Source organism: Cynocephalus volans, chromosome 3 (assembly GCF_027409185.1).
Source record: "Cynocephalus volans isolate mCynVol1 chromosome 3, mCynVol1.pri, whole genome shotgun sequence".
NCBI lineage: Eukaryota > Metazoa > Chordata > Mammalia > Dermoptera > Cynocephalidae > Cynocephalus > Cynocephalus volans.
Window position 1 is genome coordinate 26,493,199 of NC_084462.1, and position 60,948 is coordinate 26,554,146.

The following is a 60,948-nucleotide window of genomic DNA, read 5'->3' on the forward strand; positions in this document are numbered from 1 at the left end:
CCAGTAAGAGGAATGGTTCCTCCATAGTGCCCTGGTGACAATGCACGTCTCTGCGTGGGCCATGTAGATAAGGCTTAACCACAGCTGACCTAAGTCTTGGCAGGATGCCCGTGGCCTTCCCCGAACATGAGCACGTGGGAGGGTGGTGAGGAGCTGCCTCCCTCTGTTCTGGGAAGGCTGTCCTGCGGCAGTTGTCATCAGCTCTGGGTTCCACTGAGATATGAGGCTTTCTGCCCCGCCTGTCTCAGCGTACAGCTGCAGGCTCTCCAGCTGCTGAGCTGTGACCTGGAATTGCATGTTCCTCAGCAACAGGGTGCCCTGTCACTCGCGTTACATTGTCATCTGACCCCTTCTGTTTTGGTGTCATCCTGTTGAACAAGGGACAAAGGGAACTGACCCCTGTGTTAATCTTGCTTTTGCTGTCTGTAAACAATAAACAGCCTGAATCTAAAAAGAGCTTGTTGTTTCTTTGCCAGCCAAGTATGTCAGCCTTGCTTGACACCCCTGGGTGAGTTTGAGGTTGAGTCATAAATGGATCTGAATTGTGACTGTGTTTTGTGACTTGAAGTGACCACAGAACCCTTTAGAAGCAAGCAGAAAGACCTGCCTAAGCGTTTATCCAGTGGAAGGGAGAGATTACCCACTGGATAAGTTCTTAATCTCTCAACTCTTTGCTGTCAAACCGGCTAGATTTCCTCCTTGAAATAAGAAAATGATATTAAATGTTTCAGACAGTGTATCTTCTCCTATGAAGCACAGTCATTTTTTGTTTTGTTTTGTTTTTTTCCACTTTGCACAGTAATGTTATTGAGACCCGTGTGCAGGCTGAGGCTAAACTCTCCTCTGAAACCTTAAAGCTCCCCTGACCTCCCACCTGAGAGGGAACCTTGTCTCTAGAAGGTGGGGTCTTGTGGGAGGTCACAGTGAAGTGTGATCAACACTGCTTTGAGAGTTTTTTCCTTTGTGGACTGAGAGTAAAAAGGTTCCTTCAGCAAGCAGCCAGGGCTACCAGTTTGAATGTGTTTTCCCTTCCCTTGCCAAGCCATGAGAAAGAAAACACCCCAAAGCAATTCCTAAGAATGGACACCAAAATGAAACAAATACCCCAACTGTATGTCAAGTCGCTGGCACAATAAAGCACAGTAATTTGTTAGCTCATTCCTAGAAGAATATATTCCAAGGACAAAAGAACTACAAAGAAATCTTAAACAATACTCAGTGATCATATTGTTAGCAACAGTATTGATACTCATATTTTGAATTTATTTTATGTATAGTATGGAAAGCAAATAAGTAATTGTGTTCAAATTATTAGGAACCAGGATGAGGGAAAAGAGCTACAAATATTAAATCAAAGAAATTAAAAAGATTTTAAATTTAAATGGGAAATATTGTTATATACTCATAATTTGTTTTTCACTTTCTAAACTACTTATTTTCCAGTTCTGTCCACTGAAAAGTTTCAGAAACTGCAATGACTGTATAGCAATAGTACACCTGGTGCCTGACTATGGTCTCTACATACCTTTTCCCACTAAGTGGAATTAGGACTCTCTCTGGAGAAATGGCTAATCTCAGGCTTGTGACAAGAAATATAGAAGATGAGCCTGGAAAATCTAGTCATGCCAGAAATCAAAAATAGAATCTACTGAAGTCTTTTTGAAAGGACAAGGGGATCAACTTAAGGGGTTCCTACTGGTCAAAAATGCAACAATCTGAACCTGAAAAAAGAATAATGACAACAGTGAATTAAAACACATCACATGTAACCCCAGTCTAATCACGAGAAAAGTAACAGACAAATCCCAACAGAGGGACATTCTACAATGTACTTAATCCGTACTCCTCAAAACCATCAAAGTCATCAAAAACAAGGAAAGTCTGGAATGTTCTATAAATGTCAATTAAGTCAAGTTGGTTGAGAGTATTGTTCAGATTTTCTATATCCTTATTAATGTTTTCATCTTCTTGTTTTTAAGTCAATTGACAAGGGAACAGTGTTAAAATTTCCAAATATGATTGCAGGTTTGCCTGTTTCTCCTTTTAGCTCTGCCAGTTTCTTCTCCTTGGACTTTGAAGTTCTGTTATCAGATCCATGCACATTTAGGATTGTTATGTCTTTCTGTTGAATTGACCCTTTTTTCATTAAGAAGTGTCCCTCTTTATCTCGGCTAGTAGTCTTGGATGTACCATCTACTTTGTTATTAATGTAGCCACACCAGCTTTCTCATAGTGCTTATAGGGTATATCTTCTCGCATCCTTTTATTTTCAGTCTGTCTGTGTCTTTATACTTAAACTGTGTACCTTGTTAAAAAAAGAAAAAGAAAAAAAGCATATAATTGCTTTATTGTTGTGTTTTATTAATCCAGTCTGACAATCTCTATCTTTTAATTGGAGAGTTTAGGAAATTAAATTTCATGTGATTGTCATCTTTTTGTTCCTCCTTTCCTTTAATCTTTTGGATGAATCAATTATTATTTTTATTTTTCTACTTTATCTCGCTTATGCTTTTTAGCTATACCTTTTTATATTATTAATGGCTTCTTTTTCTCTGTAAATAAAGTATATAAAATGAATTTTATTTATAAAGTAAAACTGTACTGTTTTCCAATTTTGTCAGATTAACATTTAGAATGCCTTTACTGCACTTGTCCTGTCCACAGTGCCAGAGAGTAAAATATGCATATGTTTAAGAATATGCATATGTTTATCTACAATACTACATGCTAAAAGTAAAATAGCACTTATTTGCCCGATATATTTGCCCAACATTTGGCATGCCCTTTCACAGTTTAAAACTATACAAACCGAACTTTTAGACCCAGCCTACAAATCTATTTTTGTATTTATTTTTATTACCCTACATATAGCAATTTAAACTTAATGCTCCTTAACTGGTTCTAATTCTTACCATTAATCCTTTCATACAATTGCATCCCTACTCTTGAGTTACTTTAGTTCATGTTCTCTGTTTGCTGCAGTAAATCATTCTGCAAATTTTTCAGGAAGATTCTTGGTTGACATACTTCCTTAACCTCTGCATTTTTGTGAATGTCTTCCATTTGCCTTTGTACAGAAATAGTAACTTGGCAGGGTACATAATTCTTGGTTCAAAATTATTTTCCCTTAAAACTGTGTAGATATTGTTCCATTGTCTTCTGGCATTTAGAGTTACAAGAGAAAAATCTGAGGTCAGCCTGACTTTTGCCCCTTTATAGGTAACTTGTTTTCTCTGGATACTTGTAGAATTTTTTCATTATCTTTGAAATTTCAAAACATCACCAGAATATGCCTGGGGTTGCTTTCTTCTCATCAAATTTTAAAGGTACCCTGTGTGCTTTCTCCATTTGTAGATCTAATTCACTCTCAACACTGGAAAATTTTCTTCAATTAGTTCCTTAATTACTGTTTCAGCTCCATTTGCTTTGTCCTCTATTTCAGGTATTTCTATTATGTGTAGATTGTATCTCCTGGACCAGCACTCTAGGTCTTTCTTTTTCTCCTCTTTTCTGATCTTGATTTCTTTTCCTTTTTTTTTTCTACATTCTGTGAGACTTTCTCTTGTTTTGCATTTACTGCCGTAATTCGATTTTGTGGACAATCCAGCTGATTCATTTCTATTACCTCTATCAGCTCCCTGATACGTTTTGAGCTATGCCTATCCCTTCTGTAACACTGTAGATAGTTTGATAAAATCCCTTGTTATACAATTCCTAAACCTTTCTATAGCTTCTATTTCCAGCACCATACCTGTTTCAAGAGGAGGCATTTTCTCAATGACTTACTCTGTTCCTTTCTTCTGAACTGCAATATTATGTCTTTTTCAATAGCTCTTCTTACCAACCAGGAACAAAACTGAAGATTAAGAGAGGTGTACAACCTGATATTTTCATATACAGATATGTTGCAAAATGATCGTCATGATCCAGATAATTGACAAGTCCGTGGCTACCATTTGTGTGTGTGTGTGTCTGTGTGTGTGGTGAGGAGATTTCAGACCTATCCTCTTAGCAAATTTCAAGTATGGCATACAATACAGTATTGTTCATTATAGTCACTGTTAGATCTCCAGAATTTATTTATCTTGCATAACTGAAACTTCGTATTCTAACCAGCATCAACCCATTCCCCCTCTTCCAGCCCCTGGCAACAACCACCCTCCTATCTGCTTCTATGAGTTTGCCTATTTTAGATTCCACATATAAGTGAGATCCTGCAGTATCTGTCTTTTGGTGTCTGGCTTATGTCACTTAGCATAATGTCCTCCAGGTTCATCCATGTTGTCACAAATGGCAGGATTTCCTTCTTTTATAGGGCTGAATTATATATGTATATAATATACATAAAATACTATTTTATATATAGTATGTTATATATAATATTGTATTTCCTTTTTATATATATATATATAATGTTACATTTTTTTTATGCATTCATCTATCAAAGGATATTCCGGTTGTTTCCATATCTTAACTATTACAAGTAATGTGGCTATCAACATAGGTGTGCAAATATCTGTCCAAGTCCCTGCTTTCCATTCTTTGGGGTATATACCCAGAAGTGGGATTGCTGGATCACGTGATAGTTCTATTTTTAATTTTTTTAGAAGCCTCCATACCGTTTTCCATTCTTACCAACAGTGCACAGGGGTTCTGCTTTCTCCACACCCTCACCAACACTCTCTATCTCTTGTCTTTTTGATAATAGCCAGTCTAACAGGTGTAAGGTGATAGCTTGTTGTGGTTTTGATTTGGATCTCCCTGATGATTTGAGATGCTGAAAACCTCCTCACATACCTGTTAGCCATCTGAATTTCTTCTTTTGAGAAGTATCTCCTTAGGTCTTTTGTCTACACTGTTATTATTGTTGCCTTAAACAGTTAAAACGGTCTTTTTAAATTTTTAATTGTGGTGAAATATACAAAACATGAGATTTACCATTTTAACTATTTTAAGTGTACCGTTTAATGACATTAAGTACATTCACAGTGTTGTGCAACCATCACCACCCATCTTCAGAACTCTTTCATCTTCCCAAACTGAAACTCTGCACCTGCCAAACAATAACTCCCCATTTCCCCTCCCCCTAGCCCCCTGGCAACCCCCATTCTACTTTGTCTCTATGAACTTGACCACTGTAGGTACCTCGCATAAGTGGAATCACACAATATGTTTGCTTTTGTGTCTGGTTTATTTCACTTAGCATAATATCTTTAAGTTTCATCAGTGTTGTAGCGTGTATCAGAATGTTCTTTTTTAAGGCTGAATAATGTTCCAATGTATGCATATACCACATTTGTTTATCCGTTCATCTGCTGATGGACACGTGTGTCGTTTCCACTTCTTGGCTATTGTGAATGCTGCTGCTATGAACATTGGTGTAAAAATATCTGTCCAAATCCTTGCTTTCAATTCTTTTGGGTATATACCCAGAAGTGAGATTGCTGGATCATACGGTAATTTTATTTTTAATTTTTTTAGGAATCACCATACTGTTTTCTACATATTTTTAATTTTTTAAAGATCTTTTATATTTCCCCCCACTTATTTATTCATTCCAAGCTGCTTCCTTCCTTCCTGCAGATTTAAGCTAGCATTTGGAATTATTCTCCTTCCGTGGGGACTCATAGCACAAGTCTGCCGGAAACAAAGCCTCTCAGCTTTTGTTTGACTAAAACTTACTCTCAAGAAAGTATTTATTGACACTTTAAAATTTTTATTTCCATATTATGCAAAATAAACATAATACACAAAATACAGTAAAATGGACTTTTCCCATTTCAAATAAATATATTTTACCCTTGTAAAATATTTATTAGTCTGTGTAATTCACCACAGAATATTAATCAGTAAAATAATACTCTCTAGTTAAATTGCCATTTATTTTAATGATTCTCACAAGCATTTTTCTGGAGAAAAAGAATACTATTCTCCATAGAATTATATTGATTTGGAGACTGTTACTTCTTGTTTGGAGAAGGCAAAAATTGCTCTTCTAAAAAGTGTTTAGGGTCAAAAAGAGTCTTAGTTTGAGAGAAAAATAACATTGAAGTCTTTGCTGAGTCAAGTAACTTATGTGGATATGTTCTTGTTAATACTTCCTAAAGACCAGTCTACATTCCAAATTATAATGACTCCTATGGATCACACTGGTAATTTCCAAAATTAGTGGTTAAGTATTTAAGTTTACAGTCATGTATGTAATATAAACTCAAGACAGAATTTTAAAGCCCCATTAACAGGAAAGACTGAAAATAATGGTGCTATACAGGACAAATTTATCTTTTTCACAATTGTTGCTATTAACATTATAAGAACTGAAATCTACTGAATTATTCAGACTTACTGCAGGCTTATGCACACATAGATCCCTGATCAGTTTAAGACAATGTGTTAGTTTGCTCTTGTAAGTGGTAAGAATATTTTAGTAACCAGCAAAAATCACATTAGGTAGTCACCAATCTCGAAAGTTTTCTTATGTATAATCTAGTCTTCCTCTAAAGAATATATAACCGAGTAATAACAGCCATTAGTATTGTCTAGCTTCCTATGTTAGCAGTTCATTGGTATTTTAGACACTAGATGGCAGAAGGATATCAATCTTTACTGTAGCTCTGATTCTACTACACATGACTCATTTACATGGGTGCAGAAATGCTGATCAACCGTGCCACCTCAAAACATAACTATGTTCAGTAAAAATCTCACATAGGCTATAAAATGGGTATTAGATCTGTCCTCAGCATTACAAAGGACATCAATTATTGTCCTGATGGTGACTTATAATACAAAACTTCTTCTTCTTCATTTTAAAGGGTAAGAGAGTATACACCTAGGCCTTCTTTTATGGCAACATCTTTATTTATACAAATTTCTGAAACAGGTAAGTGTGTACTCAAAAAATTCACAAGTTGGATAAAACAAGTTTGTGGCTTCCTTCTTTGACATTCTTTATAACTTCTCCACCTCAAAATGGGTATTAAAGCTGTTTGCCATGGATGTGTGTTAAAATATCCTCAACAGGCTTGGTTTCAACAGTTCTACCAAGTGACATGACAGATACTGAGAGGTGTTATTCTTCAGAGGCATTATTTGGTCTGTCCCAGGCTCCCTTCTATCATACTACTGAGCCCAGAGCAGAGCTATGGTAAGAATCATGGCCCGGATTTGTGTCACTCCAGCAGAGAATCCCAGAAACCGTAGCACCTGCAGTTGTTTGGTTCCTCTCAAAAAAGAATACGTTTTCTTCCCACAACCCTCTTGATAAAAGTCACTGAGATCTTCCTGGTGGGCCCGTTTGGAACATCCTGGGAACTCCTTCACACAGCAGGAATCTGGGGGCTAGTCCATCTCTGTCATTTCCAACCAGTCAGCAAAATACACCACTCCATAGCACTTAAACTCTCTCTGAAAAAAAACTCCAAGCATGAGTAAGCCACCAGTATCTAGGTAAGCCATCATTTGTCATTCTGGATTTCAAAGTGACCATTTCTGACCACTGTACTGGAACCATAAGTTCCTGCTCATATGTCCAAAAGCCACAAGCCATCTCTACACAGAAAATAAAAAAGTAAACTTCCAAAGTAAGTTTTGGAGGCTGGGAAGCCCATGGTACAGAAGGCACATCTGGTGAGGGCCTTCTTGGTGGGAACTCTCTACAGAGTCCCATGATGGTGCAGGCAATCACATGGCAAGAATGGCAAGAGAATTCTCTCATGTGCTCTCTCTTAACCTAATTTTTATAAAATATTTTCATGGGGCATAGATTCCTAAGTTATCAAGTTTTTTCCTTTCCCCTTTCCTTTAAAGATGTCATTCCATTTCTTCTGACTTCTATAATGACTCTTAACAAGAAAGCCATAGTTCTTATTATCCCCCTGAACTTAATGTCTTTTTCCTCTGACTGTTTTAAGGATTTCTTTTTTCCCATTGGTTTTAGAAAATTGACTCTGGTATGCCTAGGTCTGGTTGTTTTTGTTTGTTTGTTCTTTGTTTTTGTATTTATTCTGCTTAGCGTTTACTGAGCTTCTTGAATATGTGAGTTCATGTCTTTCATCAAGTTTAGATTTTCTCAGCACCTTCTCTCTGTTTTCTCCTGCTGGGTCTGATTTTCAGCATAGATATTCCTCAAGCTGCTGGAGATGAGAGTCTTTTTAGGTGCTGCTATGGGGAACTCCTGGGTTTCACTGGCCACCCCTCAGCCTGTTATTCTCTTTCTTCAAGTGTTCTAGGGCAGTAAAGAAAAGCCAGTTAATGACACAATTTGTATTATCGACATTGCCTCCATATCCTTCAAATTCTAAGGCTACTACATAAATCAGTGTTTCCCAATCCACCACAGGTGAGATTCCTGGCAACTGTGATGTTCCATCCAGAGAAGCAGAGACAGGCACTGGGGGAGGGCAGTTCTCAGTGTTTATGGAAATTGTCACACCACAGCTGCAAGCAATTCAAAGGTAGGCCCAAGGGACGTGCATTGTGGCATCAACAGCATCTTCTGTATAGGTAAAGGGGGACATAAGTAAAGGGGGAAAGTTCTTTAGAGAAAAATCACAGCTAATAAATGCATAAGGAGTGATAAAATTAGAAATTTAACATTTTGTAGTACTCAGTGAAATAATAGATCCACGAACAACCACCACAGGCTACAAGAACCATTAGGTAAGGTTTTTAAACTTTATAATGAATGGATTTAACTGCCAACTTCTAACCCCCAATCAACCCTAAATGACCAAAAGCAGAACAATCAGTCACAATGGGGATCCCAAGTTGAGCGGATGGAAAGAACAGAGCCCCTCTCATGAAACAACCGAAAAATTGAACCCAAATTTAATCGAGCCTCTAGATCTATGAGTTTATGAAAAATAATAGTAATAATAATAAAGTCATAGGTTGGGAGAGCCTAGTGCTGGTAACACCTAGGTCAAGGGTTTGGATCCCTGTACCAGCTAGTTGCCAAAAAATAAAAAATAATAAAATAATGATAGTAAAGGTATAGATGACACTAAAAGAAAGTATTTATAACAACACCAAAGTTAAGGGTTTAGATCCCCATACCAGCCAGCTGCTAAAAATAAAAAATAAAAAAGATGTATTTAGCTATATCCAGAATTGAGAAATAATGCTCTAGGAAAAATAACTGTTTCTTCAACAAATAATTATAAGAAAGAAAGTGGGGAGCGATGGATCCAGAGCCACAGCAGAAGCCCGTGGTCCTGAGATGGTGGGGCCATGAGCCCTGCCAACTGCTGATGCAACCAGACCAGCAACAGAGCCCACTGTGGGCCAACCCCACCCCTTCTCCCCCACCCGCAACATCTTAGAATGTACCTATTTAAAAAAAAATTTTTTTTTAAAGAAAGGGAGAAATGCTGTAGATAAGACATAGAAACTAAATGTAATTATCCAACTGTAAAAAAAAAAAACTTTTTTGAGACAATTGGGAAAATTAAAACACTGGCTGGGCTTTGGATGATATTAATAAATTATTGTTCATTTTGTTAAGTGTGATACTGGTGTTATGGATTTTTCAAGGTCTTTGTTAGAAATGCATCTAGAAGTATTTACTAATGAAATAATAAGATATCTGGAATTTGTTTTACAATACTCGAGTGAGGGGGGAAGCAAGAATGGCAATTTAAAATTTTTTTTAATTGACATGTACTGATTGTGCATATTTATAGGTTACAGAAAAATGTTGATAATTGTTGAGCTAGGTGATGGGAATTAAAATTATTAAAAAGCAAAAGTTTGGCGGTGAAGGGAAGGAGAATACCTGGGGAAGGACGTAGAATCCAGGAAGCTGGAGCATGTGTATGTGCTGAAGGAGAGAGTGAGCACACCAGGAAAAGAGGAAATGGCCAGTCCTGGAGGGTCCTGGAAAATAGAATGCAGAGCCCAGGTGACAGGCTCGGCCTCAGCAAGGGTGATAGTTATATACCAGCCTCTATTCGCTGAATTCCAGCTTGTGTCCTGCTCACACATATGATCTTTTTTGCTTTTAAATTTTATTTTTGGGGTAAGAATATTTAACATGAGATCTACCCTCTTCACCAAATGTCGAGTATACAATACACCATTGTTGACTATAGGTGCTTGTACGTTTGATCTTCATTGGCCTTTACAACAATTCCATGGGATGATTATAATTATACCCATTTTAGAGGTAAGAAATTTAGGCTCAGAAAGACTGATGACTCACCTAGAGTCAAATAACCTGTAATAGGCAGATGCACGATCTCAACCCAAGTTGCTGTATTTCCAAAGCTTGTGGTCTCTATAGCTGTGCACCCTCCCTGAAACTGAGACAGGATGGAAGGAGGGCAGAAATTTCAAACATTTGCAGGAGGAAAGAGGGAGCAGCAGACACAGCCTTTATGACTGAAGGCCTCCTTTCCCTCTGAAGTCAGATAGGACAAAGGTGCAGGCCCTGCTGTTCACAGTGGGGCTGCCAGGGAGCTGAGCAGAAATCAGTCCCATTCCTAGTCCAAGATTATCTGGGCTAGCCAGTGAGACAGACGCGTCCCTACCAAAGGAAATTCAATAGGGAGACTTGTCAGGTCCCTCCGTGGTCCCCTCCCATTCTGCAGCTGCTTCAGCAGACAAAGGTGCAAATCCAGAGAGTGCGAGTTGACTCAGGTTGCATTTGACTCAGTAAGGGGTGGGAGAGCTTCCAAATAAACAGCATGCAAACTCAGCTGCTACCTAGGGCCCCAGCACAAGGAGGCAATGGTCAACCCTACCCCCACCTCACCATGCCCTGATCTCACATGAACTTCTGTTTCCTGCACAATTCTGTCCTGTCCCTGGGGAGACATGCATGAAGTTCCCTGCATAAAGTTAAATAAAGCCAAAGGAGGGGCCAAAGAGGCAGGGATGGGTTCTGTGGGGTCCCTGGGCAACAGAGAAGGGAGAGGTGAGGCCATCTGCAGGGAGGAAGGCAGGCCCAACACATAAAGAACTTTAAACCAAGGAGTCAGGTTGCCAAGTGGCATTATAGCATAATTATTAAGAACATAGGCTTTGGGGGTCAGACATTATGTTAGAATCCCAGACCCATCATTTACCGCTGTGTGACCTTTGGCAAGTTACTTAACTTCTCTGAGCCTGGTTTCTTTACCTAAAAAAATGGAGATAAAAATAGTGACTACCAAGACTTTCATTCCTGGTGATGGTGCATTAAGTAACTCCAACCAACCCACTCACTGAGTAAGTTTGAAAAGCTAGACAAAATATTTTTTTAAAAATCTGCTTGAAGACATTAGAATGTTAAAGAGATAGTGAAGAATTATGAGGCTAAGGTCTTGGAGAAGACAGAAATTCAGAGAGGTGAGCTCAGCATTTCAGATCACTTTTTTTCTGGAGTTGTGTGCCAACGTGGAAGAGGTGGATGAATGTCTAGAAGGCTGAGCAGGACTGGCCAACTAGTTCAGTTGGTTAGAGCATGATGTTATAACACCAAGGTTTGGAACCGTTACTGGCCAGCCACCAAAACAAATAAACAAATAAAAGACTGAACAGCCTGTCAACAGCTTTGTTGGGCTAGGGAACAACTATTTGAATATAGAACCTCCAATTTACACTAAGTGTACATTGACCAAAATTTTCAATTAGAAGGCAAAGATTGCTGTTCTGTATATATTTTTTAAAAATCTAACTATCTGGTACTTCTATGAGACAAACATAAAGCATAATGAGCAGAAATGTTAAAAGAGCAGCAAAAAAGACATAGCTTGCAAACAACAACCAAAAGTAAATTGCTACAGGGATAGTAATATCAGACAAAGAGAACTTTAGGGTGAAAACCATTCCTCAAGATAAAGAGTAACTCTTCACTACAATAAAAAGTTAAATTCACCAGGAAGACATAAAAATTCTAAATTTGTATGTATCAAATAACATTGTCTTTAAACAAATACAGCAAAAATTGACAGATCTGCAAGGAGGACTAGCTCCCAAAAATAGTGGGAGATTTTAACACACCTTTCAATAGAAGCTGATAGAATGGTTAGACAAATAATTAGTAAGGATATAGATTTGAATAAGTTAAAGATATAGATATATGTAGAGTCACAGTGATGTGCTGGACCTGGCTTGTATCCTGTCATGTGGGCCAATTTTTAAATTTTCAAGATTTTTGCAAGCTAGTTGATATCACATTGGTAACTTGAGATTGACCATGGTGAGAATACAAGGGTACTTCAAAAAGTTTGTGGAAAAATAGAATTAAAAGATAATATGAATCTTTCCACAAACTTTTTGAAGTACCCTCATATTTATAGCATGGTAGGCAAATGCTACAAATCAGGGTTTTATTCTCTCCCCCTCTCCCAGGAAGCCAGTTTTTAAATACTTATAAGCATATCATTGCACATGGAAAACTATATCTAATTGCAGATTGCAAGTCCTTTTCAAGTAGACACGAAACATTTACAAAAATTATATATCGAGGCATAAGGTAGTCTTAACACACTTCAAAGGACTGAAATCATTAGAGCATGTTCTCTGACCACAATTCAAATAAGCTACAAATGAAAAACAAAGATAACTAGGACCCCATATATTTGGAAATTTAAAAATACACCTCTAAATTATCCAGGTGTCTAAACTCCTGTCTCTAGTTTCTGTGGAACCCCTGGGTTCCACATCTTGCAAAAATCAACTAGCTTGCAAAAATCTTGAAAATTTAAAAATTGGCTCTCATGACAGGATTCAAGCCAGCTCCAGCATATCACTGTGACTCTAAATATATCCGTAAGTTTAAGTTGTTCCAATCTATATTCTTACTAATTATTTGTCTAAGTGTTCTATCAGCTTGGGTGTCACAGAAAGCAGAACTGAGACAAGAGCTTGCATGCAGGTATTTTATACTGAGGGTGGTCCCAGGAAACAAGAGTTCATGATTGAGAAGATTGAAAGAAGGAAGGTGGGAAAGCCAGTACAGAGCTGGTCATCATTGTGGGTGACTGGGCTGAAGCCCACTGGAATCAAGCTCTGAAGAGTTTTGTAGAATGTGCCTCAGAATTGCCTGCCCAGAAATAGAAGGGAGTGTTTTTTCACTCTTTCTTGACCCCAAATACTTAAGAGTTGCCCCATGTGCTGTAAAGACTCCCTTGCACTTCCAGGTTTGTGAATGCTTGAGTGCCAAGCAAGCCATGGCAAGAGATATGCAATTAGGCTAAGGCAAGATGTGCCAGGTTACACATCTATGAAGCTGGTCAGGGTCAGAAGATATGATGTGGGCACATGAGCCTCCAATACAGCCCAACCCTTCAGCTCTCATGTCCAGTCAAGTCTTCCACTTATTGCTATTCATCAAAGAGCCTCCAAATGGCCCCTGGCCTCAACCCCTACCAAAGACTTCATAAAGGAGGATTAATGAGACAACCTGAAGTCCTCACTGCTTCAACTGGTCCCAGAGACATAATTGACGGGCTTCATCTCCCTCCTCCACCCTCCATTCTAGATTTCCCTGACCCACAGCCCGAACCTTGACATGGTGGATCGACCAGACTTCCATTCCTGAGAAGTCAGATCTTTGACTTTCTCTACCCTCATCAGGCCATAGTGGATGCATTTATCCATTTACAACTATCACCAGATGTGGAAGCATCAAGAAATGGTTGCCAACAAATCCCTCATGTTCTAGACACACTCCTCCATAACCTTACAATGGTGCAGCAATCTAGCTCCTCATGATAATCGAGGCCAATTATTCTCACCCCTTCTTTTGGCGATAGGCTCACGGGCATGAGAGCCCCACATGACCAGGTAGGAATCACAGCTTCAAATCTGCTGGAATGCTCACCTGTCCTCCAGTGTTTCCCCACACCCAGGAGTCAGACTCTCTCATCCAGCTGAGCCTGAGTTTAAAGAGATGAGAAGTACAGCTTCCCCAGATGGACCGCTAGAGTAGTAGTGAGAGGGGACACTCCTATTTCCACCCTTTGGTTCCCTAACCCATGAGTTCCAACTGCAGGGGACGCAGCGCCAACTGATATAGTTGTGGGTTCCATACACACTCTGCATCCTGGAGGACATCACTGCAGCCTTTAGGATGTTATCCTTCAGTGGGCGCCTCGTCTAAGAATTTAATAGTCCACTCCATGCTCTATTAGGTCAGCTGCTTTCAGGTATTGTGGTGTACATTTCTCTCATCATGTTGTATCTCCTTTGCCATAAAATGATCCCTTGGTCTAAAGAGATGATTCCTTGTCCGCAAATCAAATGCATTCTGCAAACCTTGAATGATAGCACTGGCAGAGGTATGGCAGGTAGGAAAGCATCAGTGCCCCCTCTAGGATGAAAGGTGGCCAGTTGTAATCAACTTATCAAGAAGTTGACTCCTCAAAGGATAGTGCAATATCAAGGGTCATTCAGTTTGGGCATTCAGCAGCAGCAGTAAATCTATCAGCCTTGATGAGAGGAAACACATACTGTTGTACCCATGCATAGCCTTCAGCCCTGCACAGGGCTGCTCCAATCATGGGCCAACTGCGCAATCACCGGAGTGGCAATAAATTTCATTTTCATTATAAATCACTCAGTTTCAGGTATTCTGTTATAGCAACACAAGACAGACTAATACACCTTCTTAAGCAGTTAGCAGAAAGCAACCAACAGCACAATCCTTCCACTCTCCACTCCATCCCTGCCTCTCAAGTGCCAACAGTTGGCACATAAGCCAACACCTCACCTTCTACCTGCATCTCAGTTCATCACAGGAGAGAGTGCAGTTTGGATATCCCTGATCCAAAATGCTTAAGACCAGAAGCGTTTTAGATTTTGGATTTTTTGGGCCGGCCTGTGGCTCACTCGGGAGAGTGCGGTGCTGATTTTGGATTTTTTTTGGTGGAGGGCGACGCAGATTATTTACAGATAGCTAACAGTTGAGCATCCCTAATCCAAAAATCCAAAATCCAAAATGCCCCGATGAGCATTTCCTCTGAGTGTCATGTCAGCGCCCCAAAAGTTTCAGATTTTGGAGCTTTTTGGATTTAAGATTTTTGAAGTAGGGATGCTCAAACTGTACTAGTAATCATGTTGCTACTCTGGCCAGGGTTATCGCCATCCCACTTATCACCAGCAGAGGGTCCTTATTGCATCCTGACCAGTACATGATCCAATTCCCTAATTCCATCCTGAGGATTTGCTTTCTTGAGCCACTTCCAGTACCAATGTCCAGTACCTGGGTTCCCTCCAGAAGTGTGAGTAGTTTGTTTTGGGCAGTGATCCCAAAGGGATGGAAGGTAGGAGACTAGGAAGATTGAAGCTGAGAAAAAGGAAGAGAGAAGCAGTTATCCACTGCCTCCTGTCCTCCATTGATTAGGCACAGCCACATGTAATTAACTCCCTTGCAGTTCCAGATCTTTACAGGTGCAAGTACCAAGTGGTCCCCAGGGCATAAGACAAGAATTGTGCAGTGCACCTGAGGCAAGGCACTGTCAGGACACACCTGTGCTACACTGGTCACCAATGGCAATAACCGAAATAAAAGTTGTGTTGAGAAGATTTGAAGTAAAGCACAAGAGCAGTGAAGAAAGGCAGTTTCTTCAGTAAATGCTTCTAGAAAAATTAGACATAGATATGAAAAAAAATAAAATTAGGGCTCTACTTTACACCAAACCCAAAAAACAATTTTAAGCGAATTGTACATGTGAATGTGAGAGGCAAGACAATAAGGCATCTAAAAGGTACTATAGGGGAGTGTCTTTACAACTGTGGGGTAAGAAAAGACTTTTTAAAAATAGGATGCAAAAATCCCTCAACAAAGAAAAATAGTAATAAATTTGACTACTCTAAATGAGCTTTTTTTTGACAAAAGATACTAGTAAGAAATAAACAGGCAAGCCACAGAATAGGAGATATTTAGTATATATTCTGATTGATTACAAGTATGTTGAGTTCCAAAAACAGGAAAAACTAAACTAGAATTTCAGAGATGATGCTTAGGTGGTAAAAATAGAAAAATATAAACAAAGGCAAGGAAGCATGAGAGTTGTCAGATCAAGATGGAGTCACTCATGTTAAAAAAAAAAAAAAAACACAATGACAAATAGAGCCAGGAAAGGCCATGAGGGAAACGTACTCGTGCACAAAAACCTGATAACAAGAACTATCACAATCTTTTGCAAAACCAAGACCTTGCTCAAAGGCCACCATTATCTTACACACACACACAAAGTTGCGAGGACATCTGCCTAGCAACTGTCTGTCCAACTTCAGACTGGTGCTACCCTTGTTACTGATCCTTGTAGCCAAGGTTAATTATCCCAAAACAATTATGAAATCCTTCTCAGTTTTTCTTTTAAAATTTTTGTCTTCTTTTACTTCCCTGGACATGCACATAGTTTACTATGGCACGTGTATTCCCATTGCAATGCCCTATTCCTGATTAAACATCATTCTCTTTTAGAGAGCATCTGGTGATCTGTTTTCTGTCCCTATTATGTTAGCTCTTCCAGAACATCGAGTAAATGGAATGATTCAGGTTGTAGCCTTTTATATCTGGCTTCACTCACTAGCCTAATGCTTTTGAAATTCATCCATGTTGTTGCAAGCATCAACAATTCCTTCCTTTTCTTTCTAAATAGTATTTCACTTTCTGGATAGATCATAATTTGATTGACTTGTAGGTTGTTTCCAGTTTTGGACAATTATGAATAAGGCTGCTATACATATTCACATACAGGCCTTTCAGGGGACATACATTTTCATGTTTTAGGGCAAATACCCAGGAGTGAGACTGCTGAGTTGCATGGTAAATATATATTTATCTTTATGAGAAAGTGACGAACTCTTCCAAAATGGGTGTATTCTGTCTGCTTTTATCCCATTGGTGGATCTGTTCTCTTGCTGTTGTCAGTAGGAAAGTTGTAGAAAGACCACTGACTCACTAATTCAGTGAGAAACTCGAATTATGAAATATTTGTAAAAAGATTTGCTTTTGTAGTTCTTTAAGTATCAACCACAACTCAAAGGATTGAGGTAGGAATGCCCGACCCAAACCTGCCCAAAAGAGGTTTGCCAAGACTCTTCTGATTTAGCTCTGAAAGTGCCATATCCTGGGAAGACCCTTTGTCCTGAGACCAAACTGGGACAAGTGTTCACCCTACTATTGAGTGTCAGGGGCTGTGCTGGGCACTGTATAACCATAGATCATTTTATCCACAGACCAGTGTCAAGGATAGGTTTGCTTGCACAAATTTTGCACACAATGAAACAGGCTTAGAGAGGTTAAGTTGCTTGTCCAAGCCCAGAGTAGGTGGAGCCAAACTTTGGCACCAGGTCTGCCAGACTCTAAAGCACTGGTGTCTTCTTCGGGGTGGGGACAGATATTGCTCCCTAGGTGCCCAGTTGTGGGTCTCAGGGAAGGTGGATGAAGGCACTCAGTGGCTGGACTTGGGGGCCTGGCAGGCCTGGGGGGGGCTTTGCTGCCCTCTGGTGGCAGATGGGATGGCACTTGGGGTCTAAGTCCTCTCTTGTGGGGCACCGCCTGGTGAGCGAAATGTGCCCTTTCAGGCCAGGGAGCAGGACCTCAAATCTAGCCACAGCCCTAGGATGGTGCCACATGAATGTCCCCACTAGAGTCTGATGGGAGCCTTATCCCACCCATCCATGAGCCACATAATCACTTAGACACTCACAGACACAGCCAGAATTCTGGGTTTGAGTCTGTGTGACACTGAGCCACTCACTTTCCCTTCTGGGTTTCAGTTCCTTCTTGTAAAAAATCAGGATGATAAATATGTCAACAGCCTGGACCAGCCTTAGACACTGTGGTTGTTATTACCAGCTCCTTCACAGCCACATGCCTCAACCCTCTCCAGCCTTTGTGCATCCATTCGCTTTATTCATTCACTCAATTTCCATCCAGCAGCTGTCAGCCAAGCACCAGCTCTGTGCCAAACCCTGAGCTGGGGGTGCCAGGGAGACCTCTGCCAACCAGATAGACACTACCCCTGCCCTCCTGGCTCTGTAACTCTCTGCCAATCCTCTGTTTCATGTGTTCATTCATTCATTGAGTGTCCATTTATTACTTGAATGTTAATTCATTTTTTTCTCGTACTCACTTAACTTCCTTATTCATTCATTCATGTCATTTGGTCATCTCATTGACATATTCATTCACTCTTCATTTTTATTTTATTTTTTAATTTTTTAAAAGATGACCGGTAAGGGGATCTTAACCCTTGACTTGGTGTTGTCAGCACCACGCTCAACCAGTGAGCCAACCGGCCATCCCTATATAGGGATCCAAACTCATGGCCTTGGTGTTATCAGCACCACACTCTCCCAAGTGAGCCAGAGGCCAGCCCTACACTCTTCATTTTTAAAACAATTTTATTCTTCTGTTCCCCAAGCATTCTAGAAGCACCCACTCTGGAGATTACATGCTGGGATCTGGCCCAGCCCTCCCCTCAGGCTTACGGGGAGGCAGATCATGAGGACACGCTGTGGTAACTACCACACCAGCCATGGGGACCCAGAGGAGGAGGAGAACCAAGAAGGGAGCAATTTACTGCCTGAAGGTGGGTAAGAAATTAGAGAAGGCTTCAAGGAGGAGATAGCATTTAGGCCAAGTTAATTAGGCTGCGTGGGTGTTTTCCAGGGAGGAAAAGACACTCCAGGTAAAGTCTTTGTTTTGTAGTATGTTTGGAGAATAGTGAGGTACCAGGTCGATAGGGTATGTGATGTCGGGTGTTTGTGAGCATGACCCCACCTCGGCCAAGCCCCCTCCCCAGGTTTCAGTAACAGACCTGGGCCACTCAAGAACTTCTCCTAATTCCTCACCCTCAACCCCTGGAAAAACCACCAAGTATCAGGCAGCCTGGAATGGCCTAAGGAGAACTAACACCATCCACTATCCTCCAGTTGTCCACCTGTCTGTTCTCCCGGAGTCTCAGTGAGAGAGCTGTCCTGGGCTGAGCAGGCAGTGCAGCATCTCAGGTGCCTGTCCCCGAGATCCCATGTTCATCCAGCAAATCTTTGAGTGCCCTTTGGTGGGCCAGGCCTTGTCTCAGATGCCAGAATATATAGCCAGGAACAAGACAAAGCTACTCTCCAGGGGATGACAGATGACAAACAAGAAAACCAACAACTGAAAATCAACAGGAACACAACTGTAGTTGGACAAATTAGGTTTATTGCTTGTTGCAAGAAGGAAGACTGCACTTACTTTAGTCAGAGGGTGTTGAAAAGGCTTATTATGGGATTTGGACGTATGTGATTCAGGGGAGGACTCAAGTAAGTGTGCTTTTACTCTGGATTAGGTGCTGTCGGGAAGTGACTCTATAATTAGATATCTTAATAAATATTTGTATAAGGGTTCTCCAGAGAAACAGAACCAATAGGATGTATTTATTATATGGAATTGGCTCATGTGATTATGGAGGTCCTAAGTCCCAAGATCTGCCAGGTGACTTGCTCCATCACGGTCCACTGTCACAGAATAGTCTTGTGTGATGCTGGTGTTCTGTGATATCATTTACATTCAACAGAAGTACACTAAGGCCTAGCTGTAAGCGCCTGTCAGTTCCCAGATGTGAAGGCTTTTCTCTTTCTCATTAGAAAGGTTTCTTGACTTGCAGAGGTATATTTGCTGGAGTCGGGTACAGAGAAATTCCAGAGGGACAAAGGAGATACGGCCCCAGCCTTCATGGAGCTCGGTAACATGTTTGCTCTTATATAAACTGAAGATTGTCAGAAATGGGGGGATGGGGAGGACCAGACCCAAGGAACCGCCAGGACAAAACCTGGAGAGGAGAGCGGGGCGGGAGGAGGTGCTGAGAGCCACCGGAGGCTGCGCGGTGGCACGACCACGCACACGGGGACAGGACAGGTCGGCCGGAGCCGAGCCACTCAGCACGGAGAGCCACCTCTCCCCCAGGGACGTGGGCGTCCGGCACCACTGACTTTTTCAGAAGCAGGAAATGAAATCAAGCAGCTTTGATCAAAACAACCCACGCCGGCGTCAGGCTCGTGAATATTCAGCAGGCTGCTTCCGGTTTGCGACTCCGCCCCAGCCCCGCCCCCCGCTCGGAGACTACGCCTGCGTCGCTGGCGCGCGACTCTGTCGTCATACACGCGCGCCGCCTACGCCGCTCGCGGGGTCAGCAGGTAGGCGGTCATGGCGAGCTCAGCCGCCTCGTCGGTGAGACCGCCAAGGCCCAAGAAAGAGCCGCAGGCGCTCGTCATCCCCAAGAATGCGGCGGAGGAGCAGAAGCTTAAGCTGGAGCGGCTTATGAAGAACCCGGTGAGACAAGGCTTGGGCTGCACGGCCCGTCCGAGGCCTACCCTCTTCTGCGCCGGCGCCTCTGGGGGACCGCGGGCCCAGCTTCCCCGTAGCCAAACTCTACAATTCCGTACCCCACCCCCTAGAACAGTCCTTGGGGAGGAATAGGCTGCCCCAGAGATAGTGGGCTCCCTGTCTGTCCTTGTGTTAGTGCCCAGCCTGGATGAAGGGGCTATGGAGCGGCTTCCCGTGCTGTAAGACCCTTCCCAGTTTAAGTTTCTGTGAACAAACGCTTTAGACTGAAAAAGTAGAATCTGTGGATTAGCAGAAGGTTTATTTCTACTAAATAGCACCGATTGTTAGAGAGGCATTGGCCGAGACACTTGGAGCAAATCACTCCTCCCCTCCTCCCCGCGCCTCGTCCGTGCTTGGGTATCCTCAGTCATAAAAACAATTGAATCAGAAGGTGTCTTATACCTTTACTAGAAACGGTTGACTCTCTTCCTCTCGTAGTGTTAAAGTTAGAGGTTTCTAGCCATAAACGGTGATTTAGATTTCTGAGTTCTGCTCTCTGAACTGAGAGAGGATGTGGCTAGCCCTGAGAAGGATGTGGCTATATTATACCCCAGCGTATACAGGATGAAGTAAAGCCAAGACAGAGGGAAGAACATAAAATCAGCTCTGGGTCCAAGGAACAAAGCAGCCCTACTTCACTAGTGCAATTAAAATCCTTTGGTTATTAGAGATGTAATTTGTCAGCAGGTTTATACTTACATGTGCTTTCATGTTTAAATGTTGCAGGATAAAGCAGTTCCAATTCCAGAAAAAATGAGTGAATGGGCACCTAGACCTCCTCCAGAATTTGTCCGAGATGTAATGGGTAATGTCTTTTGTGTATGTGTGAGTGTAAATATAATTTTTAAAGGTAGATATAAAAACTTGGCAGTTAATATTTGTTAGTTAGATCTCTGTTAGGAAAAAAACATCATCGGTCCAGTATTTTGCTCTTGTAATGAAGGGGGACAGTTGCTTATGGTCTGACACTAGAGAATTTTCTTCAGCATTATTATTAATAGTGGTCTGTATTTTTTTCTAAATGGAAATTGTTTTATTATTTTGTTGGATTATAAATTAACATATACTAATTGTGAATAAAAACAAGTAATAGAGTTATAAAAAGTTAGAACCACGGGCCGGCCCGTGGCTCACTCGGGAGAGTGCGGTGCTGAGAACACCAAGGCCCCGGGTTCGGATCCCATATACGGATGGCCGGTTCGCTCACTGGCTGAGCGTGGTGCTCACAACACCAAGTCAAGGGTTAAGATCCCCTTACCGGTCATCTTTTAAAAAAAAAAAAAAAAAAAGTTAGAACCACCTGTTATTCCATTATTCCACTTGTAACATTCTGATATAGCCTTTCAAACCTCTTTATAGTCAAAACCACTCATTTAAGAAAATGTATTTTTACAAAAATATGCTTGTTCTACACATATTGTTTTGTAACCCTCTTCTTTTCACCTAATAGCATGGACATCTTTTCAACTCACTAGAAATCTAGCATGTCAAATGTGAACTCATGGAGGAGGCAGGGAAGGTTACAGACTTTCCTAGATTTGTGCTCTGAACAACAGTCTACTCCTCTTTTTAATACTGCATGAGAGTGGAATTTTAGTGACTTCAGATTCAACATTAATGCAACAAATAATTTAATGAGGCATACAATATGCCAGGCACTGTGCTAGTTCGGGGGGTACAACAGGGAAAGAGGCAGGCATGGTCCCCCTTCTATACTTCCAGTTTCATTCTTTAGTCCCTTTTGGTTAAGGGTAGCCTGTGTTGGAGACTGGATTTCATCTAGAACTCTGGACTGTTCTGGCTATAGGTTCAAGTGCTGGGGCTGGCAGTGGAGAATTCCATGTGTACAGGCATCTGCGCCGGAGAGAATACCAACGACAGGACTACATGGATGCCATGGCTGAAAAGGTCAGTGAGCAAGGAGGCTGGCTGAGCCCTCATATTTGGACAATGTGCATTGAAAGCCTTTAGAAAAAAGCTTTTTTTTCTACAAAGAGTAGATACAGCTGATTGTAGCTTGTGTGAGATCTGCCTTCCATAGCATGGAAAGCAGAGTCCAGATGATTCCTAGGTCAGACTCAACACAGCAAGGTGCTAAATGAGGGATCAGAGAAGAATGAGGGGCTGTCATCTTCCTTGTGAATGGAAGGACACAGCAGAGTCCCCTCTAAGTCTTCTGCCACGTAATGGTACAAAAAGCAGATCTCCCACACCACTTGCGTTGTTACTTTTCTGTCGTCCTGTCTTTGGCTGAGTGCCTAAATGCAGTTAGTGTTTGGTGTGAATAGTGTGCTTTCAATTGTCTGCTTTTTTGAGGATTTAGGTTCTTTAGCTTTGGGGGTGGCAGTTCTTCATGACAGCTGTCAAATAATAATTGATTATTTTAAAAGCTTGAGAATTGCTTAAAAAATTGTAGTTTGGGCCGGCCCCGTGGCTCACTCGGGAGAGTGCGGCGCTGGGAACACAGCAGCGCTCCCGCCGCGGGTTCGGATCCTATATAGGGATGGCCGGTGCACTCACTGGGCGGCCGGTCATAAAAAAAAAAAAAAAAAAAATTGTAGTTTAAGAACTGTTAAGCTTTCTATTACATGGCTTGAGGGGCCAGAAACATCTTTCCTGATCCTCTTAAAAAATACTTCTTGGGCCGACCCCGTGGCTCACTCGGGAGAGTGCGGCGCTGGGAGTGCAGCGGCGCTTCCGCTGCGGGTTAGGATCCTATATAGGGATGGCCGGTGCGCTCACTGGCTGAGCACGGTGCGGACGACACCAAGCCAAGGGTTGCTATCCCCTTACTGGTCACAAAAAAAAAAAATACTTCTTGGAACGTTTCACTCATTTTATTTTTCTAATTGAATTTGGGCGTTATTTAATCCCCACCAAAAATCTTGTTTGATTTTTGACTGGAATTGAGTTGAATCTCTAACTTAACTTGAATGAGAATGGATGTTCATTTGTTTAAATATTTTTGTATGGCTTGATGATTTGTAGAGATTTTGCATATTATTCCATTTATTCAAAGGTATTTTAAGTCTTTTGATTGCGTTGAAAGTGCACAAAAAAGAGCTGGCTGGGTAGCTCACTCGGTAGGCCATATGCTGATAACACTAAGGTCAAGAGTTGGGGTCCCGAATGTACCAGCGAGCTGCCAAAAACAACAACAAACAAACAAAAAGAAAATGCACAAAAAAAGTCCTCCTTAGTATGGCCACGATGCCTGTTATTTCATAGAGCACGTTTGTGCACTTTAGATTCAGTTACTTTAAATTGATATTCATTTATATGCTTTTTATGAGTGAGAAAGCCACTTTACCCAACAGCATTTGGCTTTCCAATAATTTGGTAAAAAGAAAATCAGATTCTAGAGAATTTCTTCCTATATAAAGGAGACCAAAAAAACTTTAAAAAATTAAACAACATTCATAAAATAGAACACTTAGCAATAAAAAGAAACAAACTGCTGATATGTGCCACAGCTTAGATGATTTTTTCTTTCTTTCTTCCTTCCTTTCATTCATTTATTTTGGTGGCTGGTCAGTATGGGGATCTGAACCCTTGGCCTTGGTGTTATACCACTGTGCTCTAACCAACTAAGCTAATCAGCCAGCCCTGATTCTTTACAACATGCTGAGTGAAAGAAGCCTTGCACAAAAGAGACCATATTGTATGATTCCATTTATATGAAGTTCTACAACAAGTAAAACTAATCTGTGTGAGAAGAAATCAGATCGATAGTTATCTCTGATGAGTAGGATCAGGGATTGACTGAGAAGAGGTATGAGGCAACTTTCTGGGGTGATCAAACTATGCATTTTAGATCTGGGCATTTTGTTCTGTGTAGGTATTACCTTACAAGGGGGAAAAAAAGAACCGTAAACAAATATAGTTGACCCTTGGACAACATGGGTTTGATATGCATAGCTGTACTTATATGTGGATTTTTTAAAATTAATGTATTGGAAATGTGCATGACATACCTAACCAGTTAAGTAGCCTACCTAACAGTAGGCTATTAGTTGCCTATTAGCAGTTAAGTAGTTAAGTACTTAACCATTACTTAAGTAGTAAAGTTTTGGGGGAGTCAAAAGTTTTACATAGGGCCCACCTGCTCCCTGGCTCCTTGGGGCTGCCCGACAAGTCCAGGATGGGACAAGCCCTGCTTCCCTGCTGCCCCCTTCCTGAGCCAGAGCCCTACCCAGGCTGCTCTGTGCTTTGCCTGAGGGCTCAGGACATGACCTCCTCCATGGGTCCAACACCCCAGAAACAGGCAACCCTGACAGCCCACTGACCCCCAACCCCACAGCCACCCCTTAGGGTCAACTTCGAGGAGATCAGAGGCTACAGACCTTATTCCCAGTGATCCACTGAAGCCTCACTTAGTAGGAGTGAGATGCTGGAGGACAAAGAGTGTCACCCCCAAACCCACAACCACCCCATCCTTCACTCTCAGCCCAGGCATCCTCACCCACCCTCCCCATTTCTTCTCTTGCCTCAGTTCTAGGCACCTTGCCTCCACCGATCCCACAAAGCTCAATAAATACCAAGAGATCTGCCCAAAAAAAAAATTGTAGGCAGAATTTCAACTGTGTAGGGCCAGCCCGTGGCTCACTCGAGAGAGTGAGGTGCTGATAACACCAAGGCCACAGGTTCGGATCCTATATAGGGATGGCCAGTCAGTTCACTGGCTGAGCGTGGTGCTGACAACACCAAGTCAAGGGTTAAGATCCCCTTACCAGTCATCTTTTTTAAAAAAAAAAAAGGATTTTCAACTGCGTGGGGCACCTCTATCCCCCAAGTTGTTCAAGAATCATCTGTATTAAGCCCTGTTTAATGATATGCATATTTAAATGTTTAGGGGTGGAATGTCCTGATGTCTGTTTGAAATGCGCCAAAAATATAAGATGGACTGATGGATGAACAGAGGCATAGATAGATATGTGATAAAGAAAGCATGGCCAAATAATAATTATAAATTCAAGGTAGTGTATACACTATATAATTTTTAAAATTTTTCTGTTTGAAATTTTCAAAATAAAACATTAAAGAAAATACTAAGGGCCAGCCCCGTGGCTCACTCAGGAGAGTGCGGCACTAGTAGCGCTGAGGCCGCAGGTTCGGATCCTATATAGGGATGGCCGGTGCGCTCACTGGCTGAGCGTGGTGCGGACGACACCAAGCCAAGGGTTACAATCCCCTTACCAGTCATAAAAAAAAAAAAGAAAATACTAAGCCAGAGAGACAGCCAGGAAACAAAAAATTATGCAAGAATTTATTGGTATGGCCAAAATTGAGTTAGTAAAAAATACCTCTGACTTTTTTGCTCTGGTAGTATTGACCTAGTATTTGCTTGTCTTGCAGCTTTTCTTGGTCCCTAAATGTTGATTGTTCTCCAGCTACTGCCATCTTCTGGTGGTGACATTCTCAATCCTAGTGGGAAGTTTTAGATGGCCAGTCACACAGCTGTACCAGGTCACTGCATTATGTTTGCCACTGTCAGAAATAATGCTCTGTGGATAGAAACTATCAGAGATACTTATTTTTAAACTTCTTTAGGGGGAAGAAATAGAGCAGGTTGTTATCTCAGACACCATAAATCAGTATGAACTTTTTATATATTGATTATAGATCCAGAGAAAACACAGAAAAATGTTTCCAAAACTTGACATCCATACAAATAGAAATATTTTTATTTTATATGGCAAAAGACAGGCAGAGCCTTTTTTTTTTTTTTTTTTTTTTTTAATTTAAGAGGTGAGAAAATCTTTGTCCCTTTCCAGTGACTGATAGGCTGTCACCACCTACAGAGTGTGATCTGACTTGCTCCTGCTGAGATCTTGGCCCTGCCAGATGCAGCAGGCAGCTGGGGCTCTCTCTTCAGTTCATTTGCTGATACATTTAGCTTCTTCAGCAGCACAGAATAAGACGTTTACAGCTCAACTTCTAAATAAACCAGGTGCTTTCAGACTTCAGTTGTTTTCTTTCTACTTGTCCTCTAATTAAAGCTGATTTCCTTCTTGAAGGGATATTTTCTGTTCTCCAAGAGAGGGCTTCTGTTGTTTGGTTTCTGCATCACTCTGGGCAGATCAGTGTAGCACTGGCAGTGCAGATCAGCAGAGGTGTTGAAGGTACCTCTCCCTCTTTGCTGGCTATGACTGGAAGAAGTGAGAGATAATCCGTAGATGTCTTTGTATGTACTTTACAGCTGCTTTTTTGGAGGCTCTCATTTTATTATTTTTTCTAACAGCTCTGGGAAGGAGGAATTATAAATTTTTCCATTTTATAGATGAGGAAATTGAGGCTTGGAAACAGAACTGCTGGAAAGAAATAATACAATACATACATAATACGTGGGAGGCAGGTATTTAGTAGCAGGTGATGGCAGCAGATGGTATGTGTTATGCTGCTTTAGAATCAGTCATTAGATAACTGTAGGTGGGTTAGTACTTGACAATTCCATGGTTTTGACCCTCTGGCCATTGCATCTGATAAGCTTCAATCAGTGACCTAGGCCCTGACTCAGCAGACAGTCAGCTGCCTCTGCCCTCAAGGAGTACCCTGTGCGCTCCCTCTCACATTTTCTCTTTTATATTTTGTCACATGTGAGTGGTATCTCAGTGAACTGAAAGAGTTACTTCACCATTAGAGAGCCATATTTTGATTACCTGCCCTACCTGTGGGGCAACCTTGTAAAGTTCAAGTGGCCCTGGGGACCTGGATGGTGTCCATAGCATCCCCAATTTTGTGACTTCTAGAACTCTCATACCCAGCCAAAGTGAAAGCTCCTACAGTCTCCCCAGACCAGAGTGTGTCTAAATGATGTGGGGTTTTTTGCAGCAAAAATTGGATGCAGAGTTTCAAAAGAGACTGGAAAAGAATAAAATCGCTGCAGAGGAGCAGACTGCAAAGCGTCGGAAAAAGCGGTAAGAGCACCGTGGCATCCTATAACTGTAGTGAGACTGAAATGCAGGAATGTGAAAGTGGATGGTTGAATGAGCCAAGTCCTTGCAGTCAAAAGTTTACCTGTATGACCTGTAGAGGTTGTGGGTGTTAACGACCTATGGTGGAGAGCCCAGCAAAGGATGACTTTTCTTCCAATATGTACCTGAGAAAAAGGGCAAGTCCCTTACAGCAAGTTTGTAACAAGCTACCCCCAGCTTGTTGTAGATTCTCTAGAACTTAGCAATTAGGACTTTGATCACGTAGATTTCTGTGTCCCCTTCCTCCTGTTTTGTTTGGTTTTTTGGCAGCTGGCTGGTATAGGAATCCAAACCCTTGACCTTGGTGTTATAACACCTTGCTCTAACCAACAGAGCTAACCAGCTAGCCCCCTCTTGTATTTTATTTATCTGTCTATTTATTTAGTTAGTTATTCTGGCAGCTGGGCCAGTATGGGGATCTGAACCCTTGAAAAAGTTAACACCCATTTCCTCTTTTTTTTTCTGATGGCTAGCCAGTATGGGAATCTGAACCTGTGACCTTGATGTTATTGGCACCATGCTCTTCTAAGTGAGCTAACTGTTATTTTAAACCTGTATTTTAATATTAGGTTTAACAAAGTGCTGTAACCAAACCTGCCATTTTAGCTTGCTCCTTAAATTAGGGCCTATGACCTCCCCAAGTGACTACCTAGTTATAGAGGCTGTGTGTGCGAGCGTGCGAGTGTGTTTTAAATAAATGTCCCTCAACTTTTAGAGTTGAGCAGAATTCTCAAAACAGTCCCTAAATATGAAAAAGCATCTCCAATATTTCTGAGATTGCTTTAACCACCTCCGGACTCCCCAGGATTTGATCTTGATTCATAGTGAAAACAACCTGATAGTGTTGATAATGTTGGAGTGACAAAATCATGAGAAAGTGTTTCTTTTATTTCGATATTGTAATGTTTGCATTGTTGTAAGGTTTTTAAAGATGTCATAAGTAGGTGTTTACTTGTATTTTCTAAAATATATAATAAGATAGTTAAGGGATCAGTGTATGTGTTTTACATTTGTAGCCAGAAGTTAAAAGAGAAGAAATTGTTAGCAAAGAAGATGAAACTTGAACAGAAGAAACAAAAGGAAGGTGAGTGGTGCCTGCTTTTCTTGGTTGTAGCCTTTCTCTCAGTGTTGATCACAATGGCTGGACTATCAAGAAACACTGAGGGGTTTAGAATTTGGGGCTGGTTGGCTGGCCATTGAAGAAATGACACCATGTTTATATAAGTTAGGACTTGTTTAATTGCAAGTGTCAAAAAGCCAAACTGGCTTAAGCAAAAAAAAAAAAAAAAAGATACTGGCTCACATTAATTCAAGGTCAGACTTCCCTTTAGGTATGGCTGCTAAGGGAGCCTAATGACATTACTGGTTATTGATGTTGTCTCCCCCTCCATCCCCTAGCCTCCAGTTTTCAGGCAGGCTCACATCCCCCTTTCAGTTGCGAGGTGCCTAAAGCTGCTCTGGAGTCTGCATCCTGCCTCATTCTTGTCCGGGAGTAAAGATTGAGAGTATGTCCCAGTGTTCTTAGCAAGTCTTTTTGTGTTTCTTTGGATCTGATCGAATCACTTGCCAAGTCAGTTAAGAATGCTTTGGCTGCAAAAAATAGAAAATTCAATGAACAGTGCTTAGACAAGCAGAGTTCGTTTTTTTTTACCTGACAAGAAATGTGGTGGTAGGTGGCAGCCTGGTGTAATTCAGACCTCAGCAGTGTCAGGCCCAGCGTCCCTGCAGTTCTTTTGGCCTTTACCCTGAGAGTGGGAGATGGCTGCCTCAGCTCCTGGCATCATACCTGTATTCAAAGCACGAAGAACGGGGAGGGAGGTGGTACTTGTCTGGTCTGTCCTTTTTTAACTGGAGAGCAAAAGGCCCCCCAGAAGTGCCCAGCAGACGTCACCTTATATACTAGGTCACTTTGCCATCCCTAGCTGCCATCAGCCTAGATGAATAGAAAACAGATCGTCATTACTAACTTTAACCTATCGTGATCCAAGGCTGGCCAGCTAGCTCAGCTGGTTAGAGTGTGATGTTGTGACACCAAGGTCAAGGATTCGGATCTCCATACTGGCCAGCCCCCACCCCCCCACAAAAAATAACAACGTATTGTGCTTCGTTTCTGGGTTCATTGCTGCCCTAGACAGAATTGAGGTTCTGTTAATAAGAATTGGGGGGTTGGATTTTGGTCAGCATCCCACCATGCTGCCAGTCCTGCCTACCTCTGACCCCCTTACAAGGCTAGGGGTGTCATCCTCATGAGCTCATAGTCTGAGAATAAGGGGGAAAATGTCCCCAGCTGGAAAGGGCCAGTGATGCTAAGAGACCAAAAATGACGACTCTCTACCACACTACTGAATCAATGGCTATTTTCTGATTGACTAAGGCTGGGTTCCTGAGTGGTCAGTTGTGGTTTTTGGTCTTAGGGCAAGGTCTGACTTTCACTGGCATATTGAATATAATTGGCCCCTTCTAGGACCAGCTTCCTTATGAGTTGTAAATGTACTATGTGACACATGGTATATGGTTTTAGGCTGTTCTTCACACTTTGCTAGAAGAAATTATTTGAAACTGCTAAAATGTGACTGCTAGGACCTCAACCCTCAAATAAACCATCTCATCACTTTTCGTGCCCACCCCTTCCCCAGGAGAACATGGACGTACTTGGCCCAAGTGAAAGAATTGGGCATAAAAATGAGTCTCACATTCCGTTGAGGGGCTATTGTAGCTTGGACCTATGATACTAGGATGTTAGGAAATAGAAAGGTCTGCTTGGCTCTGGGTAATTTGACCCACACTCCTCAGAAACTGTTGTTTTTGCTGCCTGTAGTTTTCATTGTTGCTATGTGTGTGTTGAGTGACTTTCCTGGACTCATTCTGTTAAGTCTGTATTCTTTGCTATGTATGGCCACTGAGTCTCTGCTTGGCTAGCTTAGTTAGTGGTCAACTGAAGATTAGAGATTTCCTTAAATGCCTTGAACCAGTAAGTCTTCCAGTCCTTGCCAAGGAGTTCTGTGTGTATATATGTTGGAGCAGCCCTTCAACACCCTAGCAGGCAATTTATAGTTTGCCTTGGCCTTTGTTTCCACCTTACACGTAGACTCAGGACAGCAGAGGTGAGAAATTAGGGCTTTTGCAAGTCTTTCTTGGCCATGTCCACAGCTTTGCATATACATGTGGCCTTCTAGAGTCTCAGCTTTTGCTCTGAAGCTTTTTGGTCAGTTTGTTGTTTGCTTTAACTGTTTGCTGCCTTGGGCAGCCGAAATGTTAAACAGTTGCCACTGATTGTTTTTGACAAACACCCTGGGGAAAAAGTTGTTCATGCTTAGTGAACTCTGAGTCAGGTCAACTGAAGAGAAGCCTTGTGAGAGGAAGTTTCCAGGGAGCTACCAGACAGGTCACATATGGACACTGCTCTGGGGAGGGAACTTGGGAGGAGCTCCCACCCCACTGTGCCTCCTCCAGTGGCTCTGGTTTTCAGATACTGTGGTCATGAGGCTCTCAGTCTTCAGGGCTATCTCAGAGGCGGGGAGAGGAAGAAGGGAATAGGCAAGTTAAAACGCCACAGAGCATACTGTTCTTATCACTGAGGTTCAGGCATTTTTCTTGAACAATCCAAGGAGCATTTCCAGCGTTCTGGAAAAGTTTGTTTTGCCGGTGTTCTTGTTGCTTTTATGGAGGAGCACATTTTTAGAGGTCCTTCCTCTGCCATTTCAGAAGTGGTTCCATCACTTTAAATTTTAACCTACCTATATCATTACATTTGAAGAATGTCTCCTGTGCATCAAATATTTGGGTCATGTTTTTTAATTTATTCTAAAAGTCTCTGTCTTTTTATTGATATATTTGGATTTAGGGCTATCATTTTATTTGTTTTTGTTGTTCTCTCCTTTTTTGTTGTTTCTGTTTCCCCTTTCCTGCCTTATTTGGATTTTTTGAACATTTCTTATCATTGCATTTTCATTTATTTATCACGTTTTCAACTGTATCCCTGGTTGGTCTTGAGGTTACTATGCACATACTACTTTCACAGTCTACTTAGAAGCAGGGTTTCACCACTGGAATGTAGAAGCTTTCTACCACATAAGTTCCTTTACCCTTGATATTATAGTTGTCTTATGTACTACATCTACATATATTGAGACTTTATCAGATAATGCTATTATTTTTGTTTTCAAGCATCAAATGTATTTCAGAGATATCAAGGAGAATAGTCTAGAATATTAACCAAATATTTACTGTTTCTGCTCTTTCTGTTGCTCTTCTCCGTTCCCAATGTTCCAAGCTTCCCTCTAGTATCATTTCCCTGATGTCTGAGGAACTTCCTTTAGTCATTCATTTAGAACAGATCTGCTAGCTATGAATTTTCTTAGCTTTTCTTCCCATGAGGTTATCTTTATTTCACTTTCGTTCCTAAAGGGCATTTTCACTGGATAAAGAATTCTGGGTTGCCAGTTCCTTTCTTTTAGCACTTCAGAAATGTTCTTCTGTTTCCTTCTCGTCTCCAGGGTGCCTGATGAGAAATCTGTAGTGATTTGAATTGTTCTGTCATTGTTTTTTTCTGGCTGCTTTCAAGATTTCTGTGTTTTTAGATTGCAGCAGTTTGATTATGATGTGTCTGTGCATGGATTTCCTTGAATTTATCCTGTTTGGAGTTTACTGAGCTTCTTGAATCTGTAAGCATATGCATTTTGTCAAATTTGGTAATATTTTTTCCAGTCTTTTTGTCTCTGTTCATATTGGATAATTCCTATTGATCTTATTTCAAGCCATCTCTTTCCCATGTCATCTCCATTCTGCTATTGATCCATCCAGTGAGTTTATTTTTATTCATTCATTCATTCATTCTGCACTGGCCACTACTGGGATCTGAACCGCTGATTGAGCTATCCAGCCAGCCCTTATCAGTGAATAATAATAGTTTTTTATTTCAATTATTGTGTTTTCAAAAAAGTTTTAAAATTTCCATTCTATTCTCCTTTGTACCTTCTGTTTCTTTGATGCAGTTTTCTATCTTTCCATTCATTTCAAGAGTGTTCACCCTCACTTCCTGAAAAAATTCTTAAATAGCTGCTTTAAAGTGTTTGATAATTCCAGCATCTGGATCATCTCGGCATTGGCATTTGTGGTTTGTCTTTTCCCATGCAAGTTGAGATTTTCCGGGTTCTTCATATACCGAGTAATTTTCTTTTGTATCCTGGACATTTTAAGTATTGTGTCATGAGGCTTTGGGTCTTGGTGATATTTGTTCCAGTGGGCAATCAACTTTTATGTTCAGAGCACAGGTTCTGTCTGACCAGCCTTCTATGGGTTGTGGTTCCAATGTCAGATCAGTTTTCAAAGCATTTGCTGTGCTCTCCAGGTGTGTCCTGCATGTGCCACCCAGTGGCCAGTCTGGGTGTAGTTCTTTGAGTTCAGTTCTCAAAGTGTTTGACATGACGATTAGGGCCAGATCCATGCCTGTGCTGTCAGGCTGAGCCCAGAAGTTCATAAAGAACTTCATGGTGTCTCTTCCAATCTCCTCCCTCTCCATTATCTCCCCTGTACTTTCTGGTTTCCTGAGGCTCCCCTTTTCAGACCTTCCTCCAGAAAGCTGGGGCTTTAGTTACCCACTCTGCTACATACTTCTTGCAGCTGCCCCTGCATCTGGGGTCCAGCAGTAGGAGGACAGAGAGAAGAAAACCAACAGGCTTTGCCCAAGTCTATGAGACCACAGTGCCTCTGATTGGAAAGAAAGGTTCCTCACCTTCAAAGTTTTAGGTACTTGCAAGCCCCCATTGCCACCCCAGTCGCTGCTGCCACCGTGACCCCAGTGGGATTGCCTGGGAGCTAAGGTATGAGAGAATGGAGAAAAGAAGGGAAACACAAGATATTGCCTCCCTGTGAGCATTAGGAGCCCCCTTTCTCACTCCTCAAACCAGAACTAGAGGGTCTGTCCTGTAGTTCTCTCTGTCTGTGCCCAATCTCCACTTCTCGGTTTTGGGTCACCCTGAGTCCAGGCTGGAGAATGATGGAGGCGGAAAAAACAACAGGAAATTCACTGCTGTTCAGTGACACATTGTATTCTGGTCTTCTTCCCTAATCTGCTTTTCAGAGTCCAGGTATTCGGTCCAGTTTCTGTAGGTGTATTCAGTGGGGAAGATGGGATCAAGTGTGTTTGCTCCATCTTATGTAGAACCCTCTCTGATTGGTTTTTGAATCCAAATACAGGACTTTACATTGAATTCTTTTGCATCTCATCTTCGTATCATTGGTTCTATCAATTCAGGTTTCCAGATTTTGAATTTTGATTCTGGAGTGCAGCATGTTACCATATCTTTCCTGTGTTGTCATGTGCAGGTTTGATTAATATGCCTCCTTTGTCACTGGTGAAAGCATTGAGCCAGGCTGGGCCAAGGACAGAGCCTCCAGCATCCACTAGAGATCTCCCTCTAGACTGCCATTGGCTTGTGCACCAAAACTCTGTGGACAGCTTAGAGTCAACCAGACTCATTACTTCCTTCATCTCACCCACAGCGATGTTGTAGGAGATCTAAGAAGTAATTTGAGGTCGCTGAATAGTTTTTAGCTCTCACTGTGGCCCACTCTGTGACCTCAAGTATCTGGCTTCTCCTGTTTGAGTGGGGTTTTTTTTGTTTTTTTTGTTTCTTTTTTTAGCTTGTAAAATGATAAGCTCTTTTTAGATCTGAAATTCTGCAATTTGATGATTTTGTCAAATGACTTGTCATTAAGATATACTATATTTTGGGAGTTTTCCTCACAAGCAAACCTAAGAAACCTTTCAGAACAAGAAACTGAGGTCTGTTTGCTGTGACTTTGTTCTTAATGAACCTGAATTGGCTATCTGGAATCACAAATTACTCTTTATTCAGTTCTAGAATGGAAGGGGACAACTGACAACATCACATAGCTGAGAGTTCTTCCATACCACCCCCAATTTTTATATTGTCATAATATGCATAACATAAAATTTATCATCTTAACCATTTTTTTAAGTGTACAGTTCAGTGGCATAAAGTACATTCAAAGTGTTGTGCTTCCAATACCACCATCATCTACAGGACTTTTTCATCTTCCCAAACTGAAACTCTGGACTCATCAACAACTCCCCATCATCCCTCCCCGAGACCCTGGCAGCCACCATTCTACTCTGTCTCTATGAATTTGACTACTCTAAATGGTACCTAGAGTAGTACTTGTCTTTTTGTGACTGACTTATTTCACTTAGCGTAATGTCCTCAAGATTCATCCACATTGTATTCAGTCAGAACTTCCTTCCTTTTTAAGGCTGAATAATATTCCATTATATGTATAGACCACATTTTGCTTACTCATTCATTCTTCTGTGGACATGTGGGTTGCTTCCACCTTTTGGCTATTGTGAATAATGCTGCCATGAACATGGTATACAAATATCTCTTCGAGACCCTGCTTTTTTAGTTCTTTTGGGCATATACCCAGAAGTGGGATTGCTGGAACTGAGAAACTGCCATACTGTTTTCCGTGATGACTGAACCATCTTACATTCCTACCAACTGTGCACAAGGCTTCCAATTTCTCCACGTCCTCACCAACACTTGTTATATTCTGTTTTTTCATAGTAGCTATCCTGATGGGTGTGAGGTGGTATTGCACTGTAGTTTTGATTTTCATTTCCCTAATTATTAGTGATACTGAGCATCTTTTCATATCTTATTTGCCATTTGTATATCTTCTCTGGAGAAATGTCTGTTCTTTGCCCTTTTTGAATCAGGTTTTTTTGTTGTTGAGTTTTAGGAGTTCCCTATTTTCTGGATATTAGCCTCTTATCAGAAATATATTTGCAAGTATTTTCTCCCATTCTGTGCATTGTCTTTTTACTCTGTTGATATTGTCTTTTGATGTATAAAATTTATTAATTTTCATAAAGTCCATTTTGTCTGTTTTTTCTTTTGTTGCCTATGCATTTAGTATTATAGCCAAGAAAGAGCTGGGGTTTCTTAAATTCCTCTTTCTAACCCCTTTTAGACATTAGGTGCATGCGATCACGCAGTTTTCATTCATTTATCCAAGGCTATAAAGTGTGTTTGATATGATACAGTAAAACACGAATAAAATAGACTAGAAAATGTCACGGCACATCACCCTCTAAATAAGTATTGTTTTGTGAAATTTTCTCTCAGTTTCTGTGTGGGTTTGGGCTGCAGTCAAACAAATTTGAAAATTGTTGTTATAGCACGTGGGCCCTGCTCTTACGCTGAATCGTGAAGTTGGCACCTGTACATATTTTTAAATGACAAGTACTGTGTGGTTATACATGCTTCATACCAAATGAGCAGAATAGAGAGTGTTATTGGGATAACTATGATAAAAATGGTTTGTATTCCTTTGACCTTGCCTTCTCAATATCCTTTCCTGTTTCATTTTGTGAAAGAGTAAATAAGATTTTCTGGTTGCCCAGTTGAAATGACTAGAAATTAATGTGGTAGTGCTCAGTTGTGCCACAAAGTGGCTTCAGTTTGCTGCTGGGTTCTTGATGGACTTAGAAGTAAATCACTCAAGCTTTTTTGGCTCTTCCGAAAAGCAGTAAGGGCAGTTGGCTAGGAGTTCTGTTCCGTTCTGTTGTTGGAGAGGAAATATCCACACTTGTTTTTATGCTGGTCCAGTAACTCAGTGAAGATGCCCGGCAGTGTGGAACGCGTGTCTGAATGACACCACTGGATGGCATTAAGTCCATTTGGATTGTTATGAAACCTTGAACTCCCAAAATGATGTATTCTAACACTGGTGTTAGTTATCCTAACATAGTCCTGCCTACCAAGGAAATCCAGGTGACATCAGATGATTTGTTACTAGGCATATCTAGAGCAGTTTCTCAACCCCAGCATTATCAACGTTTTGGGCTGGATAATTCTTTGTCATGAGGGGCTATACCTGTTTATTACAGGACGTTTAACAGAGTCCCAGCTTCTACTTAGATGTCAGTAGCACCTACCTTCTTCCCAGTCATTGGCAATAAAAGATGTTTCCAGACAGTGCCAAATATTCCCTAGTGGGGGAGGGGGACAGAATTGCTCCCAACTGACAAGTACAGGTTGAGCATCCCTAATCTGAAAATCTGAAATTCAAAATGCTCCAAAATCAAAAACTTTTGAGTGCTGACATGATGCTCAAAGGAGCATTTTGGATTTCGGATTTTTGGATTAGGGATGCTTAACCAGGTTAATCTGCAAATATTCCAAAATCTGAGAAAATCTGAAATTCAGAACATATCTGGTCCCAAGCATTTTAGGTAAGGGATACTCAACCTGTACTGATCTAGAGACAGGTATCTGGTGTCTGGAAGACTCTCAGTATGTTTTGGATTGAACTGTTTATTTCAAAGCCAAAATTCTTAAGCATACTATGTTGGAAAACTATCTATATCCTTTGTGTCTTTTGGGATAAAGGTACTAATATGGTCATTTTAGAAATTTTTAGAGTGGGGGGAGGGGAAGAGGGAGGGAGGAAAAGGAGGAATTAGTAAAGGGACATGAAAATCAACTACATTGTATATGATAAATTAAAATTTTTAAGAAAAGGGGAAAAAAGGAATGGTGTATATAAAAAATTTTTTTTAGAATAGGCAGAAAAGAGCAAAATAAAAAAAGGTAACTAATTCTTACTAAAAATAATAACATTTTATTTATTAATTTTTTTAAAGATGACCGGTAAGGGGATCTTAACCCTTGACTTGGTGTTGTCAGCACCACGCTCAGCCAGTGAGCAAACCGGCCATCCCTATATGGGATCCGAACCTGTGGCCTTGGTGTTATCAGCACCGCACTCTCCCGAGTGAGCCACAGGCCGGCCCAAAATAATAACATTTTAATATCATTTCTTTGATTTTAGTTTTTTCATATGTAAACCTTATTTATATAAATGCCATATTTATAGTTGTCCTCATTTTATCACTGTATTAGTCCATTTCTGTTGCTTAAAACAAAATACATGGAACTGGATGATTTATAAAGAAAACGAAATTTATTGCTTACTGTTTCTGAGGCTAGGAAGTCCAAAATCCAGGAAGACTGCTGGTGAATGTCTTGGTGGTGGTGACATTGATGGCAGGATATCACATCACGAAAATGGCAGAGCAGAGAGAGCAAGAGAGAGACAGACTCTCCTTTCTCTTCTTTTAAATCCCTCAAAACCATGTCCCTGATCACCATTTTTAATCCATTCACTACGGCATGGTTCTACAATCCAATCACCTCTTCAAGGCTCCACCTTTCAATGACCATAATAGGATTTCCCAACCTCTTAACAGTCACAGTGGGGGCTAAGTTTGTAATACATAAAACTTGGACACAATTCAAGTTTCAGTGAGTTTTGGAGGACATGATTCAGTGCACTACAATCACATAACACTATCACAAGTATTTTCCCATTTCCTTACAATTCCATAATACAAGGATTTTCTTCTAGTCTGTTCATTCATCTGGTTAAGAAAACAAAAAAGCTAGTATCTACTTCAGTTGCATTCAGTGTGGACCAGGAATGCCAGGGGCTGCTGACTTGGTTTCGAGCAAGATCACCTCCCGGGTTTGTGTTGGTACCTGGGATCAAATTCCAGCCTGTCACCTACTCCTCTGCAGCTCTGAGGGTGCTATCACTACTCAGTACCTACGGTGGCATTTTACCCAGTGTGCCTAAAATCTGTGAATACATTCTCAGGTTCCTGGATTTTAAAATATTGTGTAAACAATAGTGTAAGAGTAGTGGAAGGAAATCATGGAGAAAGCTCAAATATCATACAACTAGATCACCTTCCTCTCTATTCATTTTCTTTTAGTCTCCATATGCACATCATTTGTATGTAGTTGTAATCATATTGTGGGAAGTTCTCCATTTTGCTTATTTTATTTAACATCATAAACATTTCCATTCCTTCATAATTTTTTCAGTGACTGATAATATGAGAGCAATTGACATGCCATAATATACCTAGCCCTTCTCCTTTTATTAGACTCTAAATTGATTCCAGTTTTTGTCTTCCGTAGAAGACACTTCCGTGAATATCATGTATTTGTCTCCCTTCTCCCTTTCTGGGGAGTGTAGATTAAGATAAATTTCCAACAGTGGGAATTACTAGATCACAGAGTATAAAATGAACTCATGCTCTTGAAATGTATTGCTAGTTACTTTCCAAGGGAATAGGACCAATTTTTACTACCATCAACAGCATGCAACAGTGAATGCTTTTACCATATCTTTGCCAGCACTGGTTTTTAAAAAATACTCTTCCGCATGTCAGAGGAAGTCAAGATCTTATTGGGGATTTAGTAAAAAACCTTACAAAAATATCAATGTAGACCTGCTAGACCATGGTAGCAGCCTTCACTCTTTTCCCACCCCCTACCCCCATGCCACCCACCTGCACACAGCTTCCAAGCTCTTTTATTAAACTGATTGGATTGCCGTTCATTCTTCTGCTTGTATAATAACAATAGCTTAACATTGATTGAACATTTATGATGTACCCCTAGTTTTCAGTGCTTTGCAGTATTAACTAACAGAATCCTCACAGCAGCCCCATGAGTTATCAGTGGTGTTATCCCCATTTTATAAACAACAGACCTTAGGCACTGAGGGGTGAGGCACCTGTAGAGCTTCAGAGGGAGCGGATGGCAGGGCCTGCCCTTAACCCGGAGGTGATCCTGCCTGAATCTGGTCAGCAGCCCTGGCATTCCTGGCCCTCATGGTTTGGCTCTTCCTGCCCCTCCACCACTTTGTTTTGGCCTCTCCCTTCCATTTGCCCTCTGCTGTGGCCATGCTTACACCTGTCTTTCAGCCTAGCTGCACAGGCTGCTGTGCATTTTTCTTTTTCATGCTGCCTGGCTTCTCATCTGCTTGGAGAACTTCTATTCCTCCTTCACCTTCCTCTTGCAATGTTTCCTCTCTTTGAAAAGCCACTACTGATCTCCTCCCACTCCCAACCTGCAGAGCTAGCCTTTCTCTCCACCATGTCCCATAGGGTTTTGTCCCACAGGGTTGTAGAACCTGCTAAATCACATAATGTGCTTATCTATTCAGCGGTAGGTCAGTTCCATCTTTTTCCAAAATAAACTTCTCATTTTAGAATGGTTTTAGATTTACAGAAAAGTTCCACAGGTCTGGCTGCCTTCCCCCTTTCAGAAACAAACCACTCAAAAGTCAAATGTTGGTAAAAAGGAAGTCAGCACTTATTCAGGAATACCGGTGACCTGAGGAGAGATATGAAGTTAACTTGTCTCTCCGGTAAACCTGAAGGAGAAAGGACAGATTAAAGCCATCTCCAAGACTCAAATTTACTGAAGGGCTTTTAAAGAGGGGGCTGAAGGAATGGAATGTGGGAAATGAAAAGCAGGAGGGAGGGGGGTGTGAGCTTTGGGGACTCTGTGCAAGGAGCCAGGTGGAAGGTCTTGCCTAGTGTCTGGTTTCTCCTCCTGTCTTTGCTGTTATCTCAGGTCCTGCCAGAGGGGTGGGATCAGCAGAGCTTTATTGACACCTTCCTTAGTTTCCCACGGTCTGGATAGTACAGAAAGTTCTTATATACCCAGTTTCCTCTACTGTTTAACATCTTAAGTTAATATGTCACAATTAATGAACCAATATTAATACATTTCTTAGCTAAAGTCCATACCTTATTTGAGTTTCCTTAGTTTTCACCTAATGCCCTTTACTATGCCAGAATCCAGTCCAGGACACTACATTACATTTAATCATCATGTATCCTTAGGCTCCTGTTGCCCGTGGCTGTGAGCAGCCTGTCCAGTTGCCCCATGTGCCATAGAAATATCGCCCTTTCCCATGCATGCCACCACATGCAAGAGTGGAGCAAGCCCTGCCCTGCAAGTCCAGGGAGCTCAGGGCTGGGTTTTCCATCCATCTCTAGTCTTTTACTCAGTCTGTCCATAGAATGCATTTTGTGTGCTTGCCTCGCTCCTGGCTCCACCTCATTTTCCTTTGCCTCAGCTTCCTTATGCTGTGTCTGCAGGCAAGGTAGGCAGAAGCCTAAAGAGTCAGATCATCTGGGTCTGAATCCTGGCTCACTGTCTTACTGAATAGGAGATCTTGAGCAGCAAATTACTTAAATTCTCTGAGCCTTGTTTTCTTCATCTGAAAAATGGATATGCAGCATTGGTACTTACCTCACAGACTGTTGTTAGAATTAAACAAAGCAGGGCTGGCCCATGGCTCACTCGGGAGAGTGCAGCGCTGGTATCGCCGAGGCTCAGGGTTCAGATCCTATATAGGGCTGGCCGGTGTGCTCAATGGCTGAGCGTGGTGCAGACCACACTGCACCGAGGGTTGCGATCCCCTTACCCATCAAAAAAAAAAAGTTAAACAAAGCAATATATGTGAGGACTTAGCACAGTTCCTGGGATATAGTAAGTGCCAAGAACTTTAGCTATTAAAATATCCTCATCATTTGAACTTTTGAAACTGCTTGTTCTGTTTGGCATGAGGTTGAGGAGAAGAAGGGATACCCCAAATTAATTAAATTAAATCTTACCAGTGATTTCATCCTGTTGCTGTGAACGCTCTTTCTGGTGTCCCACCCTAGGGTGTGGAAGTGAATGTGAGGCTGTGCTGTGCTGTAGGCACCCAAGGCCACCCACCTGGGAGCTCCTTGTCTGACCCTGTGTGTCAGCAGTAGCAAAGCTCCAGTGTGTTGTGGGTGTGGGTGTGGGGTTGCTTGGGTGAGTCCCGCACATTCATGATGGGGAGCCATTAGTTGGCCCAGGAGAGCTCACTGGGTCATGAGTTGGTGAGGCCCCTGTGCCTGCAGGCAGCTACCTTGAGGGCCTAAGCTGGAGGGCCACCACTGCTTCGTGGTCTCTGACTTTGGCTCTTTCCATCTCCCACCCAGTCCCCTGCCCCTGTGAAGAGGAGGAGGAGGAAGAGTTGGGAACAGGTTGTCTTTGTGCTCTGCTTTCGGCCAGCTCAACTGCACTGTGGCACGGGCAGTAGTTACAAGGAAAGGGCTGGAAACTCAAGAGCTGCACATGGGGTGTCAGGAGGGAGGGTTTCTGGGCCTGTGTTTGGGAGAAGCCAGGAAGCTGGCATATTTGTCATGGGCAAAGCCCTCTTCTACAGTGTTTGAACATCCTTTTATGGACTGCAGTGAAAACTTGAGACTTCAGCAGGGACGTTGTCAGCCTTAGCAATAAATGTTAGAGCTGGGTGGGGAAGTTGTCCTGCCAAGGTGGTGGGAGCCATATGAAAGGCAGTATGGCCTGATTTATGGGGTGTCAGGCTCCAGTGTGTGCTACTGGATCTTTTGGGAAGGATGAGGTATACCCATGAAGGCAGTGGTAGATTAATTCTGTGGCCTATCTGTACTTCCCAAGGAACACGTTGGGGACTGGTAGGCTTGAGGACTGCCTCAGGCTCCTTGCTGTGCTGGCCAAAAACAAGTAGTTCCTAATTTTCTCTCTGCTCTTCTTTTTTAAAGTACCCTTGACTCTCTGAGCGAATTTGTGTGTCTATAATCCACATATCGTGTGGTTACAGGATCCAGTGAGTCTCAAGAGCAACAGTCCAGCAGCTCTGAGGAGGCGTCTGGAACAGAGGAGGAGGAAGAGGAGCCCAGCTTTATCATGGGACGATGACAGCGTTTGCGACAGCAGCCGCCTAGAGCCTGGTCACTCTGTGACCAGGGCCTCAGAAAACCCTCATTGTGCCCAGAAGGGAAAGGAAGCTCTGTTTCAGCCGGCTCCCTCCCAGGACTGCCTGGGTAGACAGCAAATGGGAGCCCCTCTTGAGCTGCTCGCAGTCCTGCCTGTCAGTGGGACTTGGAGCCTGAGGGACAGAGAGACTGTCTCTTGGACACTCGAGGGCACTGCATAGCAGAGTTCATCCATGTTCCTGCTAAAAGGGAAAGGGTGCTTGGCTTTCTGCTGCTGGTGCCTGTTCTCACATATTCGAACAGTGATGAATTTTGGGCTGGTTTCTGTAAAGGGAAAATTTATTTAGTAAAGAACAGAAAGCCTTAAGGTTTTGTTCAGACATGTGAAACATTAATTACAGAAGCTGTAGGGAGGGCTGTGAAATGACACAATAGAGATGGGGCCTCAAGATTCAACAGGTCCTATTACTTGGACCTGTTCCCGGACTCACTGAAGGAAGTGGCTTTGGTCCTGGGGCTGACCTGTGGTGCTTGCCCCTGACCTCCACTGCCTTCGACAGAGTGCAGATACCCCGCAGTGCCCAGTGTGCAAATGTGTATCAGGAAACCCCGGGCATGTGTGAAGGAAGGTGTCAGGGACTTAACCAGGCAGGCTGGGCCACAAGAAAGGAGCTTGATGTGTGGAAAGAACTGTTAGGGAAACAACTGGTGACTAGAAGAATGAACAGGTCAAGAATCCAGGTTGGGCTGAACCAGGGTGGAGGAACTGGGGAATCCTAGCCAAACCGGGGGGTGTGTATTGGCCAAAGGCTGCACTTTTATCCTGAGACCAAAGGGGATCTAAGCCAAAAAGGGACCAAAAGAGATTGGACAGGCAGGTGGAACTCTCAGGGACCGAAGCCCTCAGGGCTTTCCTCCTGGGTCACATAGGAGCTGGGGTCAGAGAGGAGGCGACCAGAACTCCCACTGTGTCCTTGGGTGAATGCATTCCTAAACCAACTTCCATGTACTGCCCCGAACTGGACCCTGTGCCAGGCAGCGTGGGAGTTAGCCAAGGTCAGCCTTTGACCTTGGGTACTTTTGGGCGAGCAGGGTCAACAGAGAAGGTTTCTAATTAGAGCCCTTACTCAATTTTTGGATTATTTCTCTCCAATGCCAAGTTCCTAAGGTATATTTCGTGCCTCTTACTTTGGTTGAATTAAGGAAATTAAGGGTTTTGAGTGAAGGGAAACAAAGAAACATTTTTCTTTTACTTATGATTTCCTGGCCCCACTCTGAGCCATGTGACATCTGTGATACCTTCAGTGGTTCAAGTCACAGGAATTTTTCTTCCCCAGGAAGCTGAAATGGAGAACCAACCCTAATAAATTAGCACACACCCTGGCCATACATTTTGAAACCTGTGTTTCTCTTATGTCAGGGACTGGCTGCTTAGTTTTGTGTTTTGTTTTTAGTTCTCCTATTTTTGAACTGTTAGTTTCCTTATCTCCCCCTCTCCCATCTCCCCAAATGTGTCACAACTCCTGTTTTGAATCTGCAGCCTGGACTTCATGGGCATTCTCTCATACTGGAGTCTGTTCAGGGTGCCAGAGCTTGGGTTTGAGTCCTGACCTTGCCTTTGATAAGACAGAGAGCTGTGGCAAGTATTTCCTGCCTTTGCTCGTTTGCTTGGCAGAGCTTAGTGAGAGAGACACTCAGCAGATGTGTGTTGGGTGGGTGGACAAAGGACTAAACACATAGTGGGCTGCCAGGCTGGATGCTGATGTTTTACTCTTTTCTAGATTTCAGAAGATGATGTTTAGGCAGAACATGTCCTGTAGCAATTTCTGACCATTTTTAAGGGATCATCAACATCTGAGTTGAATGATTATCAGTCTTTCTCAGTCTTTGGGGGAAAAGAGGAACAAACATGTTGCCATTGAGAAAGGAATGGGTGATACTGAGAACCCCTCCTCCAAAAAAGCCACAATTAGGGGAGAATCATGAAGTAATGCCCTTGGTGGCTCATGGGTGGGGAGAAGTCTGGAGCTGAACACAGAGGTGTATATGACATATCTAGGTTGTCTCAAAAGACCTCAAGTATGATAATTCTGATATACCAGGTAGCATAGGCTTTCATACATTCACTCACACACTCAACGTGTATTGAGCACTTGGGACAGCCTTTGTCAGGCTGAGTTATTTGTATTAGAATACTCTGCCTTTCAGTTAGATTTCCAAATTTTTTAAGATTTACCAAACAAGATTTATAACAGAGAGATCTGGAAACTTGTCCGGAAGACCTAGCAAGTAAGGAGTAGAGCTGAGAGATCTGAACCCAGCCAGCGTGTCTCCAGAATCCGTCATACCCGTGTGCTGCTCTGGGGAGAAGCTGTGTGTAGCACAAGCTTGGCAGGGAGGGGTACCCAGGTGCTGCTCTTTTGGTGCCAGGGCTGTGGACTGCAGGCCCCTCCTTTAATGAGCTCTCTGGTGCATTGGTATGTGTATGTATAACTTATTTGTAACCCCAGATCAATACAGTGCCTTCAGACTTTGGCAGACATGCATAGAGTGTTGAAAAACGAGTTGCCCGACAACACATATGTTCCCAGCTGAGGTCAAACAAGGCAATGTTCCACTTGCTTGTTTCAGCTCCTACTACAAAGTTTCCTTTTCATGGTCATATTTAATGGCAGGTTTTCTGCCTTTTTTGCTTTTTAGTGATTTTGCTGTTCAGAATGGCCCTCAAAGCATAGTGCTGAAGTGCTGTCTAGTGTTTCTTTTATTTTTTTGATGGCTAGCTAGTACAGGAGTCGAACCCTGGACCTTGGCAATGTTCTCAGCACCAACTGAGAATTAGACCCAGCCAGACCTGACTAGTGTTTCTAAGCGCAAGAAAGCTATGATGTGCCTTGTGGAGAAAATATATTACATAAGCTTCATTCAGGCATGAGTTATAGTGCTGATGGCCATGAGTCTAATGTTGATGAATCAACAATATATATTAAATAGCTGGCCATTTAGCTCAGTCGGTTAGACCATGGTGCTGATAACACCAAGGTCTGGGGTTCAGCCCCTGTACCGGCCAGCAAAAAAAAAAAAAAAAAAAGTGTGTGTGTGTGTGTGTGTATATATGTATGTAAATGTATATAAAGAAGGCATCTTTAAACAGAAACACGAGATTATGTATTGATCAATTGTTGAAAATGTCCTGAACAGAGGCTCACAGGAACTAACCCTGTGTTTCCCCTAGAAGCAGTGGTTCAGTACTCGCTAATGCAGTGTTCATGGTGACATAGAACATAACTGCTGTGAATAACAACTCTGTTCATGTATGTGTTCCTAGGCAGTGAACGTGCATGAGCAAGCCTGGAATTACAGCAATGTTTCCTATAGCAAAAAATTGTACTTTATTGCTCTTTGCCATGGTGCTAACAGCACTTTTTTCTCACCTGGAGAATCAGGCAGCTATACTTTCAGTCCCGCATTGAATGTAGGAGCATAGATGTCATATAGGATCCCAGCACTGGCTACTTATCCTTAGACTCTTGCACTTCCTTTTTTCTTTTTTTCTTTTTTTTTTTTTTTTTTTTGACAGGTAAGAGGATCGCAACCCTTGGCTCGGTGTCATCTGCACCACACTCAGCCAGTGAGCGCACCGGCCATCCCTATATAGGATCCGAACCTGCGGCCTCAGCGCTATCAGCACCACACACTCCCAAGTGAGCCACGGGGCCAGCCCGACTCTTGCACTTTCTAAAAGGAGTTCACATGTCCTCTCCCCTCAGGCCTTTCCCTCTCCTCCAAGGATAACTGCGTGGAGCTTGGAGAAAGCAGAAGCCCTCAGGTCCACCCCTCCTGGCCCACAGCCCCCGACTGTGCACCCTGCCCTCTCTCCTGGTGCAGTGCTGACCAGTCACCAGCCCAGTCTCCTGGATCTCTGGCTTGCTCCCATCAACAAACATGCTCTGGTGTCTCCTATGCCCCCTCCCCCCTTTGTCTCCCCCCCTTCTCAGCCCAATTCCCAGAGTTCCCCTTTGCTTCCACTTCCTCACCACTCTTCCTCCATCCCACTGAGATCCTACTGGTCTTGCCAAATCCAGCCCCAGGGTGTCCTCTGTACAGTTTTTCAGACTTAGCAATCCTGACAGGAGCCTCTCCTGGCTGGCTTTCTGCCTTTCCCTTGCTTGCTTGTCCTCTGCTCAAACTTCAGTGCTGGGGAGACTCAGAGCGTCGTCTTCTGTCCTCTAACATGCAGGCCCCAGGAGACCTTACTAAGCCCATGGCTTTAACCATCATCTTCACCAGTGCCTTCTGAGTTTGTGGCTACAGCTTCCCTTTGGAGCCCCAGACTCATGTCCAGCTGCCTGCTCAATATCTCCCCATGGAGGTCTAATGGGTACCTTGAGCTTTGTATAAGAACAACTTGAACTAGGGCCCTCCAGCATCCTCTTCCTCTATTTCCCACCTTGGTAAACTGTGCTGCCATTGGCACAGTTGCTTGAGCTCAAGCAGTCTCCTGCTTTGTAGCCCTAGGAATTGGACTGAATCATATTTCTGTTTCCAAAGTCAGTAGAACATCCCTCCTGGTTCCTGTTTTTCCTGTCCCTCCCCTCAGCTCCCCATCAGCAGCTCCTGGGCCTGCATGCTCCTCCCAGTCCACACCAACAGCATCTCTAGCTTGGGTGGATGCCACGGCCTCCTACTCATGCCCACCCCCCGCATCCATTCTCCACGCAGCAGCCAGAGTGACCCCTTAAAAACAGAAATCACATCTTGTCACCCCTCTGTGTTAAGTCCCCAGTGGCTTCCCTCACACTTTGGAATGAAACAGGAGCTGCCAGGCCCTAGTGTCTGGCCCTAGCCTCTTTCTCCTCCCCCATCCCATGCCACCCTCCCTCTTGCTCCCCATGGCCTCAGCTCGACTGTCCCCTCCTCAGAGAGGCCTTTTCATCCACCCACTACCACTGTTCTGTTTTACTCTCTTCCACAGCACCTACCATTCACATACTTGGCTGCACTCTGCCACTCCAGCCCCCACAACCCAAACCAAACTCAGACCCGAGAGCATAGGGTCTTGCTTGTCCCAGTCTTTGCTGCATCCCTTGTGCCAGCACAGTACTTGGGACACAGTAGATGTCAGTTACATGACTGAGCAAATCCCAGTGACTGAACACAGTGTAGCTCTTCACACCTGAAAAGCTGCTTCTCTGGTGGAAGGAACTTAACTGTGGACACATGCAGCTGGTGGCGTTTGCTGGAGGCTGCCCAAGCGATGATCACATGTGGAGCAGCAGCACCTGTGGGGGATCCTGCCTGAGAGATCCAGATTCCCTGGGGATGCCCTCAGAGGTTCTGGTGCATCATGGTTCAGGTCCAAAATATGCATTAAACGGGTGTCCCAGGAGATTCTACTGCAGACCCGCCCCGCCCCCACCAATGCCTGAGAAACTGGTTTGACGCATGTTAATTACTGTTAGTATTTTAAATTTACTTGCTTGTTTTCAACATTTATCTTTTATGGGGAAAAAACAAAAATTATTCAACTGAGTAAGAGGAATGATGTTCTACTGACTTTGGAAATAGAAATATGACTCAGTCCAATCCCTAGGGCTACACAGCAGGAGAGCTGCGTGGAGACCATTTGCTTTGCAGTCATCATGGAAACTGGCACGTTTTCTCCTCCACTTTGGAAGTTAATTTATGTTTACTATTTGGCATACTTGACTGAAGTGAGCTACAATTACCATATATTAACATATATTTTGGTAAAGAGAACACTCTTAGAAATTAACCTAGAGCAAGTCCTATGGGGCCAATTTCAGTTTTCTTATTACATAGAATGTAGCAGATGTTTTTTGAGCACCAACTAAATCCAAAGGATTCCAAAGCCCAGTGCCAGGAACTGGGGATGACGGTGAGCAAGACACAAGTCTTGCCATCAAGCCCAGATCTGATGAGGAACAAGGTCTGATTGAGCGTAGTGCAGGGTGCTGTGTGGCGTGTGGCCCAGGCCTCCAGGAGCGAAGGATACTGAGCTGAATTCTCGGTGGCTCCATAATACAGGAGTGCCAGGAAGGTAAGCTGAGGAGGGAGAAGATGCCTTTCCAAGACCTCTAAACCATGGCACAGGGACCTTTGCGGGGCTGGGGTGGGACAGAGAGGCACAAGGGGGATCTTTCACTCATAGGTTGGAAGGTGGGAGGCTCTTGCAGTGTTGCAGACCAGAGGTGATAATGGCCTGAATTAGTATAGATGCAGGTGGGGATAGGGAAAAGGGGGATTCCAAAGACATTTAGGAGGGAGAATTCACAGAACTTGATGGGGAGCAGAGGGGCCCAGGATAACTCCAGGTGTATAGTGTCACCAACTGGGTAGATGATGAAACATTCCCTGAGACAGGCAACCCAGGAGGGGGAGCAGAGACGTGAGGGAAAAACGGCAAATTCAGCTGTGGGCCTGGTGAAATTGCAGGCCTTGGGACATGCACTGCAGAGATGTCTCCCAAGCTGGGAAGAGGGATCAAGGCTAGAGGTGAGACTTGGGAGTCGCCAGGCTGCATGTGGCGCCTGAAACAATGGGAGTGGGTGGGACTAGCCAGGTAGGAGTGTAGGGAAGAGAGGGGACCCAGGCAGGACCCTGAGAAGCAGGCATATCAAGGGGACAGACAGCAGGGGGGACAAACAGGTGGCGTCCGCAGAGCTAAGGAAGGAGATCGTTTCTTGACAGACGGAAGGGTCCCTGATGCCAGGCAAGGCTGGTAGCTGAAATGTCCTTTGGGCTTAGCAGCACCATGTCAGTGGCCTGTGGGGGGCTGAGGAGGGAATGAAGTGATGACAGCTGTGAAGCGAGGGAACATGGTGGCGGGAGGTTAAAGAAGGTGGGACAGTGGCAGGAGAGTGGGCGGAAGGCATCAGGTGAAGAGGAGAGAGGCTGAGAGGGAGGAAGGTGGGTCTCAGAGGGTAAGGTCAAGAAGAGGAGCATGAACAGAACTGACTCAATTTTATTGAACTTCTAAATTTAAAAGGTTTTTTTTCTTACTCTTGTAACTCGAACTGCATGGCTTGCAGCTGGACATTAGAATATGATTCTTGTTCACATGATTGCTAGAACATAATGACATATGCCCACACTGTACACAGAATAATTACAGAAGAAATTATTAACCCAGGTGGCCATTCTTTACTAGCTTACCAACTAGATTTTTTGAGGTTAGTAGGAACTGAATCTGTGATTTGACTTCATGGAGGATGGTCACCATGAATCAGCCCCCTACCACCTGTCCCCATAATACCCTTTGGCAAGTCTGGGAAAAGTGGGGATAGTCTTTGAGACATAAGTCCACCGTTTCCCCAGGCTGCCGGCTTTCTGATCAAAGGCTACCTTTCCTTACACCAACGCTTGTTTCTCAATGATTGGCTGCTGAGCAGTGAGCAAACGGACCTTTAGGGTTTCAGTAACAAAGTGAGTGAGAAAGAAAGGGTCAGAAAGTGGGGAATTTGAATTTAAGGTTTCACAGAGGAGCTGCTGTGGGTGATGACAAGAGCTAGGCCACAGGAGTGAATGGCCGCGGGCCAAGGGACTGGGCACACAGGCCACACCAACCGTGGGGCCATCCTCAATAGTAAGACCTGAGGTCGAGAGGAAAGCAAGGATCACAGTTCAACAAGTGAGGTTGAGCATTGATGAGCAGGACTAGAAGGTGGTATGTGCCTCAAAGAATTGGTCTTTTTCAGACATGGGGTAGCTGATGCCTTAGGAGAGGAAGAGACTTGCCAAGATCAACCAACTAAGGAAACAGCCCAAACTGCGGCTTGGACATCCTGGCTGGATGGCTGGCCCTTGTGCACTTGACCTGAACCTAACTCCCCTCTGTGTAACTCCCACTCAACTACCTGTGCACTTCAGGGAACCCTCCCACTATACTTTTCTGATTGTTAAATCTCCATTTAACAGAGTGCTGTCATGGGTCTGGCCAGTTAGCTCAGTTGGTTTGAGCATGATGTTGATAACACCAAGGCCAAGGGTTCAGATCCCCATACTGGCCAAAATAAAAAAAACATAGTTCCATCACCCTCCTTGGTCTTTTAGGGGGACGAAAGGCCATTTTCGGTATTTGGTTAGGAAACTGGCTCTGAAAAGCACTGGCGGTAATCATGACTTGCATTTTGCTTCTGTCGGGGCGAGCTGGATAAATGGCTGGGGTGGAGCATCACTACCTGGCATAGGAGGCTTTCTGAAGGATGAACAAAGTCGGGCTTCAAGGGTGAGAATTCAACAAGCCAATGACCCCCTTACTGAAAGAATTTTCATCTGTGATGCAACTGCTATCATTTACAGTGTTTTCTTCCTGTTTTCCAGTTCCTTTTACCAAGAGCTTGAGGTTTGAAAGCCACACCATAATTGCTTTTTGAGGACTTGGCTCTCTGAAATTCCAATGATGCCTTTCCTATAGCCATGTATGGGGATGGGAGGAGCAGTAATCAGATCCTGGGATTTTCATATGTCCTTTGTGAGGGCCTGACCTGCCTGTTAGGTCAGTAACAAGGTGGGAGAAAACTGGCTTAGTCTAAGTGTCCTCCTGGATTAAAAGGCATCATTCCAGCTCTTAGCAATGGCCTCTAAAATGTAACTGGAGGGGCTGGTCGACTGGTTCAGTTGGTGTTAAAGTTGCTGATAACACCAAGGTCCAGGATTCCATCCACTAAATAAACTAAAATGCAACTTGAAGTATAAATGGATTTAGCCTGGCATCTGTAACATCTCTTCCAATTGTCAGAAAACTTGGGACTGGTTGACATGAGTGGGATTTTTCTTTCGTTTGGATAAATGTGTCATGGTCCAATGCTGTTGTGACAGATGGAAAAATCCTATGTAGGGCACCCAGCAGCGTACCAGGCACGTAGGAAGGACTCCAAGGGGCTGTCTGGCACCGACAGGCTGATAGGGATCCATCTCGCCTCTCAGTGCACTTCCTGAAAAGAACGTTCCTGTTTGAGTATCTTGATGTCGTAAAACTACAGAGAGTACACCATGACGGGTGAGGTCCCCTGCAGTGACGAGTGGAAGGGGCTGGGGCACAGCAGAAACCCTCTTGTGCCGTCTGCGCATAGCTCTCCTCGCGCGTCCACGAGGGCCCGGGCGTGCCGCACCGGGGTCAGGTCCCCGCGGAACTCGCTGCTCCCGTGAGGGGACGGTGCGGTGTGAGCCACACCTGACCAGTTCTGTGCGCGCTCTGCGTGGTGCTATCGCACATCCAGGACACTCTCGGGCGTGGCCAGACGGAGCCTCCCCTTTCCCCCCTTTCCCCACGCTGCCCACCTCACGCCCGCCCGCCCAGTCCTCACTTCTCACCTCTCCACGCGGCCACTGATCGATGCCGGGCGTCCTGCGAGGCTCCCCCTGCGACCCCCGGGGCTCCCCTTCTGCGCCCAGACCCACACACCTCGGGCCGGGCGGGGATGACTCTGCCGGTCCTCGTTGGTCAGACCCAAGGTCGGAGAGATCCCAGCTCGGGGCTCTGTCGCCCCGGCCCGGCCAGATCCAACCGATGGAGCGCGGGAGGCTTCGCCGGCACTCCCAGTGCACCCGAGCCCGGGAGGAGAGATGCGCGCGGCTGGAGGTCTTCCCGCAGCGCCCCCCGCCCGAGCTAGCGGCCCCCGACGGTCCCAGGACCCCGAACTCTCCAAGAAGGGGCCACGAGCCCCGCCCCTCCCGGCCCCGCGGGTCACGTGAGCCGCGGCGCCCCCGCGGGCAGGTCACGTGACGCGGCGCGCCGTTGCCTTGGCATCGGCGGGGGCGGGGCGGGGCGCGGGGGGTACCGCGGGACGGGCGGAAGAAGGGAGGGGGCCTCGCTCGGCGCCCCGGCCGGGTCGCAGGGCAGCACGGCCACCCAGCCGCCGCCTGCCGCGAGCCCCGAGCCGGAGCCGGAGCCGGGTGGGGCGGGCAGCGCAGCTCCGGTGAGTGCTCAGCGGCGACCCACCTCCACCCTCCCTTGGCGGCGGGGGACCTGGCGGGGGCGAGGGGTGCGCGGGGGTCCTCGCCCAACTGGGGGGGCGGGAATTGGACCGGGGACACTCAGCAGGGGTTTCCTCTTGGGCTGACTTGGGATGAGGCGGAAAAAGAGAGGACGGTTGCGGGGATGGGGGGCGTCCAGGTGACCCCAGCCCTGCGGGATGCTGGGTGGGGTGCGACACCGAGAGGATTCGGAGGTCAGGGGCGCCGGCCAAGTCCGGGTCCTGCCGCGGGTGGTGCTTTCCTGGGGGAAGAGGCAGAGATGCGAGTGGATGCCTCTGGGAGGCCCCTGTGACAGACAGACACTCGTCATTCCCGTGCCCCAGATGTGTGGGGGCAAACTCCAGAACCTACCCCCTGGAAATATTTCAAACAGGTCTGCCAAAGAGAATCGCTAATCTTTAGAAAGAGGGTCACCAAACCCCACAAGGTCCAGCCAAGAGAGCATCCTTTGGAGCCTGTGCCACCTGACAGAAATGTCGAGCTCCATCTTAACCCACCCCTTCCCCTGCCTGAGTGGCGTGTGGGGACCAGCCTCTGTGTCCCCACCACCCGCCCAGACAGGCCTGGCACAAGGTAGGCCATTGGTGGCATAAAGGATGGATCTGAATCCCATCGGGCTTCTCAACCTTCAGGACCTGTCTCAAAACCCAGCTCTAAGCAGACAGACAGCCCTTCCTTGCCAACCCTGCCCACTCTGGGGACATCTCAGACTTGAGCTCAGCCCACACTCACCGATGGCCCCTGGGCTTCCCTCCTCTTCTCCCCACACATCCCTTAATCCCTTTGGAAGCTACTGGGCCTTCCCCCACTTCCCAGTCCTCCCAGTCTGCCAACAGTTTCACTGGTTGAACTGTGGTCCCAAACCAGACTGACCCAGCAGTGCACCTCACGAACTCCTTCCACGCCCCTACGGCCAGAGAAAGTCCAGCACAGTCATACTGCCTGGCCACACTGGCCCTGTACTGCCACCCCAGGCATGAGTGTCTTCCATCCGCAACCCCCTGCCCCCTACCCTCTGCCCCCAGCCAGCCATTCCACCATGTCCCCTGGAGGATGGGAGCCATCCCAAACATGTGCCTGGAGCTTGTTTTTCTGCCTCTAAGAACCCTTCCATGAAGGCAGCATCTTATCTTTCAGGGAGGGTCCCTCTCTGCCAAGGCTGCCTTCACTACCTGTGTCCCTGTCTCCTATCCTTGCCTCCTAGTGTTGCCTGCAGGGACCCTTCCCCTGCCTCATTGTGAGACAGCCAACCCTTCTCTGTTCCCTCCCATCCACTGCAGAGTTTAGCTCACTGCATGAGAGTCACTGCCTTGTCTGGCTCCACTACTGGGCAGTGAATTCCTTGAAGGTGGAGAGTCTCGTTCATCTTTGGTGGCTAAATACCAAATACAGTAAACGTCTGTGGGATGCAGGCGGGAGGACAGGCCCGCCCACACTCTGTATACTGTCTTCATCAGACCTGCAGCTCAATTCTCATATATGGGGGCAAGGTGTCACTTCCAAATTATGACATTTTCAGTTATGTGGAGCTAACCAATGGAGTGTTTAGTGAGCAGTATTTCTCTGAATTCTCCCCAAAGGAAGGGATGTTCCAGTGCTTGAATGCAGCACGGCTGGCTGCAGATGTGGGTGAGGAGATGTGACTGAGAGCCCAAGTTGGCATTCCTATAAAGACCTGGTAATTGGCATTCCCTGGCAGAAATAGCACAGAACTGTTCCCTGAGGATCCTGTTGGCCAGTAAGAGCTGTGCCCTGCAGCCTGGTTGTGAGCAAAGAGGAAGGCATGCTGAGAACCTTTCCCCACCTCTAGCACCCTTCTAATGATTGTTGAACCCTTCTAATGATTGCCATGGGTGGATTAAGTTTGGGGCATTTCCTCCGCTGCTGACCCTGGTAAACATCGCCTACCCCAGCCGTGATCCCTGGGACCTAGGAACACTGATCTGTTTGTAATAGCCTTCAGCAGGCTTTCCATGTGGCCTTTGTGGGCCTAAACGTAAAAGTTACCATCTGATGCCAAGAAAGCTGCAAGGTGCCTGTGCCCTTGAGGCACGCCCTGCAGATTAATTAGAGCTGGATCCTATGTGTCACACATGCTGGCCCCTTGGCTACATAAGACCACCAGTCTCCTATTTGGATTAGTGGAGATTCGGATTCGAATTCACAAATCTGGACAGATAGTCCTTCTGATGTTCAGTTCATTTCATTGTCAAACCAGATCTTACCAGGGATGACTCCAGGGGCCTCCAGTTTCTGTTTCTCCTTAAAATATGCTCACATCAGTTAGTGGATTTAGTTTTCCATTTTGCTAAAGGTTTCCATTGCAGCCTGGATGTGGCTTTACTTTAGTTGTATAAACCAAGTATTGTTTTAGGATGAACTGTACTGATTAAAATTTAAGTTGGATTTGAGAAACTAGTGGCTACTTGGAAATGTTTGTTCTGTGGATGGCACCTGGACATTTAGTGAAGTTTTGAGTGTTTGGGTTCGTCATCTTGTTCAAAGATCCTGTAGGTGGGACTATCTCCATTCTGAAGATGAGGGAGGGAGGTCAGAAAGGTCAGGTGTCCTGCTCAGAATCACATAGTAAAGTCCAGGTTTCCTAACTTTAGATCCTAGGCTCTTTCTAAATGCTACAGCTCTCTGTTCCTTAAAGATAGGTGCAAATCGGAGGATTCAATGGGTACTTTGGGTCAACCTTGGAATTCCATTCACCAAGAGCCACACCTCAGTGGAGTCTTTCTGAGCAGCAGGAGGCCCGATTCCAGCTTTGCTGAGAAACAACTTTGCTGGGAGGTGCCTGGGGATGCTCGCCTGACCCTTCTCTCCTGCAGGTGGTCCTCATGTTCTGGTTTGGGGACTGAGTCAGAGACCAGGGCCCCACATGGCTCCCTTTGACCCCATGGCTCCTGTATAGGGTGTCCACAGCAGGCCCTGAGGAAGGTTCAATGGGCTTGGAGTTGGGGCCACAGGAACCCGCTAGGATGCCTAAGCACGTCTCTCCCTGCCCCCAGCCTGGCTCCCACCATGAGCACTGAGCTCAACGTGCCTGTGGACTCCTCCACTTCTGCCTGCTCTGAGCCCTGCCACAAGGGCATGGATTACCGGGACTGGGTCCGCCGCAGCTATCTGGAACTGGTCACCTCCAACCACCACTCGGTGCAGGCCCTGTCCTGGAGGAAGCTCTATCTGAGCAGGGCCAAGCTGAAGGCCTCCAGCAGGACCTCAGCCCTCCTCTCAGGCTTCGCCATGGTGAGTGCAGGCATGGGGGGAGGGCCAAGCAAGGTCAAATGGGCTTTGCTAACTGAGATCCTGGGGTGCTTCAGGGAGCAAAGCACTCCCTCTACCTGCTGGCAGCCAGAATGGACCATTGGGGAATGTCTGCCCCTGTCCCAGCTCCTCCAAGAGGACTGCCGTGTCAACAGAGGAGTTGCTGGCCCTGAACCCCAGAGTCATCAGAAAGCCTGCTCTCTCCTGTGCACATAAAGTATGTGCTTGGCAAGGAGGTTAGTGGGGGTAATCAAAATATCTTTGGTGTACAGGCTTTCCTGGGGAAAGGTGCCCACATCTGCCCCATCTCGGACATTCCGCAAAAGTTTGGAAACCTGAGGGATTTGAGCAGGGACTTAGGGATTGATTGGGGTTTGCTGAGTTTAACCAAGTTGGGGACGCAGGCACTCCCTGAACGTGGGGCCTCCAGGATGCCGAAGCAGAGCTTCTGGCCTGGCTCCCAGCTTCCACTTTCCCTCTGAGTCATCCCCAAGGACAAGGGTCAGTCTTAGGCCAAAGCCCCCGCCCTGAAAAGGGGCTCATCTCCTTTGACTCCAGAGTCCCCAACCTGCATCCCAGAGGGTGAGGATGCCAGGACCCAGAGCGAGAACACAGAGAACACTCAAGTGCGCAGCGGCCTCTGTGTCATGTGCTCAAAGGTCCTGCTGGGCCGGAAGCGATGTCCTTCTTTATGTGAAAACAGTTGTTTTTCTATAGCCCAGAACTCAGTTGTCAAATTGGTAGCACAGTTTAGAATAAAAGGCTGTCAGAGGGAACCACTTTGGCCACAGGGGCCTGCTCACTCATGGGTATGAGCCAGCCTTGGAAAAATGAGAAATTCAGAGAGGACAAAACTTTGTACAGGGCGGGGCGGAGGTCACCTGACTTGGAGGGCAATAAATTTGTGTTTAGGTCTATAGTTTAAAGCAAAGTCTTTAAACTTCTTTTTAGGTGGTGCGTTTTATTTTTTTCACATAATTGCAAAAGTATATGATCATGTGGTACACAGCTTTGGCTCACAATCATTTTCTTCCCATGGTTTCCATCACATTACAAAGACAGAATATTTTCTCAAGCTTAATTTTAAGGAATATGTGTGAGAAGTTTAGATATCATTATTAAAACTGGAACTTGTTTTCTATACCACAGAAGAATTAATTACATTATCACATAAAATTTTTCTGGCTTGTGCTTTTTTTTTTTTTTTAACTTTGGAAAACTAAGAAGTATTACAGGACTTATTAATAAGTGAGATGGTTTCCTCTCTGTGTGGGGCCTGGATCTCGGAATCACTTCCTGCCTGCAGCTGTTTCTTAGACCCTGGCTTTCCAAACATTTGGTTTTCCAAACTTAGGACTAAGTTTCACCGTTTTTCAGCCAACAAAATGCTCCCCCAAGTTGAAGACTTCAAAGTCACCAATTGAAATGTGAAAACAAGGAGCTGGCCGGTTAGATCAGTTGTTTAGAGCATGATGTGATGACACCAAGGTCCAGGGTTTGATCCCTGTTACCAGCAGCCACCAAAAATATATATGTATAAAATAAAATTTGAAAACAAGCCCTGTGAATAAAGTTGTGAGACAGGGAATGTGAATTCTAGAGAAGAGGAGTGGTTTGAGACTTGGTGGCAGGCTTCAGGGTATGCAGTGGTGTTAGAATGAGGGCAGCGACCACTGAGAGGGTGGGAATCCAGTCCTCCTTGGATTCACCACCAGTATGGACTGTGGAGTGCGCTTGGCATTGCAGTCTCACTTTCTAGTCATAATTCGCGTCTTCCCCATGTGTGCATGTGTGGAGTAACCCGCCTGCACCAGCAGATGCTTCCTTGAGCGGTTTGGTGATACATTTCAGAAGCCACACAGTGCCCTTGTCCTCTCTTCTAGAAGTTCCCTGGCAAAGAGGCTGCCACAGCCTAACCAGCACTGGAGATTCAACCAGCACAGAGAGCACTGGGAGCTGGGAAGCAACTGAAACGTCTGGGGTGGAGCCAAGGCCAGGGCTGGGGGAAGCCGCCACGGCATGCCCACTTGATGAGTGTGCAACATTAAATCAGACCGTTATTTACACTGTGGAGCAGCTTGGGAAAAATGAGTGACAGATGCAGATCATCAGCAACTGTGGCTGAGTAAGGGCAGGGACAAGGAAAAATGAAAACAGGCACTTTGCTAAGTGGAGTCCCTCTTTAATCATGTATTCCCTAGTTAGAATTGTAGAGCTGTGCCCCTGTCCAACACCAAGCACTTATGCCAACCATAAGCTTATTTCTTCATGTTTCTCTCTCCCTGAACATGGAGAACCAGTGATCTGAGGCCCCTCATAAAGTAGCTGCATAAACACAGTGAAAATTGGCCTTTTGGCCTGTTCGCCTCTTGAAGCAAAACATAACCACTTTTTTGTAGGCCCTATTCCCTGCCTTTTGGTCATCTTGTTTCCTGTCTTGGAACCCTCTGTAGTTTGTAACATCCTTTTGTTGAGCCATATCCTTTGTGGTAACAAGAGCCTTCCCAGGGCCACAGGGGCACTAAGAAAAGAACAGCCCTCAATTCATGTCACATGGCTACTGTTTTTTTCTTTCTTTTTTTTTTAAAGATGACCAGTGAGGGGATCTTAACCCTTGACTTGGTGTTGTCAGCACCACGCTCACCAAAGTGAGCCAACCGGCCATCCCTATATAGGATCCGAACCCGTGGCCTTGGTGTTCTCAGCACCGCACTCTCCCGAGTGGGCCACGGGCCAGCCCCTATGGCTACTGGTTTTTTTGGATACTTTTCACAGTAATCCCAGCCGTAATAGCTGTTGAATTGCGGTTCAGCTCTTGTCCACTAGGACTGCCATATCTTCTTCTACCTACTAGATGTTCCATCACCACTGAAGATGAGGTGAGGGGATGAGGTTCTCACTCTAAGAGGCAGTAGTTGCTAAAGGAAGTTGTGAAATCTTCTTTCTTACAGATTTTTTAAAACAGGGATGGCTCAGATCTAGGAGACAAACACATCAGGTGGAAAAACTTCTTTTGCTTCTCCCTTTCTCCCTTCCGGCCCCCTTCCTTAACTGGTCAGGTTTCTTAACTTTGGTGCCTGGCAGAAGGTCCTTGGTGAGCCCTAGAGTTCTTGCTGGGCGTGGACTAAATAAACCCTCCATGGGGTGGTCCACAGTGCTGGGGTGGGGTGTGGGACAGGGAGGGTGCTCCTGGTGATGGACTGGCTCTGACTGTGAGGGAAGTGAGGGAGGGGCCTGGTGCCCATTTGTAGTGTGAAACCCCCGTAGAGCATGTGGTGAGCAGGGCCAGAATGGCGGCAGACATCTCCTACCGCAGAGATAAGCTGGGGCTTCTGGTTCCCTCCATGGGTCTGTTCTTTCATTTAAAATTAATTCTGTGTTCATCAAAGCACAATAAATACATGGATGTAATTAAAAAATTAAGTACTGCTAAAATGCTATGACAACCCCAGCAGCCCCCTGTTCCCCACCCGCTAGGGGCAGCCACTTGGGTCTCTCAGCCTCCACGTTTCTAAATACCATGTGCAGGCTGCCCTTCCTCGATGGATCCATTTTAGACATTACCCGCTCAGACTGCATTGAAGATTTGGCTCCCTCGGCCCGGCCTGGCCTGGCCTTCCGACAGTTTCCCTCCTCATGGGTCTTCATTTATCTCAACATTCCTGGGCTTTAGAGACGCCGGCTTTTCCCTCTGGCGTTTGGTCTGAGCTGAGAGGTGCACCCTGGGTTCTGGATGAGGCTGTCTGGGTGTGCAGCTCTGAGTCTGGGGACCATCAGGAGCCTCTGTCTTTACCTTGTGAAAGGTTAGTTTTTATTTTTTGAAAAACATTTTCATTGTTTTGCAGCTAAACCACACCTCAGCCCAAGTCTGGTGTCAACAGCAAAGCCACATGCCACCAGACCAGGGAAGAGTGGCCTCTGTCCTGGGTTGTAGTTGGGTACCACGGCTTCTGTGTCTGGCAAGGTGCCCAGAGGGTGAGCCCCCGCTCCCAGGGCTTCATTACTCTCTTCTGTACTTTTCAGATTTTTCCTCAGTGAGATCTTTAGCTAATCAGAAAAAAGGAAATTGTGAAATATTTAAACAGTGAAGAGGGTGCCTTCTGGTTTTGTGAGGGCCAAAACATGGTGAGTCCCGACAACAGACAAGTCCATGGGTGGCTGAGGCCCCCCTCCTGGCCCACCCCTGCCCTGCCCTGCTCTGCTTCCCAGGTGGCCCTGGTGGGGGTGCAGCCCTGCCCACCTGGCCCTGCCCCACCTCCTCTGCCTCGCAGGTGGCCATGGTGGAGGTGCAGCTGGAGACGCAGTACCAGTACCCGCGGCCTCTGCTTATCGCCTTCAGCGCCTGCACCACGGTGCTGGTGGCCGTGCACCTGTTTGCACTGCTCATCAGCACGTGCATCCTGCCCAACGTGGAGGCCGTGAGCAACATCCACAACCTCAACTCCATCAGCGAGTCGCCGCATGAGCGCATGCACCCCTACATTGAGCTGGCCTGGGGCTTCTCCACTGTGCTCGGCATCCTGCTCTTCCTGGCTGAGGTGGTGCTGCTCTGCTGGATCAAGTTCCTCCCTGTGGACGCCAGGCACCAGCCCGGCTCCCTGCCTGGCCCTGGTGGTCACACGGGCTGGCAGGCGGCCCTGGTGTCCACCATCATCATGGTGCCCGTGGGCCTCATCTTCGTGGTCTTCACCATCCACTTCTACCGCTCACTGGTGCGCCACAAAACCGAGCGCCACAACCGCGAGATCGAGGAGCTGCACAAGCTCAAGGTGCAGCTGGACGGGCACGAGCGCAGCCTGCAGGTGGTGTGACGGCCGGCAGGGCTCCTGGGCTGGGTGGGGCCCTGCAGCCAAGCAAGAGCTTCCTGTCTGTGCTAGGGGATTTCAGAAATGCAGGTGGTTAACCAGGCTGCTAGACACTGCCAGATAGTTCAAGACCAAAGTCTTAATCCTGTCTTAATGCTGTAATAACCTGGATAATTTTCCATCAGAAAATGGAACTCTTCAAACAAGAGACTGTTGCTAAGAGTTTAAGGGGAAAGAAAGGCTGATTCCTTGGCCTTGAGAACTTCCTGGGTCAGGGACAAGGTGTAGAGGCTTGAGGGGGATCTGCCCATTGGCACTGCCAGGAAGGGCTCCAAGCAGCACCCAGTGGTCAATGGCAAGCTCACAGACTTGGACATGCATGGCCAGCAGGGTAGGGAGCTGGCAGGGGCAAAGCCGTGAGTTCGTAGAAGGGATTGCCCTGGAAGACCTGAGGTGGGCTCATGGCTGCTGGGTAACATGGTTTGATGGTGATTGGACAGGACCATGGCAACTGATGGGGTGCAGGATTACAGCCAGGCTTGGTGCTTCCCTCCCCACCCTGGAGGAGTTGGTGGCCTGGCTTGTGGGGGAAGGCAGGCGCCTGGGCACACATCGGCTCAGCAGGTGTGGTGTGCTGCAGCCGGCGTCAGGCGTCAGCGTTGCCAGGCCCTGGGGGAGATTCCCAAGTGTGGGAGGCCAGCCTGGGTCAAAGAGGCGTGTCAGTGGGCATCCGTGCGAGACACCCACCTGAGGAGGCCATTAATTGAGTGGTGCACTAGGTTTAGGTTTTTTCCCAGCCAGCCTGGAGCCTTGGCCACACTGACTCAGTGTGGCCACCAGGGTGGGGACAGGGCCCTCAGGCAGAGGCCTCCACCTGTTGGCCATAGATGGCCTCTGAGCCTGAGTCAGCCATTCCTCAGAGCTTGCCCAATTCCCTGCTGCCCATGGCCTCAAGTGGTGAGAGGGAACAGCCTG

At 44.8% G+C, this 60,948-nt stretch overlaps 2 protein-coding genes and 1 pseudogene across 2 annotated transcripts; 2 read left to right on the forward strand and 1 right to left on the reverse strand.

Annotated features, from left to right (window-relative positions):
• Nucleotides 1-6,951: 6,951 nt before the first annotated feature.
• Nucleotides 6,952-20,130, reverse strand: LOC134372511 (tetraspanin-12-like; annotated as a pseudogene).
• On the forward strand, nucleotides 20,100-45,162 carry PRKRIP1 (PRKR interacting protein 1). The gene is made up of 6 exons (XM_063089835.1): nucleotides 20,100-20,254; nucleotides 21,035-21,113; nucleotides 22,116-22,216; nucleotides 27,140-27,225; nucleotides 28,299-28,366; nucleotides 41,788-45,162. The coding sequence occupies exons 1-6, from the start codon at nucleotides 20,129-20,131 to the stop codon at nucleotides 41,883-41,885; spliced, it is 558 nt and encodes a 185-aa protein (XP_062945905.1). The 5' UTR covers nucleotides 20,100-20,128; the 3' UTR covers nucleotides 41,886-45,162.
• Nucleotides 45,163-54,925: 9,763 nt separating this feature from the next.
• Nucleotides 54,926-59,979, forward strand: ORAI2 (ORAI calcium release-activated calcium modulator 2). Its single transcript, XM_063092093.1, has 2 exons — nucleotides 54,926-55,150; nucleotides 59,440-59,979. Exons 1-2 carry the CDS (start codon nucleotides 54,926-54,928, stop codon nucleotides 59,977-59,979), a joined length of 765 nt encoding a protein of 254 aa, XP_062948163.1.
• The last annotated feature ends 969 nt before the right edge of the window (nucleotides 59,980-60,948 follow it).

Excerpts from the sequence above, each read along its gene's own strand:
- PRKRIP1 (XM_063089835.1), top strand. The coding sequence starts at position 20,129 with ATGGCGAGCTCAGCCGCCTCGTCGGTGAGACCGCCAAGGCCCAAGAAA. Across the intron at positions 20,255-21,034 it reads AGCGGCTTATGAAGAACCCG|GATAAAGCAGTTCCAATTCC; the intron begins GTGAGACAAGGC and ends TAAATGTTGCAG. Across the intron at positions 28,367-41,787 it reads ACAGAAGAAACAAAAGGAAG|GATCCAGTGAGTCTCAAGAG; the intron begins GTGAGTGGTGCC and ends GTGTGGTTACAG.
- ORAI2 (XM_063092093.1), top strand. The coding sequence starts at position 54,926 with ATGAGCACTGAGCTCAACGTGCCTGTGGACTCCTCCACTTCTGCCTGC. Across the intron at positions 55,151-59,439 it reads TCCTCTCAGGCTTCGCCATG|GTGGCCATGGTGGAGGTGCA; the intron begins GTGAGTGCAGGC and ends TCTGCCTCGCAG.